Here is a 72,089-nt window from a genome sequence, read left to right on the forward strand (position 1 = left end):
CTTTGCTTGCTTTAGAGGTTCAATCCCCTGGTGTTTAATCAAGCACACGCAAGTCTTATTCTTAATTAACACGAGAGTTTAAAGCCCACCATCTTTTTTGGCTTGTGCTAGATTTGTGACATTGACAAGAGTCTAGAGCACACCCTGCCAACAAAAGACGACTCACAGAGTCGCTGCCTCTGTGAGAAGAGAGGAACATAGCGTCTATGTGCTAATGTGATTATGGGTCGGATTGTGTGGGCATGGTGTGTTTTTTTTATGACTGTTTTAATTTCAAGTGGCTCCAACTGGATCATGAACTTGTCTTTGTAATTAAGGCCTGTGTAGGATTGTGTGTGCGACGCACATGCCAACACCTGGGTGACCAGGTGCTCAGGCCTTCAAAGCAGAAGTGGAGAAATCTAAGCAGGAGAACTCTACCTGACTTAAGAGGCAAATCTGAGAAAACAGATGGAGAAATTGCCTTGATTACTCCAAAGATTAGTTTTTAGATGGTGTTGCTATTGAGCTCTCTGACCATAGGCTACCACTGGAGAAAGATTGAAAAGACCATGGAGTGTATGAGTGTCTCCTCCAGGCCAGACTATGATGGTCTAAACAATCACAGCCCTCCCCTCCTGGAATTAGAGTTGGGTCAGTCCTTCGATGATGGAGGGATACTGTAAAAGCGAGTCACATAAAAATATTTTTCAGTGCTTGTTGTTGTACAATAAAGTTTAAACTTTTTGAATACACAGGGACGCGATAGGAAGTGGCTTGAGGTACAGTATGTCAGCCATAACACAATTTGGTACCTCCAATACCGCATGAACAAGTTGAGAGAAATTGAATGTCAAACTTCAGTGCTTGTACAATATATTAAGTCCAGAATGCGAACACTTTGAATAGTACAGAAGGTTTCAACAATTTTACCCATTTCAGACAGAAGATGTGCTATATTACCTGTAAAACATATAAGGCAATGTTTATATGATCCCTTTCAAACAGCCCCTTATTTACCACTTTCTTGCCGTCAGAAAGTAATCTTGGCCCTTTACTTTTTACACATTTTGTTATGTTGCAAAGTGGGATTGAAATGGATTTATTTGTCAATGATCCACACACATTGCTCTGTAATGTCAAAAGTGGAAGATTTTTGTTGTTGTTGTATTCTTATTAATGAAAGATTAAACAATAATATATCTTGATTCAACCCCCTGAGTCAATACGTTATAATGATATTTGGCAGAGATTACAGCTGTGAGTGTTTTTGGGTAAGTCTCAAGACCTGGATACCTGGATGGACAATATTTGCCCATTGTTCTTTTAAAGATTCTTCAAGTTCTGTCAAGTTGGTTGTTGATCATTGCTTGACAGTTTTGCCATAGATTTTTCAAGCTGATTTAAGTCAAAACTGTAACTAGACCACTCAGGAACATTCAGTGACGTCTTGGTAAGCAACTCCAGTGTACATTTGGCTTTGAGTATTAGGTTATTGTCCTGCTGAAAGGTGAATTTGTCTCCCAGTGTCTGTTGGAAAGCTGATTTTGCCTGTGCTTAGCGCTATTACATTTCTTTTTATCCTAAATAACTCCTTAGTCCTTGTCGATGACACGCATACCCACGCCATGATGCAGCTACCACCATGCTTGAAAATATTAAGAGTGGTACTCTGATGTGTTGTGTTAGATTTGCTCCAAACATAACGCTTTGTATTCAGGGCAAAAAGTTAATTTATTTGGCCATTTTTTTGCAGTATTTTGTAGTGACTGGGTGTATTGATACACCATCAAAAACTTAATTGATAACTTCACCATTGTTACGTTCCCCAGTTTCTGTGTTCTGTTTTGTATTTGAGTGTGTGTTTCAGGAGATGGCTTCCTGAAGTACTCCCCAACCAGCTGATTGGTCAACCCCAGGCTAATTGGTGATTGGAGCTGACCCCGCCCCCTCGTCAAGAAGCAGCTGACACTAATCACCATTGCCACCTGAAGATAAAAGCCAGTGTTCTGCCCCAAGAGATTGGTAGAGAGAGATGAGATAAGGAGTAGAGATTTGATAAGGAGTAGAGATTTGGAGATTGAGAGAGAAAAATTAGATTGTGATATAGTGTGGGTTGTGTATCAGAAAGTGTGGTATGTACTGTTGTTGTTGGTAGCAGTTTTGCTATGTCCTGTGTTTGTGAAATCATTAATAATTACTCTGTTTCGTTTGTTCCCAGGGGGGAAGGAGAAGGCACTTTGGGAGTGCTTAGGCAAGAGGCCTGAGGGCATACATATACCCGTAGTATATTTACTGTCTAGGCACACTAGGTAAGACCTGGGCGGACCACCCCCTGTATTTTGGTTAGGGCACCAGGCGGTGTTAAGTTAGGTAAGTTAAGTGGGTAGGCAGGTTAGATAGGAGAGGGGGAACTTTGATATTTACTTTCTTTGCTTTGGTTCCGTCCAGCCCCTTTTCCCCATATTACCGTGTAAGAAAATAAATTCTAGTAAACGGTAAAATCTGCTTTTGTGTCATCCTTACTCGCACCTACAGTCCATACCTCTTGCACTTCAGAGAGTTGAGTTGTAGCAGGGAGTTGCGTTCCCTCTTCTCAGAGGCGTGCGTAACAACCATGCACAAAGGGGTATTCAGTGTCTGCTTTTTTTCATCTTCACCCATCTACCAATAGGTGTCCTTCGCGAGGCATTGGAAAACCTCCCTGGTCTTTGTGGTTGAATCTGTGCTTGAAATTCACTTTGCGAATGAGGTACCTTATAGATAATTGTATGTGTGTGGTACAGAGATCGGGTAGTCATTCAAAAATAATGTTAACCACTAGTATTTGACATGTTAAGCAAGTTTTTACACCTGTACTTAGGCATTTTTCTATTAATTTGTAAAACATTTAAAAAACAAAACAAATCCACTATGGGTTATTGTGTCTAGATCAGTGACACAAAATCTCAATTTAATACATTTTAAATTCATGCTGTAACACAACAACATGTGGAAAAGGTAATATTTTATACATATCAGTGGGTAACTGGCAAATTGGGAGGGTTATGGGGGAGCGTTTAAACCATGGGGGCTGTTTGCATTTCAAATTCGGGTGGTGTTAAACAATGGAAGTGTTAATGAATTTACCTGCAAAAAAGAAGATACAAAATGTTCACAGACCGTTTAGGTCTTTAGGTGGCTTTTAATTGACCATGTTTTTTTTAACCTCCTACCCCTTTCAGATATATGAAAAGGCTCGTATAGAAGAGCAGGCATGGTAAATGAGTGGGATTTTGGTCTGTATGAAAGGGATATTTGAGTACACAGGGACACGATAAGTAGTGACTTGAGGTATGTCGGACAGAACCCATTTGGCACCTCCAATACCGCATTACCAACTTGAGCAAAATTGAATGTGAGAGAAGCCTATTTCCAGAACTACTCAATTGTACTTGAAGATAGAAGCCATTCTTGTTGATTTGACTCTTATATAGTAGATGCATGGATCTTCCTCCAAGGTTTTGTGTTAAAGATTTTCAGTCCCATGCCTTTTTATTAATACAGGTTCAAGAGCAGGGCAGCCTAACTATTCCCACACATCATAAGAGGAATGAGAGAATGCTTGCACTGAACAATACCATTAATAACGTTGTGACATTTGTAGTAGTAAGCATGCTTCAGTTGGCCTGGTAAACAACTAATTTATCTAACCCTTCAGGCCCCCAGTGATCTGAAATGTTCTTGTCAGATCTCCAGCTTTTATTTTTAGATTATTATTATTTTATTTTTTACAAATCACTATGTTTCATACCAAAGGTCAACCAATGCCAATTTTGCCACAATTCAGGGTTTTGGATGTTCCCGTAATCACCTCTTATGTCATGGGTTTTAAAGTAGTTACAGAGGCAGTTCTCACTTACAGTTGAAGACGGAAGTTTACACACTTAGGTTGGAGCAATTAAAACTATTTTTTCAACCACTCCACAAATATCTTGTTAACAAACTATAGTTTTGGCAAATCGGTTAGGACATCTACTTTGTGCATGACACAATTTTTCCAACAATTGTATACAGACAGATTATTTCACTTATAATTCACTGTATGACAATTCCAGTGGGTCAGAAGTTTACACTAAGTTGACTGACTTTTTAAACAGCTTGGAAAATTCCAGAAAATTATGTCATGGCTTTAGAAGCTTCTGATAGGCTAATTGACATCATTTGAGTCAATTGTAGGTGTACCTGTGGATGTATTTCAAGGCCTACCTTCAAACTCAGTGCCTCTTTGCTTGACATCATGGGAAAATGAAAAGAAATCAGCCAAGACCTCAGAAAAAAAATTGTAGACCTCCACAAGTCTGGTTCATCCTTGGGAGCAATTTCCAAATGCCATGGGACCACGTAGCTGTCAAACCACTCAGGAAGGAGACGCAGCATCATGTTGTGGGGGTGCGTTGCTGCAGGAGGGAATGGTGCACTTCACAAAATAGATGGCATCATGAGAAGGAAAATTATGTGGACATATTGAAGCAACATCTCAAGATATGAGTCAGGAAGTTAAAGATTGGTTGCAAATGGGTCTTCCAAATGGACAATGACCCCAAGCATACTTCCAATGTGGCAAAATGGCTTAAGGACAACAAAGTCATGGTATTGGAGTGGCCATCACAAATTCCTGACCTCAATCCTATAGATGATTTGTGGGCAGAACTGAAAAAGCGTGTGCGAGCAAGGAGGCCTACAAACCTGAGTTACACCAGCTCTGTCAGGAGGAATGGGCCAAAATTCACCCAACTTATTGTGGGAAGCTTGTGGAAGGCTACCCAAAACATTTGACCCAAGTTAAACAATTTAATGCAATGCTTCCAAATACTAATCGAGTGTATGTAAACTTCTGACCCACTGGGAATGTGATGAAAGAAATAAAAGCTGAAAAACTATTATTCTGACATTTCACATTCAAGACAGGGAATTTTTACTAGGATTAAATGTCAGGAATTGAAAAACGGAGTTTAAATGTATTTGGCTAAGGTGAATGTAAACTTCTGACTTCAACTGTATTCACCTTGTATCAGACAGTTTCCATGACAAATGCAGAGTATTGAGATAACACAGACTGTAAACACCAAGTCTTCTCACCACCACTGACAAACGTCAGTCTAAGAGATGTGGATACTGAAACAAAACCAATTTATAAGTTGACCAACACTGAAAGAGAAAAGCAATTGGCTTCTGCTGGAGTGGAGAACGACTCAAGCCAATATCTCGAAGGCGTGGCATGCGGCAATGAGCCAACGATCAAAGGTGACAACTCAGTCCTAATATAATAATAATAAATGCCATTTAGCAGATACTTTCATCCAAAGCGACGTACAGTCATTTGTGCGTACATTTTACATACAGGTGGTCCCGGGAATCATACCCATTATCCTAGCATTGCAAGCGTCATGCTCTACCAACTGAGCTACAGAGGTCCTGAATCCATAGTTCTTTCTCTCTTAGGCTGAAAGCCTCTAGTCAGCCCATCTGGGTATTGATTGTTGAGTCATCATCTCCTTTGTTTTTCCATGGGTGGATTCATGGCTATCAGACAGCTTCAGAGCTGCCCTCTCACCTCACATGGAATCTGAGACAATCCCTACCAGTCTAAAACATTGTAAATATACCCCCTCTTCTCTGTCATTCACATGGCTCATTACCTTCAGTGGCGAACTAAGGAAATACATTAATCTCAGCCTTCTCTTTCTGCCGTATCTGCAACCCAGACAGCAAGACACGCACACTGTTCATTCCACAGCCTTGCTTAAGGTGTTGATGCATGACATCCATGTGTTCATGTGTGAGGGTTTATGTATTTTCATGACCAAGTCTGAATGATTATGTAACTCATCTGATCGTCATATTCCAAAATGGAATTATGATTTAGAATGATAGAATTGGAACATACAGTAGGTGAGTGACATCAATATTGTCCTCCTTAGTCACATGCTCAGGCCTACCAATAATGGACTCAATATATTGTCACTAAATGACAGAGTCGTAGGATGTGCTGATGTGGGATATTGTTTTTTTAGTAAGTATTGTCCAGAAGGTCACAAATTTAAAATCGGCAATGGCCAGGAATCCAGACAAGCAATCATAATACTGGAGATAAACATCTCTCTCTATTTAAAAAGCTTTATTGGCATGGTAATGTTTACATTGCCAAAGCAATGCCAAGAAATAAACAATCATAAATTAACAGTAAATAGTACACTCAAAGTTTCAAAATTATATAGACATTTCAAATGTTATTATTTTCAGTGTTGTCTCTCTCTCTCAAATCAAATTAAATTTATTTATAAAGCCCTTTTTACATCAGCAGATATCACAAAGTGCTTATACAGAAACCTAGCCTAAAACCCCAAACAGCAGGTAGCGCAGGTTAACTAATGTTGAAAACTAATCGTTACTAGTGAGATTCCAGTAAACAATCATAATATATTATGATATGTTTAAAAGTTGACAGCTATTACAAATCAGTTGTCAGAAGCTGCATGACAAGCAGTTTATATTCTATATTAGTCCCTCTCCTAACCTCACGTTCTACACCAGTGGGCGCCAACATGTTGAAAATGAGCTGGAACGGAAAGTGAAGAGCTACCGCCATTCTATGGAAGAAAAACAAACTTTCAAATCGTCATGAGAAGTTGTATAAAACTTAACTAAAAAGAGAAAACTGGATATTAACACTCACTTATTGTAACGTTCGTCGTAAAGAGGAGACCAAGGCGCAGCGTGGTACGTGTTCATGATGTTTTAATAAATCAGAACACTTGAACAACAATAACAAAGAGAACGAACGAAACCGAAACAGTTCTGTCTGGTGCAGACACAAAAACAGAAAACAACTACCCACAAAACACAGGTGGGAAAAGTCTACCTAAGTATGGTTCTCAATCAGAGACAACGATAGACAGCTGCCTCTGATTGAGAACCACACCCGGCCAAACACACAAAAATAGAAAACAGAACACAAAACATAGAATGCCCACCCCAACTCATGCCCTGACCAAACCAAAATAGAGACATAAAAAGGATCTCTAAGGTCAGGGCGTGACACTTATCTATGCGAACATGATGTTAAAGGGGTTGAGGGAAAGATTGAAGCCAGGATTTGGTGAGTTTTCTTAAGGAGAACAAGCTGTTAGCAATTCGGCTAGCTAAGCTATTTCTAGCAATTTGTGCGTGTTCATACTGAACCAAGCATAAGCACAAGCCGTTAACATTTAGGCTAGCTTAGCTATCGATCAATTGAAATAGCAGACGTTAGTGATCATGCTGATCATACATGACAAACTATTTTAGTTTTCATACTTTTATAAAATGTGATTAGCTATTATCATAGATTACTTTATAAGAAATGGTGTATAGCTGTAAGCACTAGTATTTACCATTTGCCCGGGCTAGTCTATTGTCCTGTCCCTGTGAGCCTGGTCCTGTAGTTAAAGTGTAAAGCATTTTGACTAAGTTTTATTTTCTTATTCCTGTAAGAGATTAAAGCTAAGCACTATATTAATATTTATGTGAAAAGATACTCATGGTATATATATTGTGTGATCCTGTTTGTAAAACAGGTCAGGTTTTTGGGATTTTGTTCCACCAAGGATGGCGAGCAGCCCGAACCAAGGACATCCGTAAGAAGATTCGCCTTTTCCTTGGAGGACCCTGAATTTGCACTGCCATACTATGGTGTGGTAGGATTATTTGTTGCAAGACATCATTGCACCATGCATTTCAGTGGGACTGTCATAAGAACCTACCACATTTAAACACATTACAGTGTTTATTGATAGGCACAGTGACTCACATTTGATTCAATCTCAGTGGTTTATAAGTCCATATTTGTGAATTGGGTTGTGTTTTCCTGTGGATTCAAGTTTTATTGTATTTCTATTGAACTTTGCATATTGAAAGCTCTCATATTAAAATAGAGTGGGGTGCACCATAGTAAACTATAGGTGGGATATATGGCTGATATCTCAGGATATTATACTGTTGATGTATTGAAAACATATTGAGCACATTGCACAAATGTCACATATCAATATTTACTCAAGATTATTATTTTTATTTGTAAGAATTTTAGCAATAAGAGCTGTGTTTTGTTTCATGGGAAGATATGGCCCTGGCTCTCGTCAGAGTGGTGAATGGAGGGCTAATTTCACAGGTATTAGGCAGTACAGTGATGATGGGACAGCTCGCACTAGGGCAGAATGGGGGGGTTGATCCTTCTCCATCCCCTTAATAATCTCAATAGTTGGCAGACGTTTCTTCTGTCCAGAGATGCTCCTTTAATGAGCATGCATGTGGATGCTCATGTGGTAGCTTAGAAAGCAAGGCCAGGATTTAAGAAATAAACTTAACATTCAAGTGGGTGATGCGTTTTGGCACATTAATTCAAAGCAACCAAAAATAAAATCTACTGCAGCAGGTTAAGTTGCATGCTTACCATGTACTCTCACTGTGGATTTTGATTTAGTCTCTCAACAGGATATTTTAGCTTTCCTAAAACTTTATTTTTTAATCATGTGTTTTTTAAGTTTCTGCATGAGAGATCTCAGACTCTGGAATAAACAAACCCCTTGCTGGTCAGTCAGTGATTAGGGAGACAGATTCACTGGGGCAGTATTGGATATCATCACACAGGTGTAATGGGACATGGTTCTGTAAACCACACTTGCATGATGAGTAACTGTGCCTGAGACTTGAAGACTTGTGTTAGCTTCCTGAGTGAATGCCTAGGCTTTATCTCGCTGGGCTAACACAGTCTTGTGCCCACAAGGGCAATGTTGTTAGATTCATTGGCAACATTGTTAGGATTGGAAGAGGAAAGCGTTGCCATGGTAAATTACTAGGCCTACATGTCTAACTTTATCATGAGTCTATAAATAGCAGCAATGGCATCTGATGCAACCTAAAACATCAATAGACAACCACCTCCCTATTGTTTTAACCCAGATCCCAATTAGGCTCATTAAAGCAGCATATGCTAAGGCTGAGTTGTGTTTTAATTGGGTTCATTAGGCACTCAGAATGTTTTCTCTTTCTTGTCATGCATCAGTCATCAGAGTGTTTGGCTGCTTGGTGCGCCTGAACACTCTGTAAGTCTTAAATCGCATAATTAATATTCTCTGCTGGTCCACGTCCACTCCCTGGCCTAATGCAACAGCTACCCTTTTGGGGAAAACAGGTTCATTGGCAAATTGAGAGTAACATTTTACTCTCTATTTGACTTTTTTTTTCGAGGTACTGGGTGTGAGTCTGATAATGTTATTATGTTAATGAGAGTAGTGACTGATTGCTAGCTAGCTAATAGGACTTATCATTTTATGATTTTTCTTGTTGGATTCCATGTAGCGACTCTCTATTCCACATTGATTGACAGGGGTGATACATACAGTGGCAGTGCACAGTACACCATCTTGACAGTCCAAGCACTGCTCAGTTCTGCCCAGTGTCAAGCTGGTATTTATGAAAGAAACTGGAGTCGATTCTAATGCCTGTCTGGCAATAATGAATCTGCAAGCTGTGTATGTGGCGCAAGGACAAGTCGAGAGCGTGGGGTATTGGTGATTGGAAAACATGCATGACCTATAAACAGTTGCTTTGCTACAAGGCTTTTTGGGTGTTTTGAGAAATTCTAATGACAAAAACGTGGCTGCAGTGAAAATGAAACAGAAATGACTGTTTGTAATCAGACTTGGTTTATAATGTCCCAGGTTCATTGTGCCGCATCGATTTTCTTTTATTTACACATTTGCACTGCCAACTTGATTATTCAACAAAAACGTGCACAGGGTAAATATGGGGAGATAGTATTATCAATGATTATGGACAGTAAAGACTTCATTCAGTGCCTTCGGGTAAGTATTCATACCCCTTGACTTTTTCCACATTTTGTTAGCTCACAGCCTTATTCTAAAATTGATTTAATAGTTTTTCCCCCTCATCAATCTACACAATTTCAGGGAGTTTCTCCCATTCTTCTCTGCAGAGCCTCTCAAGCGCTGTTGGGTTGGATGGGGAGCGTCGCTGCACAGCTATTTTCAGCTACACAGCTATTTTCATTTCTCTTCAGAAATGGTTGATCGGGTTCCAGTCCGGACTCTGGCTGGGCCACTCAAGGACATTCAGAGACTTGTCCTGAAGCCACTCCTGCGTTGTCTAGGCTGTGTGCTTAGGGTCATTGTCCTGTGTGAAGGTGAACCTTCGCTCCAGTCTGAGGTCCTGAGCACTCTTGAGCAGGTTTTCATCCAGGATCTCTCTGTACTTTGCTTCGCTCATCTTTGCCTCGATCCTGACTAGTCTCCCAGTCCCTTCCGCCGAAATACATCCCCACAGCATGATGCTGCTACCACCATTCTTCACCTTAGGGATGGTGCCAGGTTTCATCCAGAAGTGATGCTTGGCATTCAGGCCATAGAGTTCAATCTTGGTTTCATCAGACCAGAGAATCTTGTTTCTCATGGTTTGAGAGTCTTTAGGTGCCTTTTGGCAAACTCCAAGCGGGCTGTCATGTGCCTTTTACTGAGGAATGGCTTCCATATGGCCACTCTACCATAAAGGCCTGACTTGTGGACTGTTGCAAAGATGGCTGTCCTTCTGGAAGTTTCTCCCATCTCCACAGAGGAACTCTTGAGCTCTGTCAGAGTGACCATCGGGTTCTTGGTCACCTCCCTGACCAAGGCCCTTCTCTTCTGATTGCTAAATTTGGCTGGGCGACCAGCTCTAGGAGGAGTCTTGGTGGTGAGTGATGGAGACCACTGTGTTCCTGGGGATCTTCAATGCTGCAAAAATGTTTTGGTACCCATCCCCAGATCTCTGCCTCAAGGCAATCCTGTCTAGGAGCTCTACGGACAATTCCTTCAATCTCATCGCTTGGTTTTTGCTCTGACATGCACTGTCAACTGTGGGACCTTATATAGACAGGTGTGTGCCTTTCCAAATCATGTCCAATCAATTTAATTTACCACAGGTGGACTACAATCAAGTTGTAGAAACATCTCAAGGATGATCTATGGAAAAAGGATGCACCTGAGCTCAATTTCGATTATCATAGCAAAGGGTCTGAATACTTATGTAAATATGGTATTTCTGGTTCTTATTATGGGGTATTATGTGTAGATTGTTGAGGATTTTTTATTAATATTCATTCGATTTATTAAAACATTTTAGAATAAGGCTGTAACGTACCAAATGTGGAAAACGTCAAGGGGTCTGAATACTTTCCGAAGGAACTGTGTATGAATAGGAATATGTCATTTTAATGCTCCTCTTGTTCACCCTGGAAATATTGACATTTGCAACAAGTTACAATTACGATAATAAGCCTGTTGGTTTTCTCCCATGCTTCTGTCAAGACACAGCAAACACCTGTGGCTCTACAATAGTAGTGAGGAGTGGAACCTGTAGTGAGGGCCACCTGTAGTGAGGAGGGCCACCTATAGGGTGGGGATGATGTAATCAGGTCAGAGCCAGGGGGAAATGTTTGCTGTCACAGTTAAAGGCCATGGCACAATAACCGTTTCCACACCAAGGTGGCTTGACGTGTTGATTCATATTTTTTTTATATATCCTCTGATCTCAAGCTCGTCAGCCTCCTTTTGTAGTTTCACGGCAACTTCCTAGGAGTGTGTGTGTGTGTGTGTGTGTGTGTGTGTGTGTGTGTGTGTGTGTGTGTGTGTGTGTGTGTTCTGTGACCCTCAACAAATAATGTGCTGTCTGTCCAGAATGCTTAGGGCATATTGTTTGGGTCAATAGCTGTCATAGCTCCCAGCTCATGCCACATCGCAAATAGGAAGTCTGCTATCAACAGTCAAAAAGCATCAACCTCAACACAAACCTTCAACACAGCATATTCCTTGTTTTGTTTTTACACAGAATACTTTTTTTTAAACTACTGCAAATACGAGGTGGGATGTAAGAGAGCTAAAGGAGAGTCAGTGTGTGTGTTTGTTACAAATGTGAGCTTGTTTGTCCAACTTGATTTGGTACGCTAACTCATTGTTGGTGCTCGCGGTGGTCTAAGGCACTGCATCTCAAGGTTAGAGGCGTCACTCACCTGTTTTGATTCCAGGCTGTATCATAACCAGCCGTGATTGGGAGTCCCATAGGGTGGCGCACAATTGGCCCATCATTGTCCGGGTTAGGCCGTCATTGTAAATAAGAATTTGTTATCGGACCATTTTTTCAATTTTTGCCTAAAATGACATACCCAAATCTAACTGCCTGTAGATCAGGACCTGAATGTCACGACTTCCACCGAAGGTGGCTCCTCTTCCTGTTCGGGCGGCGCTCGGTGGTCGTCGTCACCGGTCTACTAGCTGTCACGGATTCCCTTTTCTTTTTCTTTTGGTTATGTCTGTATTGGTTTCACCTGTTTCTTGTTTGGGGGTTGTTTCAGGGCTATTTAAGCCTTTTATGCCCGCCTGCTCTTGTGCGGGCTTGTTTCTCTGTTTTGTTTGTGGATGATGATGTTTTGTATTTTCCGGACTGTTTGGTGCTGTTTTGGGTCGCTCATTATTTTCGCCTGTTGTTTTTGGCGTGACCATTACTACCGAAATAAATACGTTTTTCCCAAAACCTCTGCTCTCTGCGCCTGACTCCACACCAACCACTTGTAACTACGTGACACTGAAGCAAGGATATGCATATTCTTGATACGATTTGAAAGGAAACACTTTGAAGTTTGTGGAAATGTGAAATTAATGTAGGAGAATTTAAGACATTAGATCTGGTTAAAGATAATACAAAGACTTTTGTATATTTTTTTGTTCCATCATCTTTGAAATGCAAGAGAAAGGCCATTATCTAACCTAGGACTCTAGGTGCAATTTAGATTTTGGCCACTAGAAGCCAGCAGTGTATGTGCAATGTTTTAGACTGATCCAATGAACTATTGCATTTCTGTTCAAAATGTTGTATCAAATCTGCCCAAATCTGCCTAATTGGTCAATATATACATTTTCAAGTACATATCTGTGCACTCTCTTCAAACAATAGCATGGTATGTTTTCACTGTAATAGCTACTGTAAATTGGACAGTGAAGTTAGATTAACAAGAATTTTAGCTTTCTGCTCATATAAGATGTTCTGGGAAATGTTCTTGTTACTTACAACGTCATGCTAATCACATTAGCTCACATTAGCTCAACCGTCCCGAGGGTGGGACACCATTCTGTAGAGATCTTTAAGAGGATTTATTAACTGACTTGACTATTTAAATAAAGGTTAAATAAAAAATACATAAATTGGTTTTGACTACAGCCACTAGTGTAGTCAACGGTTGGGGTCTCCTCTGAGGTCAGGTTCCCCAGATAGCATATGAGTACGTCATAAGCGATAAAAAAGCTCTAGAATTACAGTAAATTAGTTCCAAAACTTTCTCTTAGCCTGAGCTTTGCTCAGACCACTGTAGCCAACGAAGGGAAAATAGTGCATCTTGCATGTTTGGCTGACCATATAGTATAATAGCATAAGATGGTGCCATTTTTGCTATGACACCATAAACATACTCATCTGAATTCATAAGGTGTAACATGCAGACTTTGAGGGACGATGTACTTCTCCACTTCACGCCATCTGTTTTCACCTCTAACCTACCTCGAGGCTCTCCCTCACATTCAGCTGTAACTGCAATCAATATCCAGTCCACTGGCTGGATTCACTTACTTAGTTCAAAAGCTGGAGGCGAAAGCAGCATTTCCAATACTTTGTATAGTGGGAGAGTTGTTTAGAAGTGGGATACGTGAAGCGTGAGATCCATCACATTTGGACCATATCCATAAGAAATCCTGGCATATGCTACATTTTGGCGCTTGGCTGCGTTGTGGATTTTCGATTAGCAACTCTTTAGTGTTTACAGATTCAGGGCGTAATTAAAGTAATGACTGAGACACAGCTCAGACCCTGAGAGGAGTGGATAATTAATAATATCAATTTTAAACATGGTGTGGAGTGCTAATATAATATTTGAATATATTTAAATAAATTGCCAGTGGTGAAAATGGTTTCTGGACCATTGCATTCATTTAGCATAAGTTTAGTAAACAAACTATATATCACCATCAATGTTTTCCTTGTAGATTTTAATTGGCTACTGGAGAGCTGGTCCAACTCAAACAGTGTTATCTAGGGGGACTAAATGTTTGTGCTCTCGGATGTATTTTCTTTCTCGTCCTTGTTAAAATGGTGGCAGAGAGGGGTCTTCTTCTTCACGCCTTGGGGTCACTGTAGTCTTCTGGGTTTCAGGGTTTCACCACAGAGATGACACACGGGGTGAACTAATGACAGTGCCCAAATGAGCAGAGCCAATCCTGGGCCGCTGAGCACACAGTGGCAGAGTTAACCACTGTCACGTTCCTGACCTGTTTTCTGTTAGTTTGTGTATGTGTTAGCTGGTCAGGACGTGAGTTTGGGTGGGCAGTCTATGTTTTCTGTTTCTATGTTGGTTTAAGGGTGACCTGATATGGCTCTCAATTAGAGGCAGGTGGTTTTCATTTCCTCTGATTGAGAGCCATATTAAGGTAGGTGTTTTCACACTGTTTGTTTGTGGGTGGTTGTCTCCTGTGTCTGTATGTGTGTTCGTGCCACACGGGACTGTAGCGTTTGTTTGTAGTCGTGTACCTGTTCGTGCGTTCTTCAAGTTATATGTAAGTTCGTGTACAGGTCTGTTTTCATCGTTTATTTGTTTTGTAGTTTATTCAAGTATAGTTCGTTTTCTGTCTACGTCGTGTTTGTTGTTTTGTCGTTTCTTAAATAAATCATGTCATCATACCTCGCTGCACATTGGTCTTCAGATCCCTCTCTCCTCTCCTCGTCTGAGGAGGAGGAGGATTTAGAGTATCGTTACAGAACCACCCACCAAATTACCAGAACCAAGCAGCGGGGAAGAGGACAGCAACCGCAGAAATCCCAGGACTTGTGGACTTGGGAGGAAGAGTTGAACGGAGAAGGAGCCTGGTGGGTCCTGTGGCAGCCCCACGCACCAGGCTGTCTCTCCGTCTCCTCCCTACAGGTGTGCCCGTCTGCCCAGCGGTGCCTGAGCTGCCCGTCTGCCCAGCGTCGCCTGAACTGCCCGTCTGCCCAGCGGCGCCTGAACTGCCCGTCTGCCATGAGCCTGCAAAGCTGCCCGTCTGCCATGAGCCTGCAAAGCTGCCCGTCTGCCATGAGCCTGCAAAGCTGCCCGTCTGCCATGAGCCTGCAAAGCCGCCCGTCTGCCATGAGCCTGCAAAGCCGCCCGTCTGCCAGGAGCCTACAGAGCCGTCCGCCAGACAGGAGCCGCTAGAGCCGTCCGCCAGACAGGAGCCGCCAGAGCCTTCCGCCAGACCGGATCAGCCAGAGCCTTCCGCCAGACCGGATCAGCCAGAGCCTTCCGCCAGACCGGATCAGCCAGAGCCTTCCGCCAGACCGGATCAGCCAGAGCCTTCCGCCAGACCGGATCAGCCAGAGCCTTCCGCCAGACCGGATCAGCCAGAGCCTTCCGCCAGACCGGATCAGCCAGAGCCTTCCGCCAGACCGGATCAGCCTTCAGAGCCGTCCAGCCAGGACCAGCCTTCAGAGCCGTCCAGCCAGGACCAGCCTTCAGAGCCGTCAGCGAGCCATGACCAGCCAGAGCCGTCAGCGAGCCATGACCAGCCAGAGCCGTCATCCAGCCAGGATCCGCCAGAGCCAGCCAGCCAGGATCCGCCAGCCAGTCCGGTGTTGTCCCTCAGTCCGGAGCTGCCGTCCCTCAGTCTGGGGCGGCCCCTAAATCCAGCGGGACCCATGTCTAGGGTTCCCAGTCCAAGGTCGGTGGCGAGGGTCGCCACCTTGAGGAAGACACAGAAGCGGGGATTTATTATGGTGGGATTGGGACAGCGTCCAGAGCCGGAGCCACCACCGTGGTCAGATGCCCACCCAGACCCTCCCCTAGACTTTTGGTGGTGCGTTCGGAGTACGCACCTTGAGGGGGGGGTTATGTCACGTTCCTGACCTGTTTTCTGTTAGTTTGTGTATGTGTTAGCTGGTCAGGACGTGAGTTTGGGTGGGCAGTCTATGTTTTCTGTTTCTATGTTGGTTTAAGGGTGACCTGATATGGCTCTCAATTAGAGGCAGGTGGTTTTCATTTCCTCTGATTGAGAGCCATATTAAGGTAGGTGTTTTCACACTGTTTGTTTGTGGGTGGTTGTCTCCTGTGTCTGTATGTGTGTTCGTGCCACACGGGACTGTAGCGTTTGTTTGTAGTCGTGTACCTGTTCGTGCGTTCTTCAAGTTATATGTAAGTTCGTGTACAGGTCTGTTTTCATCGTTTATTTGTTTTGTAGTTTATTCAAGGATAGTTCGTTTTCTGTCTACGTCGTGTTTGTTGTTTTGTCGTTTCTTAAATAAATCATGTCATCATACCTCGCTGCACATTGGTCTTCAGATCCCTCTCTCCTCTCCTCGTCTGAGGAGGAGGAGGATTTAGAGTATCGTTACAACCACAGCTATCAAGGAAACTGTAGTGCGGCCATTTTGGAGCTTTCAGGGGGCCCGAAACTGACAGTTGGAGCAATCATCATTAGCATAATCAGGGCGATACAGGAGATATGGTAGATGGCACCTTGTTTGGAGGGGTGACTCAACATTGACATCGATCTTGAAGGATTACTTTGAAAACCTGCTCTAACTCTTTTTCTTCAATGTATGGATTTCGAGGGTTTTGAGTGCTCAGGTGACTAGTATGAGTCGATGGTAAGTTCAGCAATAAGAACATGGATCAAAATTATGTGACAGGTGTTTGTAGCGAGGAGCTTGTCGTTTAAGGAGAGGCAACAACGTGACCCGGGGAAAGAGAGGTGGAAGCTCTTGAGCCGCAAATGAATGACGAACATCAGGAAAGACTAATGAGTTTTCCATCTCTGAGGTTATTGTTTTTTGCTGTTTTTTTTTATCTCCAGTAACGTTGAGTCAAGAATCCTCTCCAAACTATAGTAAGGCCTCCCAGCTCAGCACTGAAGTGATGACAGTACCATATACTGTATGTCCGTGACTAGAATATAACAATAGCTGTTGATTATGTTGCATTCTATGGCCACTACAATTGTACAATCACCAGAGACTGTTGGACTCTGTTCTGCTCATATTCATCCAATTTAACTCTTCACCAATATACAGTACGGCATACCTGAGATAGTGTGTTTTGTGAGCACTCAGTTGAGTTTCTATACCCTTTGTGTAGGTAGCTCTTATGAATGCAGGACTTGAAGCGACCGATGAGCCTAATGCTCAGTCACATCTCCATCCTGCCAGACTCCTAGGTATGAGTGATGTATGTTCACTCGGGCACTTATCAACCTCCAATGACGAAACTGCCAATTACCTCCCTTTGTTAAAGTGAACACCAAAGCCTGGCTTACTCCAAACAAACTGGATTATATTATTGCTTACCATTATTACTCAGGGGAGGTGAAACTGCAGTCAAACTTAAAGGTAAAGCTGTGCTCACAAAAACACCTCCTCAACAATAGCCCAGCTGCACGCACCAAAACAGTCGGACATCCAACTGCCAACTACCCATTTTGCTTCTCTGCCATTCCTTCCTGCAGGCAGTTCCATAGGTCACAGGAAGAAATATCCTTATGGTACCTCATCAAATAGGACCACATTTTGTCTGACATATTTGCAAAGAGAGGAGAGCTACTCTCTCTCCTACTATATTTTCTTGTTAATAAAAAGAGAAGTGCTCACTCTCGGCTGAGAGTTGGAGCATTTTAATAATAAGGACGACTAAGCCGATGGAGCTTGTGGACGTCTGTTTCTGAGAAGTGTCTAGCTGTTCAAAAAACAGTCACGAATTTCGCACATTCAGGTTCCTGTTCACTGTTCCTCTCTTTGGCAGATGGTAAGATTTCCAGATGATAAATAAACACTTAAAGAATAAAATTAGAAATCTGGTACGTGTCAAAAGGTGTTTTGGGGGGAAAAGTTGGTCCCACTTTACAATGAACAGGGGGAAAAAAACATGTGTACTTACATAGTAATTACATAGGCAGGTAGGCTACATTGAAACTACAGAGTGGTTACCCAGTGGAGTAAAGTTGTTACCCAGAGTGGTTACTGTAAGGGCTGTTGTCCTCCTCAGATGAGGAGAGGAGAGAAGGATCAGTGGACCAATACGCAGCATTAGGGAAATATGCCATCTCTTTATTTGACACGACGGCACACGAAAACAAAACACTTACAAAATTACAAAACAAGAAAACGACGTAGACGAAAACCTGAACATGAACTTACATAACTAAAACGTAAAACTCACGGACAGGAACAGACTACATCAAAACGAACGAACAACCAAACAGTCCCGTATGGTACATACATCGACGACACAGGAGACAATCACCCACAAACAAACAGTGAGAACACCCTACCTAAATATGACTCTCAATTAGAGGAAAACGCAAAACACCTGCCTCTAATTAAGAGCCATACCAGGCAACCCAAAACCAACATAGAAACAGAAAACATAGACTGCCCACCCAAAACTCACGCCCTGACCATATACACATACAAAAACAACATAAAACAGGTCAGGAACGTTACAGACCCCCCCCCTCAAGGTGCGAACGCCGGGCGCACCAGCACAAAGTCCAGGGGAGGGTCTGGGTGGGCAGTTGACCACGGTGGTGGCTCAGGCTCCGGACGCTGTCCCCACACCACCATAGTCACTCCCCGCTTCTGTCTACCCCTCCCAATGACCACCCTCCAACTAAAACCCCCTAAATGAACGGCCAGCACCGGGAGAAGGGGCAGCACCGGGATAAGGGGCGGCAGGTCCCGGCTGAGAGACTCTGGCAGATCCCGGCTGAGGGACTCTGGCAGGTCCCGGCTGGACGGACTCTGGCAGGTCCCGGCTGGACGGACTCTGGCAGGTCCCGGCTGGACGGACTCTGGCAGGTCCCGGCTGGACGGACTCTGGCAGGTCCCGGCTGGACGGACTCTGGCAGGTCCCGGCTGGACGGACTCTGGCAGGTCCCGGCTGGACGGACTCTGGCAGGTCCCGGCTGGACGGACTCTGGCAGGTCCCGGCTGGACGGACTCTGGCAGGTCCCGGCTGGACGGACTCTGGCAGGTCCCGGCTGGACGGACTCTGGCAGGTCCCGGCTGGACGGACTCTGGCAGGTCCCGGCTGGACGGACTCTGGCAGGTCCCGGCTGGACGGACTCTGGCAGGTCCCGGCTGGACGGCTCTGGCAGGTCCCGGCTGGACGGCTCTGGCAGGTCCCGGCAGGACGGCTCTGGCTGGTCCCGGCAGGACGGCTCTGGCTGGTCATGGCAGGACGGCTCTGGCTGGTCATGGCAGGACGGCTCTGGCTGGTCATGGCAGGACGGCTCTGGCTGGTCATGGCAGGACGGCTCTGTAGGGAGGAGAAGGAGAGACAGCCTGGTGCGTGGTATAGGCACTGGCTGCGCTGGAGAGGAGGAAACAGCTGGAGAGAGAACCCGGAGAGACAGCCTGGTACGGGGGGCTGCCACCGGAGGACTGGTACATGGAGGTGGCACCGGGTATACCGGACCGTGAAGGAGGACACGTGCTCTTGAGCACCGAGCCTGCCCAACCTTACCAGGTTGAATGGTGCCCGTAGCCCTGCCAGTGCGGCGAGGTGGAATAGCCCGCACTGGGCTATACTGGCAAAACGGGGACACCATTCGTAAGGCTGGTGCCATGTTTGCCGGCCCAAGGAGACGCACTGGTGGCCAGATGCGTTGGGCCGGCTTCATGACATCCAGCTCGATGCCCAACTTAGCCCTCCCAGTGCGGCAAGGTGGAATAGCCCGCACTGGGCTAAGCACGCGTACTGGGGACACTGTGCGCTTTACCGCATAACACGGTGTCTTACCAGTACGACGCCTTCTACCTCCACGGTAAGCACGGGGAGTTGGCTCAGGTATCCTACCCGGCTTTGCCACACTCCTCGTGTGTCCCCCCCCAAGAAATTTTTGGGTCTGACTCACGGGCTCCCAACCGCGTCGCCGCGCTGCCTCCTCATACCAGCGCCTCTCTGCCTTCGCTGCTTCCAACTCCTCCTTGGGACGGCGATATTCCCCTGGCTGAGCCCAGGGTCCTCTACCGTCCAGGATCTCCTCCCAAGTCAAGAAGTCCTGGTTGCTCGGTTGAGCTATCCCTTGCCGCTTGGTCCTAGCGTGGTGGGTGATTCTGTAAGGGCTGTTGTCCTCCTCTTCCTCAGATGAGGAGAGGAGAGAAGGATCAGTGGACCAATACGCAGCATTAGGGAAATATGCCATCTCTTTATTTGACACGACGGCACACGAAAACAAAACACTTACAAAATTACAAAACAAGAAAACGACGTAGACGAAAACCTGAACATGAACTTACATAACTAAAACGTAAAACTCACGGACAGGAACAGACTACATCAAAACGAACAAACAACCAAACAGTCCCGTATGGTACATACATCGACGACACAGGAGACAATCACCCACAAACAAACAGTGAGAACACCCTACCTAAATATGACTCTCAATTAGAGGAAAACGCAAAACACCTGCCTCTAATTAAGAGCCATATCAGGCAACCCAAAACCAACATAGAAACAGAAAACATAGACTGCCCACCCAAAACTCACGCCCTGACCATATACACATACAAAAACAACATAAAACAGGTCAGGAACGTTACAGTTACCCAGTGGAGTAAAGTTGTTTTTTGGAGTATCTGTACTTCACTTTACTATTTATATTTTGACAACTTTTACTTTTACTTCACTACATTCCTAAAGAACATTATGTACTTTTTACTCCATATTTTTTTCCTGACACCCAAAAGTACTCATTACATTTTGAATGCATAGCAGGACAGGAAAATGATCCAATTCACACACTTATCAAGAGAACATCCCCACTGCCTCTGATCTGGCAGACTCACAAAACACACATGCTTCATTTGTAAATTTTGTCTGAGTGTTGGAGTGTGGCCCTGGCTATCCGTAAATTAAAAAACAAGAAAATGGTGCCATCTGGTTTGCTTAATATAAGGAATTTGAAATGATTTATACTTTTCCTTTTTATACTTAACTATATTTTAGCTATTTACATTTATATATGTAAAACTTATATATGTAAAAAGTATATGTAAAACCAAATATTTTTAGACTTTTACTCAAGTAATATTTTACTTGGTGACTTCACTTTTACTTGAGCCATTATTAAGGTATCTTTACTTTTACTCAAGTATGACAATTGGGTACTTTTTCCACCACTGTGGTTACCTATAGTTACATAGTGCTTAAAACTGTTATCTGTTTGTAGCTTGCACAATTGAAACATTCACAAATAAAAATGGACCTAAATGAATGTAACGCAGTCATTCTAGGGTGAGATGATTCAAGCTGGGAAGAGGATATTTACAAAGAACTTACTTGATATACATGGAGTGTACAAAACATTAAGGACACCTGCTCTTTCCATGACATAGACTGACCAGGTGAATCTAGGTGAAAGCTGTGATCCCTTATTGATGTCACGTGGTAAATCCACTACAGTCAGTGTAGATGAAGGGGAGGGGACAGGTTAAAAAAATATTTTTAAGTCCTGAGATATGGATTGTGTATGTGTGCCATTCAGAGGGTGAATGGGCAAGGGGGGGAGGGTTGTTCTAGAGTCTAGATGGTCTGTGGCAGGCTGACAGAATCTTGGAACCTTAGACGACACTCGGCCCCCTAGTTCTATGGCACACAGGCGAGCGGGCAGCGGTTCAGTGCACAAATGCGATGGGCTCTGAAAGGCGTTCAAGTGGGCACAGCATTCACGCTCCAGTGGCCAACTGTCCCGGGGAGCCACAACAGACCTGGCTGGCATGGATTAGAGGTGACACTCACTGGACCGTCCACCTGGCTGGAAAAAAGTCAAGTCGCTAGCTACTACAGTCCCTTCAGAAAGTTTTCAGACCCCTTGACTTTCCCCCATTTTGTTTTGTTACAGCCTTATTCTAAAAAGTATTCAATAGTTTTTTTCCCTCATCAATCTACACACAGTACCCCATAATGACAAAGCAAAAATTTGTTTTAAATTTTTTAATTTTAATTTACATAAGTATTCAGACCCTTAACTCAGTAATTTGTGGAAGCGCGTTTGGCAACGATTACAGCCTTGCACCTTCTTGGGTATGACGCTACAAGCTTGGCACACCTGTATTTGGGGAGTTTCTCACATTCTTCAAGCTCTGTCAGGTTGGATGGGATGCACAGCTATTTTCAGGTCTCTCCAGAGATGTTAGATCGGGTTCAAGTCGGGCTTTGTTTGGGCCATTCAAGGACATTCAGAGATTTGTCCCGATGCCACTCCTGCGTTGTCTTGGCTGTGCTCTTATGGTCGTTGTCCTTTTGGAAGGTGAAGCTTCACCCCAGTCTGAGGTCCTGAGCGCTCTGGAGAAGGTTTTCATCAAGGATCTCTCTGTACTTTTGCTCCGTTCATCTTACCCTCAATCCTGACTAGTCTCAGTCCCTGCTCCTGAAAAACATTCCCACAGCATGATGCTGCCGCCACCATGCTTCACCATAGGGATGGTGACAGGTTTCCTCCAGACTTGATGCTTGGCATTCAGGCCAGAGTTCAATCTTGGTTTCATCAGACCAGACAATCTTGTTTCTCATGGTCTGAGAGTCCTTTAGGTGCCTTTTGGCAAAATCCAAGTGCTCTGTCATGTGCCTTTTACTGAGGAGTGGCTTTTGTCTGGCCACTCTACCATAAAGGCCTGATTGGTGGAGTGCTGCAGAGATGGTTGTCCTTCTGGAAGGTTCTCTCATCTCCACAGAGGAACTCTTGAGCTCTGTCAGAGTGAACATCGGGTTTTTGGTCCCTCCCTGACCAAGGCCCTTCTTCTCCGATTGCTCAGTTTGGCTGGGCAGCCAGCTCTAGGAAGAGTCTTGGTGGTTCCAAACTTTTTCCATTTAAGAATGATGGAGCCCACTGTGTTCTTGGGGACCATCAATGCTGCAGACATGTTTTGGTACCCTTCCCCAATCTGTGCCTTGACACAATCCTTTCTCGGAGCTCTACGGACAATTCCTTCAACCTCATGACTTGGTTTTTGCTTTGACATGCACTGTCAACTGTGGGACCTTATAGACAGGTGTGTGCCTTTCCAAATCATGTCCAATCAATTGAATGTACCACAGGTGGACTCCAATCAAGTTGTAGAAACATCTCAAGGAGGATCAATGGAAACAGGATGGACCCAAGCTCAATTTCAAGTCTCATAGCAAATGGTCTGAATACTTATGTAAATGTTTTCGCTTTTTCATTATGGGGTATTGTGTGTTGATTGATGAGGCACATCATTTATTTACTTCATTTTTGTCACGTTCCTGACCTGTTTTCCTTGTTTTTGTATGTGTTTAGTTGGTCAGGGCGTGAGTTGGGGTGGGCATTCTATGTTATGTGTTTCTGTGTTTAGGTTCATTGTCTATTGGCCTGATATGGTTCTCAATCAGGGACAGGTGTTTTACGTTTCCTCTGATTGAGAACCATATTAAGGTAGGTTGTTCACACTGTTTGTTGGTGGGTGATTGTCTTCCGTGTCTGTTTATGTACCACATGGGACTGTTTCGTTTGTTTAGTCTGTTCCTGTTCGTGCATTCTTCGTGTTATATTGTAAGTTCACATGTTCAGGTCTGTCTACGACGTTTTGTTGTTTTGTAGTTATTCAAGTGTATTTCGTGTCAGTGTTCGTATTGTTTAATAAATTCATTATGGCTTCATACAACGCTGCGTTTTGGTCCGATCCCTACTCCTCCTCTTCAGACGAAGAGGAGGAAAGCAACCGTTACAATTTTAGAATGAGGCTGTAGTGTAACAAAATGTGGAAAAAGGGATGAGGTCTGAATACTTTCCAAAGGCACTGTATGCACCAATGTTTTGACTAACAAAGTCACAACTAAAATAGTAAGACTGATTAGATTGAGGAAGGATATGAATAAGATATCCATCAGATAAGGTGATATTGTTTTGTAATTTGGTTGAAATACCTCTTTGCAAAATGCAATACACCCCAGCAAAATTGGAGAGATATATTTTCCCAGTCTTCCACAGGGACTTGAAGTGCTCACAGCCATGCGAATGTGTGACTAGCTCAGAATTGTATTCATGATTCCTCAGTAAAACACCCCTTTTCAGACCCCTCACTCCTTTTGCCCAGCTTCTCTAGTGCAATGCACATATATTACTGCCACTAGGTCTGCTGGGAGAAAAGAGAGGCATGGTAAAAAGCTAAAGCTTCCTTCAGAGGCAGTATTTGCAATCACATTTGAGTGACTTCAGTGGAGGAAAGGATGGTCTGACGCAACTGTCTGTGTACAGAGCTTAGTTCTGTCATTAGGGACAGATGTAGTATGTGAAGTTGGGAACAAGTACCTAGGGACCTTTTTAATGTTTCTTCTGACTGTGTTTGGCTTGTGTGCACAACGGTGCGACTGCAGGAGAAACCAATTAGGGAAAAAGAAACAGACCATGAAGGCTGGGTTTAGACAGGCAGCCCAATTCTGATTTTTTTCCCCATGTTGATCTTTTGACCAATCACATCAGATCGTTTTCAGAGCTGATCTGATTGGTCAAAAGACCAATTACTGAAAAAATACCAGAATTGGGTTTCCTGTCTAAACGCAGCCTCTGTTCCTAACAATGTATCAGTTTGACCCCCAGTAAAACAGCATCAAACTGTGTCTGTTCACCCTGGGTACGTGTTCAGTCATCTGAGGAGAACAGAGGTAATCAGCGCATGTTTGATCACACTGCCTGGAAGACAGTGTTTTGGGAGAGGTGGATGAGGTTGGAGCGAGGCGCAGAGGATGAGCTAATCAGATGACTGTCCAATAGCGACATGAGTTCTCCCCAGACACAGCCATTGGCTCCCTCACTGCAGCATCTCGGCAGTCATTTCAGTTCTTCGGATCCCATCCGTTTCTACAGAGCTTAAATGCCACTCACGTCCAGAGGGAGTGTCTGGGAGAGTGGGGTTACATGATGAGAATGAAGACAGACTATTACTACCCTTACAAGACTCCGGGAGAGAAGAGGCAGAGCAAAAGAAAACTCTGGTTTATTTTAACTACATTCTCTCTGGTATCACACTTTCTGCATTTCACCGAGTTGGATTAATAAATAAACAAACAAACCCAAACTCAGTTAGGAACATTATATTCCCATCTCTTTCATATGGATGTTGTGGTGGCGGGCGGTTTGAGCCTCTGAAGACCACAGCCAAAAACCACACAAACGTACCCCCCACACACAGTAGTTGGAAGGGGGAACCTGCAGCTGCTACATCCATTTTTGGACGCATAAATTAATATGTACCCCTTGATTTTTGAAGAAAATAACTTACACATTTTCTCATGAGCATAGTTTAACTGTCATACCCCATCAGAACCTGTCAGAGTATGCGCTACTGGTGATGAAGTCAGGTGCAGGAGAGCAGAGAGTTGTGATCAGGCGCACACTTTATTCGGCAGAAGCAAACAACAGATGGATGCAACAGTGTCCAGCAAACCTCCAGCCAAAGGCAAAAGTGCAAAGCGCGACAAAGTCACAAATAAGCAAAATGTATAACAATTAAACATACTCCGGGTTGAAACATAGTACCCGGGGAAAAATCCAGCTAGGCGCGTCAATACAAAACACGTAACAAAACAATCCCACACAAAGACATGGGGGGAACAGAGGAATATATATATGCAGTTGATTATGGAATGTAAACCAGGTGTGCGGGGAACAAGACAAAACAAATAGAACAATGAAAAATGGAGCGGTGATGGCTAGAAGGCCGGTGACTTCGACCGCTGAATGCCGCCTGAACAAGGAGGGGAGCCGACTTCGGTGGAAGTCGTGACAGAACCCAAAATATAAGCTTGTTTTATCACAATGTTTGCAAAGAAAGTAAATATAAACAAACACTGTACAGCCTCAAAACATGGTTAAAAGTATAATTTTATATTATGGATGGTCAGTCCTTGCATCCATAACTCTGTTAATGAATTTGAGAGTGGTTCCATTTCTCCAGGCCCTCCTTCAGCTTTTTACCATAACTCAATGGATTGTCTTCTTCTCTCCTGATTATCTGTTTCACACAGAGCCCTCCTGAGACCACCTTCTTCTTCTCTATTGCTCACCAAGATAAAAGCTGCTGTGTTGCAGCACAAAACTCTTTTTGGGGATGCACAACAGAGAGGTCCGTAGGGAGTGGAGGACGACCAAATCCAACCCAAACATATCTGAAAAAGGGCTTGTGTAAGGGAATGTACTACAGCAACATTTTGAAATGTACATCCAATTTTTGTATACCGTATTCATTCCACCTCAGTCAGTGCTACTGACCAACATAACAGAACCCTAACACAAAAGTATGAAAAATTATAGCAATCTTTCCAATCTGTCTGTTAATCTGAAGTATCCTACCCCAAACATTTCCACACCTAAAAAAGCACTTATTTTGGAGTTACAAAGAGTACTTCTCCTTCATGTTGCCTGCTATGTCCTCAGAGTATTCCTCCTTCATGTAGCCTGCTATATCCTCAGAGTATTCCTCCTGCATGTAGCCTGCTATATCCTCAGAGTATTCCTCCTGCATGTAGCCTGCTATATCCTCAGAGTATTCCTCCTGCATGTAGCCTGCTATATCCTCAGAGTATTCCTCCTTCATGTAGCCTGCTATATCCTCAGAGTATTCCTCCTTCATGTAGCCTGCTATGTCCTCAGAGTATTCCTCCTTCATGTTTCCTGCTATATCCTCAGAGTATTCCTCCTTCATGTAGCCTGCTATGTCCTCAGAGTATTCCTCCTTCATGTAGCCTGCTATATCCTCAGAGTATTCCTCCTTCATGTTGCCTGCTATATCATCAGAGTATTCCTCCTGCATGTAGCCTGCTATATCCTCAGAGTATTCCTCCTTCATGTAGCCTGCTATATCCTCAGAGTATTCCTCCTTCATGTTGCCTGCTATATCCTCAGAGTATTCCTCCTGCATGTAGCCTGCTATATCCTCAGAGTATTCCTCCTTCATGTAGCCTGCTATATCCTCAGAGTATTCCTCCTTCATGTAGCCTGCTATATCCTCAGAGTATTCCTCCTTCATGTAGCCTGCTATATCCTCAGAGTATTCCTCCTTCATGTTGCCTGCTATGTCCTCAGAGTATTCCTCCTTCATGTTGCCTGCTATATCCTCAGAGTATTCCTCCTGCATGTAGCCTGCTATATCCTCAGAGTATTCCTTCTGCATGTAGCCTGCTATATCCTCAGAGTATTCCTCCTTCATGTAGCCTGCTATATCCTCAGAGTATTCCTCCTTCATGTAGCCTGCTATGCCCTCAGAGTATTCCTCTTGCATATAGCCTGCTATATCCTCATAGTTGGTTTGAGAGAGCCTCTGAAACTTTTGATGTTTGCATTATTTATTATTATCAATTTTTGAGGTGGAATTTACCAAAATACAGGATGTGCAGTATGTTTGGGATTGGACTGCAGTAGAGGCATTTTATAGGAGCAGGGCAAAAGAGTCAGGGTAAGACTTTAATCATCGCACACAGGGGAAAGAACATGGAAACCCTTCTGAATAGGACTATTGTTCCCTTTGGAGTAGCCATAAGAAAACATGGCGATGACGAAAGATGCAGGTTACCAAACTCCCTTTCATGTTTTTCAGTATTTCTGTGTCACAGCTGTCTGTGTCTAGGAGCCGTGAGGAGCCTCATATAAACATAGTAAATCAGAAATGCTGAATGTTCAGCTTGAAAACACCACGTCCACAGTTCGTTCTGCTTCAACACGGTATTAATTGAAGAATATCCGATGCAAGAATGTCTGAAATCTTCATTGTTGTTTTCCTTTTGATTAGTACTCCATAAAAGGAATTCAATATGCCACTTGTGTCTGTTAATGAACTATCTACTGTGTCTTTGCAGTTTTTGGGAAACAGGCTGCATTCAGAGATATGAATCCATAGCAAGCTAAGGAAGAAATCTCTCATGCTGAGAAGGTATTTATTCCTGAACTGAGACAATTGAAAACACTTGTTGTGCAAAATGGAAAACTGAGAGAAGCAGTGGAGGAGATCAGAGGTGGGAAAATTAAAGATGTCCTTCATTGAATGATATTGGTCGCTTTTGACATCAGTAGATTACATTAAATGCCATTAGGTCAGAGAAGACGACAAAAGTCACAGGGGGACAATAACGGATGTTGGAGTTAGTTCATAGCAGGTTACTAAAACCCTTTCATTTTATTGACTGATTAGCCAAAAGTCTCACCAAGTAATAGAACATTGATTAAACTTTAGAGAGATGCTTTATACATAGAAAGGAATCCAAAGTACCTGTATTGCACAGTGGTTTTGTTGGGGCCGGGACATAACGCCTTTGAAAAAAGGCTAAATGTGTTCTGTCTAACAGAAAACCATTAAAATGCATTAGAAGAGGCTTTCATTTTCAGATGAATTCCTTGGGATGACACGTCGCCGTATTTGTTGTCAACAGAAGATTTCCATAATGTTTTCTACAGGTCATATCTTTAACTCAGAAAAAATTGTTTCTATCCAGCTCGAAGGACACACACACACACACACACACACACACACACACACACACACACACACACACACACACACACACACACACACACACACACACACACAGCTCTCAAATTGAGTGAGGTTATCCGTTCCTTCCAGTAGACTAACCACACAGTGACATACAATAAATAATTGTCAATAAAACAGCAATTCAATTTAATTGACTGCATTTGACAGCCTTAGGGACATCATCTACAATGTTTAAATAATTCAGGTCTTTAAACCTAGGGGGAAATTCAGCTGTAATTGATTGCCAGTTACCTTGGTATTTGGCATCACACAGACAACTTAGGGCAAAAGAAGGCTGCCTGAATGTTGATAAGTTGTTGGTCTTTTCTCATTGCAAGCAATATCCCAGCAGTCTGCACTGTGTTATGCATAGGGAGAATAAAACAACCTTTGATATACAGTGTATTCGGAAAGTGTTCAGACCTGTTGACTTTTTCCACATTTTGTTATGTTACAGCCTTATTCTAAAATGGATTAAATATATGTTTTTCATCATCAATTGACATACAAATCCCCATAATGACAAAGCAAAACAGGTTTTTAGAATTTTTTGCACATGTATAAAAAAAAGAAACAGAATTACCTTATTTACACAAGTATTCAGACCCTTAGCGATGAGACTAGAAATTGAGCTCAGGTGCAGCCTGTTTCCATAGATCATCCTTGAGATGTTTCTACAACTTGATTGTAGTCCACCTGTGGTAAATTAAATTAATTGGACATGATTTGGAAAGGCACACACCTGTATATATAAGGTCCCACAGCTGACAGTGCATGTCAGACCAAAAACCAAGCAATGAGGCTGAAGGAGTTGTCCGTAGAGCTCTGAGACAGGATGTGTCGAGGCAGAGATCTGGGGAAGGGTAACAAAACATTTCTGCAGCATTGAAGGTCCCCAAGAACACAGTGGCCTCGATCATTCTTAAATGGAAGAAGTTGCCCGGACAAACTGAGCAATCGGGGGAGAAGTGCCTTGGTCAGGGAGGTGACCAAGGACCCGATGGTCACTCTGACAGAGCTCCAGAGTTCCTCTCTGGAGATGGGAGAACCTTCCAGAAGTACAACCATCTCTGCAGCACTCCACCATTCAAGCCTTTATGGTAGAGTGGCCAGAAGGAAGTCACTCCTCAGCAAAAGGCACATGACAAAAGGCACCGAAAGGACTCTCAGACTATGAGAAACAAGATTGTGTGGTCTGATGAAACCAAGATTGAACTCTTTGGCCTGAATGCCAAGCGTCATGTCTGGAGGAAACCTGGCACCATCCCTAAGGGGAAGCATGGTGGTGATAAGGGTTAGGTTACTTTCTAAATGTAATTCGTTACAGTTACTAGTTACCTGTCCAAAATTGTAATCAGTAACGTAACTTTTGGATTACCCAAACTCAGTAACGTAATCTGATTACATTCAGTTACTTTTAGATGACTTTCCTCTTTAGGAGGCATTAGAAGAAGACAAAAAACGTATGTTACCAATTGAACGACATCTATTGCATTATCAATCAATGTTAAAGTTTACATAGCTGGCCACATATGGGTGTTACATTTTACTTTATGGGTTGGTTATGTAGGCTTCTTCTAACCCATCACTTTCGACTACAGTTGAAGTCGGAAGTTTACATACACCTTAGCCAAATACATTTAAACTCAGTTTTTCACAATTTCTGACATTTAATCCTAGTAAAAATTCTTAGGTCAGTTAGGATCACCACTTTATTTTAAGAATGTGAAATGTCAGATAATAGTGGAGAGAAAGATTTATTTCAGCTTTTAATTCTTTCATCACATTCCCATTGGGTCAGAAGTTTACATACACTCAATTAGTATTTGGTAGCATTGCCTTTAAACTTGGGTCATATGTTTCGGTTAGCCTTCCACAAGCTTCCCACAATAAGTTGGGTGAATTTTGGCCCATTCCTCCTGACAGAGCTGGTGTAACTGAGTCAGGTTTGTAAGCCTACTTGCTCGCACACGCTTTTCCAGTTTTGCCCACAAATGTTCTATAGGATTGAGGTCAGGGCTTTGTGATGGCCACTCCAATACCTTGACTTTGTTGTCCTGAAGCCATTTTGCCACAACTTCAGAAGTATGCTTGGGGTCATTGTCCATTTGGAAGACCCATTTGCGACCAAGCTTTAACTTCCTGACTGATGTCTTGAGATGTTCCTTCAATATATCCACATAATTATTGCCAAACAGTTCTATTTTTGTTTCATCAGACCAGAGGACATTTCTCCAAAAAGTACGATCTTTGTCCCCATGTGCAGTTGCAAACTGTAGTCTGGCTTTTTGCAAACTGCAGTGGCTTCCTCCTTGTTGAGCGGTCTTTCAGGTTATGTCAATATAGGACTCGTTTTACTGTGGATATAGATACTTTCGTACCTGTTTCCTCCAGAATCTTCACGAGGTCCTTTGCTGTTGTTCTGGGATTGATTAGTACTTTTTGCACCTAAGTACATTCATCTCTAGGAGACAGAATGTGTCTCGTTCCTGAGCGGTTTGACAGCTACGTGGTCCCATGGTGTTTATACTTGCGTTTGGAAATTACTCCCAAGGATGAACCAGACTTGTGGAGGTCTACAATTTTATTTCTGAGGTCTTGGCTGATTTCTTTTCATTTTCCCATGATGTCAAGCAAAGAGGCACTGAGTTTGAAGATAGACCTTGAAATACATCCACAGGTACACCTCCAATTGACTCAAATTATGTCAATTAGCCTATCAGAAGCTTCTAAAGCCATGACATCATTTTCTGGAATTTTCCAAGCTGTTTAAAGGCACAGTCAATTTAGTGTATGTAAACTTCTGACCCACTGGAATTACGATACAGTGAATTATAAGTGAAATAATCTGTTTGTTGGAAAAATTACTTGTGTCATGCACAAAGTAGATGTCCTAACCGATTTGCCAAAACTATAGTTTGTGAAAAAGACATTTGTGGAGTGTTTGAAAAACGAGTTTTAATGACTTCAACCAACGTGTATGTAAACTTCCAACTTCAACTGTACAGTACATATAATAATACGATTCAATTATATCTTTACATTAAAACCCAAAGTCTATCAGAATTCCAATAAATGTTATACCCTTTGATCTTCAATTATATTTTTTACCTTTTTTAACTAGGCAAGTCAGTTAAGAACAAATTCTTATTAACAATGACTGCTGGGCCAATTATGAGGCGCCCTATGGGACTCCCAATCACAGCCGGATGTGATGCAGCCTGGATTTTAACCAGGTACTGCAGTGACACCTCTTGCATGGAGATTGCAGTGTCTTAGACTATTGCACCACTCGGGAGCCCCAAGTATTGGACTTGGAAATTAGGAAGTATAGATCAGCCAAATTGTTTCACCTGAGCTAACCCCAAAACAAAGGACTTATTAGCCAGCCCTACTCTGTTATCATGGAGGACTGATTGGTCTCATTGATTCGATTTGAAAAATTAATGCTGTGCTCATGGAATGGCATGCTTTGAGCGCTACTGAAAGTGCTTTTTACATGTGAAAAATGCATGCTATAAGCTGCATTTGCTATAGGCCTATTGTGTACCTTTTTGTTGGTGACACTTTTACATCTTGATAATATGCAGTCGTTTAAAGGGCAAATCCACAAATAAAACAATAAAAAAGTCTGTTTTGGTAAAAAGTTGAGGGATGGGCCTGGAATAATGTAATAACTCCCAGATTAGCCAGAGCTATGGATGCAAGGACTGACCATCCATATCAACATGGGTGTTTTAACCATGTTATGAGGCTATACAGTGTTTATTTACATTTGCAATGTTTACAAACATTGGAGAAAAACAAGCTTAAATTTTTTGGAGGGGGGGTTCTCATGGAGTGTGACAGTTGAATTAAGCTCATGAGGAATTTATAAGTTATATTCTTCAAGAATCAATGCATATATACACAGTACCAGTCAAACGTTTGGACATCTATTCATTCAAGAGTTTTTCTTTATATTTTACATTATGGAAAAATACAAATTAAAAATATATATATTTGAGATTCTTCAAAGTAGGCACCCTTTGCCTTGATGACAGCTTTGCACACTCTTGGCATTCTCTCAACCAGCTTCAGGTTGAGTGATGTGTGTGATGGTTCCAGATCCTAATGGCCGACAATCGAGACCTTGAACCGGAAAAGGAGAGCGGGTACATGGTAATGTTGAGGGATGAGGCAAGGGTCTGGTCCATAAAGTTCCCTGTGGCGCCGGAATCCACTAAAGCTAAAGACTGCTGGCCTGCAACGTCTCGTGGGGGTGTTTGAGATGCTGCAGACTGCGGAGAACCTCTTCCATGGCCATCCCCAGTTGAGCCAGCTGGTCGCTGGGCAATACAGACTTTCAGCTCCTTCCAAATATATTCTATTGGGTTCAGGTCTGGAGACTGGCTAGGCCACTCCAGGACCTTGAGATGCTTCTTATGGAGCCACTCCTTAGTTGCCCTGGCTGTGTGTTTCGGGTCGTTGTCATGCTGGAAGACCCAGCCACGACCCATCTTCAATGCTCTTACTGACGGAAGGAGGTTGTTGGCCAAGATCTCGCTATACATGGCCCCATCCATCCTCCCCTCAATACGGTGCAGTCGTTGTCACGTTCCTGACCTGTTTTCTCTTGTTTTGTATTTATTTAGTATGGTCAGGGCGTGAGTTTGGTTGGGTTGTCTATGTGTTGTTTTCTATGTTGGGGTTTGTGTGTTCGGTCTGGTATGATTCTCAATCAGAGGCAGCTGTCAATTGTTGTCCCTGATTGAGAATCATACTTAGGCAGCCGGGGTTCACGTGTGTGTTTGTGGGTGTTTGTATTTCGTGTCAGTGTTCGTGCCACACGGGACTGTTGTTCGGTTAGATTATCTTTTGTTCTGACGAAGAGGAGGAAATCAGCCGTTACAGTCGTCCTGTCCCCTTTGCAGAAAAGCATCCCCAAAGAATGATGTTTCCACCTCCATGCTTCACAGTTGGGATGGGGTTCTTTGGGTTGTACTCATCCTTCTTCTTCCTTCAAACACAGAGAGTGGAGTTTAGACCAAAATGCTCTATTTTTGTCTCATCAGACCACATGACCTTCTCCCATTCCTCCTCTGGATCATCCAGATGGTCATTGGCAAACTTCAGACGGGCCTGAACATGCACTGGCTTGAGCAGGGGGACCTTGCATGCGCTGCAGGATTTTAATCCATGACGGCATAGTGTGTTACTAATGGTTTTCTTTGAGACTGTGGTCCCAGCTCTCTTCAGGTCATTGACCAGGTCTTGCCGTGTAGTTCTGGGCTGATCCCTCACCTTCCTCATGATCATTGATGCCCCACGAGGTGAGATCTTGCATGGAGCCCCAGACCGAGGGTGATTGACCGTCATCTTGAACTTCTTCCATTTTCTAATAATTGCGCCAACAGTTGTTGCCTTCTCACCAATCTGCTTGCCTATTGTCCTGTAGCCCATCCCAGCCTTGTTCAGGTCTACAATTTTATCCCTGATGTCTTTACACAGCTCTCTGGTCTTGGCCATTGTGGAGAGGTTGGAGTCTGTTTGATTGAGTGTGTGGACAGGTGTCTTTTATACAGGTAACGAGTTCAAACAGGTGCAGGTAATACAGGTAATGAGTGGAGAACAGGAGGGCTTCTTAAAGAAAACCTAACAGGTCTGTGAGAGCCGGAATTCTTACTGGTTGGTAGGGGATCAAATACTTATGTCATGCAATAAAATGCAAACTAATTACTTAACCTGTTTTGGCTGCAGCCCGACGTCGGTACACTTATGACAACATCCAGCTCAAGTGCAGGGCGCGAAATTCAAAAGGTTATTTTTTTTAAATATTTAACTTTCACACATTAACAAGTCCAACACAGCATATGAAAGGTACACATCTTGTGAATCAAGCCAACATGTCCGATTTTTAAAATGTTTTACAGGGAAGACAAAATATGTAAATCTATTAGCTAACCACGTTAGCAAAAGACACCACTTTTTTTACTATAACAGTTTATTACTCCATCAGTAGCTATCACAAATTCGACCAAATAAAGATATAAATAGCCACTAACCAAGAAACAACTTCATCAGATGACAGTCTGATAACATATTTATTGTATAGCATATGTTTTGTTCGAAGAATTTGCATATTTCAGGTATAAATCATAGTTTACATTTCAGCTACAATCAGAAATTGCACCGAATGCAGCCATAATATTTACAGACACCAACGTCAAATACCTAATAACTCATCATAAAACATTTCTTAAAAATACATAGTGTACAGCAATTGAAAGACAGGCATCTTGTGATTCCAGACAATATTTCCGATTTATCAAGTGTTTTACAGCGAAAACACAATATAGCGTTATATTAGCGTAGCCACAATAGCCAGAAACACTTGGGCGCCGACGACCAGTTCACATGCACGACAGATATTAGAAATAGCATCATAAAATGTTTCTTACTTTTGGTGATCTTCCGTCAGAATGTTGGACAAGGTGTCCTTTGTCCAGAACAGTCGTTGTTTGGATCTGGAACGGCAAATTTCCCTCTTGATTTAGCATGGGCACTTGCCAAGTGGCACGGATCTCTCCAACGTCAACAAAGTCAGAGAACGGAACACGGCAAAACTTCCGAAAAAATTTCAATAATCTGATTAAACTATATTGAAAAAAACATACTTTACGATGATATGGTCACATGTATCAAATAAAATCTAAACCGGAGATGTTGGTCGTCCATAACGACAGCTAAACAGAAGGCAAATCCATGTCCTCTTTCGCGTGCTCCAGAAACAGGAAATGGACGGTCACGTCATACAAAGAGCTTTAATTCCACCTCAGACCAAGATAGACATGACATTTCTTCTCTCACCGCCTCTTGACATCCAGGGGAAGTTGTATGAAGTGTACGAACAGAGCATCGATTCCACTTCCTGGTCAGGAAATGTCCTGCAGAATGAGTTCTGTTTCACTCAGAGAAATAATTCAAACGGTTTTAGAAACTAGAGAGTGTTCTCTATCCAATAGATTTGAGTACGAGGCCGTTTGAAATGGGCACGATTTAACTGGCTACTCAATACTGCCCCTTGCAGCCATAAGAAGTTAAAAATCATACAATGTGATTTTCTTGATTTTTGTTTTAGATTCCGTCTCTCACAGTTGAAGTGTACCTATGATAAAAATGACAGACCTCTACATGCTTTGTAATTAGGAAAACCTGCAAAATCGGCATTGTATCAAATACTTGTTCTCCCCACTGTATATTTACTCTCCATGCGTTGTGTTTTCTCAAAATAAATCACTTCGGCCAGTGGTCCCAGTTGAGCATAATTTATTTCTGTTGTTAAATGGGAAACAGCACGTTAGTTGTGCAGGGCTTAACGGTGTTGATGGCTGTCGATGGCAAAATCCCTTGCATCACATTTTCCTACTGGGCGAACAAAATACAAAAATACAATACAAAATATAACATGTGTAAATACCTGTTGTTAAATGGGAAACAGCACGTTAGTTGTGCAGGGCTTAACGGTATTGATGGCTGTCGATGGCAAAATCTGTAGCATGAAGACAACTGTGTTAGCAGTGGCTTATGTAACCATGACATCGGTGTATGCTAGCTAACACACTTATTTACAGCAATCATATGCCAAAGCACATCCCAGAAAGCCCCTCAATCCCTAACAGGTACCATATACCCACACATGTATAAATCAGTAACGTACAGCAAACTTGTACATATTGTAAAATAGAAAATAGAAAACAGTATTCAGAACGTGACCTACCCCTTGCATCACATTTTCATACTGGGAAGACCTGACGTTCGCGATCTCCCCCTATCTGCAAGCGGGGCCAATCACAACACACCTTATTGTCATCAGAGTTGAACTAACCAATAAGAATGCTTGAACATTAAATACACATTTCTTTAGAGGCAAGTGGAAACATAACCAACCCTGTTACATAGGTAGACCAATGGTGTAGGTAGTCAAAACTATATTTAGCTTTGGATGCGTGACAAATGATACACAGTATATTTAAAATGACAGAGCACATAGTAGATATACTGACATGGTGATTAAATCCGGTATTACCCCCTGCACGCTTGCTGATTTTATAAGAAAGCCATCCCGAGAAATAATATTCTCGTAACAGATTTGACAATTCGAAGCCGAACGAGTCAAGCTGATATGAGTGGAATTCTGAACACATGGAACCAAACATGCTATCTCACCAGTGTCAGAAACCATCTCTCTCTCTCCAGAGGTTTCATTTATCCACATGCAGTACATGTGAACGCAATGTCACACAATGTCACACAATCTGTCCATCTGTGACTGTGTCCTGTCACACAAATTGTCCATCTGTGACTGTGTCCTGTCACACAAATTGTCCATCTGTGACTGTGTCCTGTCCTTCTCCTCTTTTCCCAGGGACACACTCAGGGGCAAATGTAGGTGATATGGGATGGAGCATTGCGAGTTAAGCAGTTGTTGCAAAATGTATACATCTCAAGAGGAGGCAGAACAAAGAGAGACAAATTCAATATTTTTAATAGTACTGTTCCAATAGTGAGGGATACTGTATGTATGTATAATCTATGAATGCCATGTACATATTGTAAAGCCACTGTCATGACGTGCCCTGGGGGGAGGATCATAGCCCCCCCCCCCTCTCTCGCCACAGTTTTAGGACTTTAATGAGGGGTCATAAATACCTTGTAGAAACTGCCATGCAGTATTGAGAGAGTCTAAGAGAACAAAAACCTCTCTTGGCCAAACTCCTAAATCTCCAAATTGGGAGAATTAAACAATATTTCCACTTCTGAGAATGTGGTAAGGGTCCATGGACAATTAGGGGACAGTTATGATGAGTGTGTTTCATTCAGATCTCATGAAATACAGGAAACACACATAACGGTCTCTCTTAAAGTGTACATTTCCCAGCTGTCAGGTTTACATCTAAATATTGTGAAACGTATGTGATTAAGCAAGAAACTATTTGTGAAAAGATGTAAGGTGATGTTAACATTCTAAATGAGAGTATGGATTTTCAAATAAAGATTAACTAGTCAGTGGCCACGCCCACATGAGCATAGACATTACGTCGGTGTCATGGAACCGAACCTTTTCTACTGAAATGTATAAAACCCACTCCTGATGTAAATTCACACCAGAACACGCAAACCACGGTGTAAGCTAAGGTTGCAAATAGTTGAAGTTTTAAGACTAGAAAATGTGCAGTTGACGCCACATGTTGAAATAGTTAAGGACAATAAGGACAAGACCATACCACGTGGACCATTGGCTACATGGCTGGAAATGGTTAAGCTCTGAGACTATCGATCACTACAGAATAAGAGCAAATCTTAGACATATAATTACTAGTCTGCAGCTAGAAATTCCGAAAGTCTAGAACGAGAATACAGACAACCTCCGAAGCATTTACTCCATGATAACATTTCTGAATGGTACTCTAAAGGATCCATTCTAACCACCTAAAACCACGAAAGACATTGTGACTTCTGTGAAAGTTAACCAGAGACTCTGATGAACCCTACAGGATGAACAAGGATTCCAACAGAGAAGACAACAACATACGTGCGTAAATATTTAAATTGCAATTATTCTCGAATGAGCGGCCGTTCATGTGCAAAGGATTAGCATTTCAATTAATATTATTCTAGACTGTGTGTAGTGAATCCATTTAGTCTGTCTCAGTCCACATTCCCTTTCCTTTGTCTACCAAGCCGTCATATCGGCTCAGCCCACTAGGGACTTGTCTATCATTGTTAGTAACCAATATCTACTGTTTGTTTGTTATGTATTTCTGTGTTAGTTAGTAAATAAATAATTCAGCCAATTTGTATATTGCTGATTCATTATGGAAACTAGGGTTCGTGCAGATAACCAAGAATTTTATGACGTTCAGATGAGACTGATAGAAGGTAAAGAATAATTAATTACTGATTGATGACTGATTGATGACTGAAATGTAAGATTTTTAGATCTCTAAAAACTCCTTAAATAAACTTCCCCGTGGTGCCCCAGGTAATCAATGAGTTAACCTGTTGAGGATGGGGGCGCTGTTGTCACTATTTATGCTAATCGTGTAATTTTTGAAACGGCTTCCCACAAAATTCTTGATCGTACAATATGCATATTATTATTATTATTGGATAGAAAACAGTCTATAGTTTCTATAGGAGTTGAAATTTTGTCTCTAAGTGGAACAGAAGTCATTCTACAGCAATTTCCCTGACATGGAGTCAGATTTCAGAAATTTTGGCCCCTGATCTGGAGTCAGTTAAAAGGGCACTGTTATTGCTATGAGTATACGGACACTGCTTACGTCTTCCCCTGGATGCCTTTACGTGATGACGATTTGAATGGGGTCGATTGCGCGTTCACAGGCACTACAAATTAAAAACCCTGAGGCTAGTCACTCTTTTGGAGCTGCGTCATGCGCCTAGAGGACACCGACCCGCACCTGTTCCAAGCATTAGTGGAGGGAGTAATATTACTCTGGTCATGTTTCTACTCGTTATGGGAGTTAAAAACATCATAAGGTAGTTAATTTAAAGCGTTTTATAGCAATTTATATCCGTTTAGTGCGATTTTGGGACATTTATTTCTGAAACGCTGTGAATTGCTGGGCACGCTTCCAGTTCATCCCGAACGCAGTTGGCATTTCCACATGGCAAGAGGACAGCTTTCCAACAAAAGACGATTGGACCCAAGAAAGGATCCTTTGCCCAAGATACTGATGGACGAACAGCTCAAAGTAGGACATTTTTATTATGATAAATCGTGTTTCTGTCGAAAAATGTTAGTGGCTTAGGACACCATGTTTTTTGACGTAGCTTCGCTTGGCGCAAACTGTATTGAAAAGTAAGGATAATTTAAAAAATGTAATTCCGCTATTGTATTAAGAATTAAATTGTCTATCAATCCCTGTCCACCCTATATTTTTTAGTCACGTTTATGAGTATTTATGTATAAGAGAGATCACTGTCTAATATGGCGCACGGACATTTTCTCACCAGCTGGGCTACATTTCACATTGTCTAACCATGATTTTGGTGGCTAAATATAAACATTTTCGATCAAACTCTATATGGATTGTGTAATATGATGTTACAGGAGTGTCATCTGAAGAATTCTGAGAAGGTTAGTGAAAAAATTAATATATTTTGGCGATGTTGACTTTTATCGCTCACTTTGGCTAGAATCAATGCTGGGCTGCTATGTGCTATGTGCTATGCTAATATAACGATTTATTGTGTTTTCGCTGTAAGACACTTAGAAAATCTGAAATATTGTCTGTATTCACAGGATCTGTGTCTTTCGATTAGTGTATGCTGTGTATTTTTACGAAATGTTTGATGATTAGTAAGTAGGTAAACACGTTGCTCTATGTAGTTTTTCTAGTCCATTTGTGACGGTGGGTGCAATTGTAACCTATGCCATCTACCTGAAATATGCACTTTTTTCTAACAAAACCTATCCCATACCATAAATATGTTATCAGACTGTCATCTGATGAGTTTTTTTCTTGGTTAGGGGCTATAAATATCTTAGTTTAGCCGAATTGGTGATAGCTACTGGTGTTGGTGGACAAATAAAAGATGGTGGATTATGCTAATGTGTTTTTAGGTAATAGATGTACATCTTTACATATTGTGTCTTCCCTGTAAAACATTTTAAAAATCGGACATGTTGGCTGGATTCACAAGATCTGTGTCTTTCATTAGCTGTATTGGACTTTAATGTGTGAAAGTTAAATATTTAAAAAATATTTTTTTTTTGAATTTCGCGGCACTCGTTTTTCAGTGGGGGTGGGGGGGGAGTGCCGCTAGCGGCACCCTCATCCTAGGCAGGTTAATTGTTGCATGACGTAATCAATTAAACATTAGGTAATGGATTTGATAAAATAGCATGTCATCACATTAATGATAGTCACAGACACGACACCACCATTAAAAAGACAGGTTATTGGTGGAAATGTATGGTCTCATAGCATGACACTGCATGAAGTAGAACTTCTTCTTCTTCACTATCTGCCCCTATATATTGCTCTCCTCCTTCACATCATTGATGGAACAGTATCAGCTCTAATACATAGTTCAGAAGGTCAAACAGGGTGTTCAAGTGGGTAACTTGTACGAGGTGTGAAATGGAAATGTGTTTTTTTGATTTCCCAACTCCCCTGAGAGTGAGGTTTTAGAGATCACACATGATTGACAGTGACCCTGGCACAATTAGGGCTAAGTGCCTTGCTCAAGGACAGATCAACAGATGTTTCACCTTGTTGTGGATTTGAACTGGCTTGTTCAGGGGCAGAATGACAGATTTTTGACCTTGTCAGCTTGTGATCTTGTGACCTTTTGGTTACAAATATGTTGTTCTTCCCCTGAACAAGGCAGTTAACCCACTGTTCCTAGGCCAGAAAATAAGAAATTGGTCCTAACTGATTTTCCTAGTTACATAAAGATAAAAAAAATGGGTCTGGTGTTCCTGGAGAAGCATGGATGATCCTTTTCCTCATGAGTATTGATAGCATGCAATGTTTCAATGTACAGTAAATCCTGCATAGTACACGTACACACACTGAGCTGGTATTATTAAAAATGTTACAAGGTTGACCAATCTATTCAAATGACAATAGATAGACAAGTACATTGTGTGCACTGAGTGCCATGCTCTCCTTCATCTAAAACAAGCCTTAAGACTTTAATGCTCCATATAGCCAGCTGAGAGGTGTTTCGCGTCCATGTGACTTATCCCTAATCTGCTGTCAACGATAATGTGTGAAATGTAGCAATGTTGTTGATGGCAAAGCCGATCCATTGGCCAATCCCCTTTAGTTTGTCAGCTCTCTTCCACTGGGGAAAAAACAGGTTAAATCAACTCTGTTTCCACGTAATTTCATCCCAAAAAACAAGTGTGAGGACGTTGAATCAACGTGAGGCAATTTCATTTTCTTTTCACCCAACTTTTAACCTAAATTCAATGACATTATTGTCTGCATAATCAAATAGCATTCAGCTTAGACACCCATACATATCCCACAATGCCACCAGGGGTCTCTTCACAGTCCCCTAATCCAAAACAAATTCACAGCAACACCAGTTTCATACAAAGCCACGATCACATGAAACTCCCTTCCATCTCAAGCAAACAACAAAATGACCTTAAAAAAATATTAAACAACATCTCCCGGAATGGAGAGGACTGTGAGGACACACACACTATAACACACAGAGACACACTATAACACACACACAGCCATAATATAGCACACTATAACACACAGAGACACACTATAACACACACACAGCCATAATATAGCACACTATAACACACACACACAGCCACACTATAACACACTATAACACACATAGACAGACTGTAACACACAGAGACACACTATAACACACACACAGCCACAATATAACACACTATAACACACACAGCCACACTATAACACACACACAGCCACAATATAGCACACTATAACACACAGAGACACACTATAACACACACACAGCCACAATATAGCACACTATAACACACAGAGACACACTATAACACACACACAGCCATAATATAGCACACTATAACACACACACACAGCCACAATATAACACACTGTAACACACAGAGACACACTATAACACACACACAGCCACAATATAGCACACTATAACACACACACACAGCCACAATATAACACACTGTAACACACAGAGACACACTATAACACACACACAGCCACAATATAGCACACTATAACACACACACACAGCCACACTATAACACACTATAACACACATAGACAGACTGTAACACACAGAGACACACTATAACACACACACAGCCACAATATAACACACTATAACACACAGAGACACACTATAACACACACACAGCCATAATATAGCACACTATAACACACACACAGCCATAATATAGCACACTATAACACACAGAGACACACTATAACACACACACAGCCATAATATAGCACACTATAACACACAGAGACACACTATAACACACACACAGCCATAATATAGCACACTATAACACACAGAGACACACTATAACACACACACAGCCATAATATAGCACACTATAACACACACAGCCACAATATAACACACTATAAAACACATAGACAGACTGTAACACACAGAGACACACTATAACACACACACAGCCATAATATAGCACACTATAACACACAGAGACACACTATAACACACACACAGCCACAATATAACACACTATAACACACACAGCCACACTATAACACACTATAACACACATAGACAGACTGTAACACACAGAGACACACTATAACACACACACAGCCACAATATAACACACTATAACACACAGAGACACACTATAACACACTATAACACACACAGACAGACTGTAACACACAGAGACACACTATAACACACTATAACACACATAGACAGACTGTAACACACAGAGACACACTATAACACACACACAGCCACAATATAACACACTATAACACACAGAGACACACTATAACACACTATAACACACATAGACAGACTGTAACACACAGAGACACACTATAACATACACACAGCCACACTATAACACACTATAACACACATAGACAGACTGTAACACACAGAGACACACTATAACACACACACAGCCACAATATAACACACTATAACACACAGAGACACACTATAACACACTATAACACACATAGACAGACTGTAACACACAGAGACACACTATAACATACACACAGCCACACTATAACACACTATAACACACATAGACAGACTGTAACACACAGAGACACACTATAACACACACACAGCCACAATATAACACACTATAACACACACAGCCACACTATAACACACACACAGCCACAATATAGCACACTATAACACACACAGCCACTCTATAACACACACAGCCACACTATAACACACACAGCCACACTATAGACACACTATAAAACACATAGACAGACTGTAACACACAGAGACACACTATAACCCACACATAGAACGGAGAGGACTGTGTGGGGACACACACACAAACACACTATAACACACTAACACACACAGAGCCACACTATAACACACACACACACACACACACACACACACACACACACACACACACACACACACACACACACACACACACACACACACACACACACACACACACACACACACACACACACACACACACACACACTCACACACAGCCACACTATAGACACACACACACACACACACACACACACACACACACACACACACACACACACACACACACACACACACACACACACACACACACACACACACACACACACACACACACAATAACACACACAGCCACACTATAGACACACACAGACACACCGTAGACACACACAGCCACACCATAGACACAGACATTTTGTTTGTATTGTTTTAATTATAATAATTTTTTATATTGTTTGTATATCGTTGTATTTTACATTTGTGTTTACTGTCCTTTTCTATTAATGTTTTGCATTTGTGTGGACCCCAGGAAGAATAGCTGCTGCCTCATCAAAAGCTAATGGGGGTCCAAATAAACAAATAAACATCTGACATTTTTATGTTGATTTCACGTTGAATTCATGTTAGTTGCAACTCGACCAAATGTAAATCAAAACTAGACGTTGAGCGTTTTTCATCCCTGAAATTGTCTTTCATCTAGTCTATTGCTCCACTTCATCTAATGATATGGGCACTGTGTAATTTGTTGTAAGCCATGAAATCATTGTACGGTGTAGGATGTTAATTGTATCAATTATATAGGTCAACAAAAGCCATGTATGCATGGGCTACTCAATTTGTTCAAGTTTGTTTAAGGTCTAGCTTGCAACAGACGTCCTTATTCACACACTGAGAGATTGTGCCTGAAATCAGTTGTTATTCCTTTGGATGCTCAAGCCTTAGCTACAATACTCTCTCTCTCGTTCTCTGTCATTCTGTCTGATCAGCACTCTCTCGGTCTTCGTCTTTGCCTGCGATGTATCTCTCATCCTTGTTGTCAATCACTCCCACATGCCACTCTCTTGTGCATAGAGTCACTTTACTAACTGATAGTGACAGGAACAAAGCAGCACCCTTGGGTTGCATTTACAAAGTTAAATGATGGTGTCATCATGCTTGGAAAAGCAGGTATGCTTCAACACATGGGGATGCGTCACCTCTTCCTTCCTGGTTGATTTAATCCCCCTCCACACTTAATAAAAACGTAAGAAAGACCAGCAACTGTCAGTTCCCCGTTTGAAACCCCAGCAAGCCTTTGACAGATCAACATGAAATGGGCCATCTTTTTCAAGTTGAAAGTTTTCAGAGAGCTGTCAGAATGATTAAATGCTGGCTCTTGGTTTGCGGTGTAGCTTTTGTGGAAAATTGTATCATGTCATAACTGTTTTACATTAGAAACGCTTCTGCTTCTGTAACGTCCGTTGTTTGAAGGAGACCAAGGCGCAGCGTAATTTGTGGTCATCATATTTATTTAAAGAGAACCAGCAACAAAATAACAAAGTGAAACCAAAACGAACGTACCGTTCCGTAGGCTACAAGAGCTGTACGAAAACAAGGTCCCACAACATAGGTGGGAAACAAGGCTGATTCCCAATCAGAGACAATGATAGACAGCTGCCTCTGATTGGGAACCACACTCGGCCAAACACAAAGAAATACAAAAGATAGAATGCCCACCCCACATCACACCCTGACCTAACCAAATAGAGAAATAAAACGTCACTCTGAGGTCAGGGCGTGACAGTACCCCCCCCCCCTCCCCCCCTCCCCCCAAATGTGCGGACTCCCGGCCGCAAACCTGAACCTGAACCTATAGGGGAGGGTCCGGGTGGGCATCTACCCTTGGCGGCGGCTCCGGTTCGGGGCGTAGCCCCCGCTCCGCCCGCTGATCCCTCCGCTTTTGTGTAACCGGACCATGGATCGTTGCCGGAGGAACCGGACCGTGGATCATCGCTCTGGACTGCAGATCGTCGCAGGAGGCTCTGGACGGCAGATCGTACCCGGAGGCTCTGGACTGCAGATCGTCGCCGGAGGCTCTGGACTGCAGATCGTCGCCGGAGGCTCTGGACTGCAGATCGTCGCCGGAGACTCTGGACTGCAGACCGTCACTGGAGGCTCTGGACCACGGATCAACGCTGGAGGCTTCGTGCCATGGATCATCACTGGAGGCTTCGTGCCATGGATCATCACAGGAGGCTTCGTGCCATGGATTATCACTACAGGCTCCGGGCCATGGATCATCACTGGAGGCTTCGTGCCATGGATTATCACTGGAGGCTTCGTGCCATGGATTATCACTACAGGCTCCGGGCAATGGATCATGACTGAAGGCTTCGTGCCATGGATTATCACTGGAGGCTTCGTGCCATGGATCATCACTACAGGCTCCGGGCCATGGATCATCACTGGAGGCTTCGTGCCATGGATTATCACTACAGGCTCCGCGCCATGGATCATGACTGGAGGCTTCGTGCCATCTATTATCACTGGAGGCTTCGTGCCATGGATCATCACTACGGGCTCCGGGCCATGGATCATCACTGGAGGCCTTGTACGTGGAGCCGGAACCGGTCTCACCGGACTGAGGAGACGTACTGGCAGCCTGGTGCGTGGAGCTGCCACAGGGCTTACCAGGCTGGGGAGACACATTGGAGGCATGGTACGTGGAACCGGAACAGGTCTCACCAGACTGGGGAGATGCACTGGAAGCCTGGTGCATCACACCCTGCCCTAACCAAATAGAGAAATAAAACGGCTCTCTAAGGTCAGGGCGTGACAGCTTCGTGCTTCTTGGCTTTCAAATACGTTGAAATCCGGCATATGGTGAATTCACTCGTAAACATCTGTAACATTTCATATATTTCTTAAATGGCTGCATTTGCGTGACTTTGACAATGCAAATTTGAAGCTCATTCTTAGCCACAAAACAAGGAATACAGCAGCAAAATTGACCGTCACTGTCACGTTCCTGACCTGTTTTCCTTTGTTTTGTATTCATTTTAGTTGGTCAGGGCGTGAGTTGGGTGGGTTTGTTTATGTTTGTATTTCTATGTGGGGTTTTGTGTTCGGCCTGGTATGATTCTCAATTAGAGACAGGTGTGCATTGTTTGTCTCTAATTGAGAGTCATACAAAGGCAGCCAGGGTTTCACTAGTGTTTTGTGGGTGTTTGTTTCCTGTGTTAGTGTTTGGGCCACACAGGACTGTTTGAGGTTAGTCACGTTTGTTGTTTTGTATTTTGTAGTGTTTTCTTGTGTTTTTACATTAAACATGTACAATTACCAATCCGCATCTTGGTCCGATCCATGCTCCTCCTCGTCTGAGGAGGAGAACAACATTGACTGCCTTAACAGAAACACCCACCACAACAGGACCAAGCGGATTGGAGCCGGAGGAAAGGAACTAAAGCAATGGAGAGAAGAGGAATGGAGTTGGGAACAAATATTCAATGGAGAAGGACCCTGGGCTAAGGTTGGTGTGAATCGCCGCTCTCGGGAGGAGAAGGAGGCAGCCACAGCCCAGGAGCGCTGGTATGAGGAGGCAGCACGTATGAGAGGCTGGAAGCCCGAGAGGCTTACCCAAAAATTTCTTGGGGGGGGGCTAAAGGGGAGTGTGGCGAAGCCAGGTAGGATACCTGAGCCAACTCCCCGGGCTTGCCGTGGAGTGAGAGGGCGTCGTACTGGTCAGACACCGTGTTATGCGGTAAAGCGCACGGTGTCCCCAGTACGCGTGCTTAACCCAGTGCGGGCTATTCCACCTTGCCGCACTGGGAGGGCTAGGTTGGGCATCGAGCCGGATGCCATGAAGCCGGCCCAACGTATCTGGCCTCCAGTACGTCTCCTCGGGCCGGCGTACATGGCACCAGCCTTACAGGTGGTGTCCCCGGTTCGCCTGCATAGCCCAGTGCGGGCTATTCCACCTCGCCGCACTGGCAGGGCTACGGGGTCCATTCAACCTGGTAAGGTTGGGGAGGCTCGGTGCTCAAGAGCACGTGTCCTCCTTCACGGTCCGGTATATCCGGCGCCACCTTCCCACCCCAGCTCAGTACCACCAGTGCCTACACCACGCACCAGGCTTCCAGTGCATCTCCAGAGCCCTGTTCCTCTTCCACGTACTCTCCCTATGGTGCGTGTCTCCAGCCCGGTGCCTCCAGTTCCGGCACCACGCACCAAGCCTCCTGTGCGTCTCCAGAGCCCTGGACGCACTGTTCCTTCTCCCCGCACTCGCCCTGAGGTGCGTGCCCTCAGCCCGGTACCTCCAGTTCCGGTACCACGCACCAGGCCTAGAGTGCGCCACGAGAGTCTAGTGTGCCCTGTTCCTGTTCCCCGCACTCGCCCTGAGGTGCGTGCCCTCAGCCCGGTACCTCCAGTTCCGGTACCACGCACCAGGCCTATAGTGCGTCTCAGCCGGCCAGAGTCTGCCGTCTGCCCAGCGGTGCCTGAACGGCCCGTCTGCCCAGCTCCGTCTGAGCCATCTGTCTGCCCAGCGCCGTCTGAGCCATCTGTCTGCCCAGCGCCGTCTGAGCCATCTGTCTGCCCAGCGCCGTCTGAGCCATCTGTCTGCCCAGCGCCGTCTGAGCCATCTGTCTGCCCAGCGCCGTCTGAGCCATCTGTCTGCCCAGCGCCGTCTGAGCCATCTGTCTGCCCAGCGCCATCTGAGTCAGCCGTCTGCCACGAGCCATTAGAGCCGCCCGTCTGTCCCGAGCCAGTAGAGCCGTCCGTCAGTCAGGAGCCGCTAGAGCCGTCCGCCAGTCAGGAGCTGCCAGAGACGCCCGCCAGTCAGGAGCTGCCAGAGACGCCCGCCAGTCAGGAGCTGCCAGAGACGCCCGCCAGTCAGGAGCTGCCAGAGACGCCCGCCAGTCAGGAGCTGCCAGAGACGCCCGCCAGTCAGGAGCTGCCAGAGACGCCCGCCAGTCAGGAGCTGCCAGAGACGCCCACCAGTCAGGAGCTGCCCGCCAGTCAGGAGCTGCCCGCCAGTCAGGAGCTGCCCGCCAGTCAGGAGCTGCCCTACAGTCAGGAGCTGCCCTACAGTCCGGAGCTGCCCTACAGTCCGGAGCTGCCCTACAGTCCGGAGCTGCCCTACAGTCCAGAGCTGCCACTCAGCCCGGACCTGCCGGAGTCCCTCAGCCAGGACCTGCCGGAGTCCCTCAGCCAGGACCTGCCGCCCCTTATCCCGGTGCTGCCCCTTGTCCCGGTGCTGCCCCTTGTCCCGGTGCTGCCCCTTGTCCCGGTGCTGCCCCTTGTCCCGGTGCTGCCCCTTGTCCCGGTGCTGCCCCTTGTCCCGGTGCTGCCCCTTGTCCCGGTGCTGCCCCTTCATTTAGGTGGGGTTAGTGGGAGGGTGGTCATTGGGAGGGGGATAAAGAAGCGGGGATTGATTATGGTGGGGTGGGGACCTCGTCCACCGCCAGAGCCGCCACCGTGGACAGACGCCCACCCAGACCCTCCCCTAGACTTTGTGCTGGTGCGCCCGGAGTTCGCACCTTAAGGGGGGGGTTCTGTCACGTTCCTGACCTGTTTTCCTTTGTTTTGTATTCATTTTAGTTGGTCAGGGCGTGAGTTGGGTGGGTTTGTTTATGTTTGTATTTCTATGTGGGGTTTTGTGTTCGGCCTGGTATGATTCTCAATTAGAGACAGGTGTGCATTGTTTGTCTCTAATTGAGAGTCATACAAAGGCAGCCAGGGTTTCACTGGTGTTTTGTGGGTGTTTGTTTCCTGTGTTAGTGTTTGGGCCACACAGGACTGTTTGAGGTTAGTCACGTTTGTTGTTTTGTATTTTGTAGTGTTTTCTTGTGTTTTTACATTAAACATGTACAATTACCAATCCGCATCTTGGTCCGATCCATGCTCCTCCTCGTCTGAGGAGGAGAACAACATTGACTGCCTTAACAGTCACTGTCACACCATATTACATGATTGTTTGTTAAAGAGTTTCCCCCCTTCACGGTCAATGCACACCTGTGCACTGTGTACTGCTATAATCCTGGTGTGTCACCTACAAAACTCTACAGCAATGATCTGGCTAAGGATAATGAAGATTCTGTTTTCACAGGAATTGATGGCAAAGAAAGAGTTCCTATATCACCCGGTGCACTGTGATCCAACATGATAATGCAGTTATTACATGGTAGTTAAGAGAAAAGCAATGTAAGGGGCAGGCGAAATACATGATCTGGCCAGGATATGTCCTCACACAGCAGAGACACTGTGGGTAATTTCTAAGGCTAGTCTATCCTCTGTCACTATTAACACTCGGATATATCACACTGTATCAGGCCTACCACAGCTGTCTATGCTCCAATTGTTGCTGCTCTTCCTGATTGTGCAATTGAATGCTGGTTCCCCGTGGCTGTAGTCCTGAAGTGGCGATAAACCCATGGTCATTATTAATGAGGCTTGGAATGGCTTGTTAGTGTTTGTTGGGACGGATCAAAGGACTTGGTGCTGCTCACGGAGACATTTATATATCCCATTGAGGTGAACATGATTGTCTTCATGTCGTAGTGGTATTCTTCATTAGCGTTGCCATTTTGCGATCTGTGATATTTACAAACCCACGATGAGAACACTCTTGCATTGAAGTATGATACTGTGTTTAAAAAAAAAAAAATTGAAGTGTGATTGATATTCAAACTGACAAATAAAATGGTAAAGTCTCAGCTTCTGTCGAGTGTTGAGATAGTATTGGACGGCATATTGGGAGCAGACATATTGCGTTCTATATATCAAGAGGAACACTATTGCCTTACCCATGGTGCCTGCTGCAGTAAATCAACATCCTGGAACTGGAGGTCTCTTCTCCCGCTGCGAGAGAGGCAGTGCTTCACGTCTTATACAATCTCTACAGGCTCAGTGTGTATCATTTTTTCAAATACAGTTTGGGAATACTAATTTGCACTCAAGCATTAACATTTTGAATGCAGCCAGGAGAGACAGTTTAAATTCACTAACTAATGAGTTTGACAACCTCTCTCTTAGCTCAGTTCTAAAAAGGGAAACACTGTCACTTTGTGCATATTGAAAAGCTTGATAAATAGCATAAATACTGGTGGTTGTTGTTACTGCATATATTCATGGAAATTCAACACAAAGCTATATTATACAAATCTGAAAGTCCCTTTTGGGTGTCTTTCAGTGCTGTTATGCCCCTTTGGTCCGTAGGGCTCCCGAGTGGCACAGCGGTCTAAGGCACTATATTTCAGTGTTAGAGGCATCATTACAGAAATCCTGGTTCGAATCCAGGCTGTTTCACACCTGGATGTGATTGGGAGTCCCATAGGACAGCGCACAATGAAGCCCAGCATCGTCTGAGTTTGGCCGGTGTAGGCTGTCATTGTAAATACGAATTTGTTCTTCACTAGTTAAATATTTAATTTTTAGATCATAGGTTCAAGAACTTTTCCCTTTTCTCTAACTACCTTTCAAAGGTTAAATATTATATTATATATTTTAAACTTTCTCTTCCATCATTACTACTTTCTGCGTCAGCAGACAGTGAGTCAGTCAGTCAATATTTCCTCTGGCACATTTTCAACAGTAATAATTTTTACTACATTTCCAATGACCAGCAGGTGTTTAATTTCATGATCTGTGTAAAATAAAGTCCACACCAATGGTCTGCTCCAGAAGATGATTTCCAGAGATACTACCAAAATATTGGAGACAACCAGCCAACTTACAACATTATACAATACCATAAGGTCGGGACAGTTTATATGATAACTGAAGATGTTGGTTGATTGTGGATGGTCACACCAAGGATCACTTAGCTATCTGATTTTGAATTTTAGGACCCGTTCAGGCATGTATGAAAATGATTTGATGAAACATTGAATTTGGCCTTACTGCTATTAGCCCGTAGAAATGCATTGAATCACAGAGTCATACATTGAAAATTTGACATTTTTATGGTCTGACAAACACTGCTGTTGTTACGCATTCCCCCGGTACTGCTGCTCATTCCGTGCACCAGTTACGGAGGTCTACGTCACAGGCCTCTAGGTCGGTTTCATTACGCAGACCTGATTCCAATTCCCCTGATTAGTAATTGTATATATGTGTCCTCTGTTCAACATTGTCTTGTCGGTTATTGTTCCCATGTCCGTTGGTCTTGTCAGTCCTGTGCTTTGTTGTTTCGGCTTTCGTGCTGCGTATATTGTGCAGTCTCGTTCTGTGTATTGTTGTGCAATTGTTATTACGGGTCTCATCCCGTGTATTTATTAGAGGTTTAACCTCGCTCTTTTGTTTGGGTTTACATCCCTGTGTTTTTGTATTTGTGTTTGTTTTGGGCTTCGTCCACGTGCCTTTCATGGCATGTTGTATTTTTGGGTGGAGTATTAAAAACCCCTATTACGTATTCCTGCGCCTGTCTCCAATCAGTTATATGGCGTGACAGCTGTAGCTCGGCTACGTTCCACTGCAGATGCAGAAGGCCGCCATTGGAGGATGTGGTGGATTGAGACACAGCCCATGCAAAGAAACAAATATCTCTAGCTTAAACAGACAGATGTTTTCATTATGCTAATTCGAATCTCCGCTGGAGTGCAGACATCGTTTCTAAGGGGTTAATTAAAGAAACATGCTATGTAACAGAATGGATGAGACAATGGCTTGAAAGATAATCCATAGTAATCTACAAAACTCAGCGCTTCTGTTTGTGTCATAGACATTAAAGTGAGATTACTAGACGCTATACTGCTGGGGCTAAAAGAACAGGCAGTATGCAACATCGTTATACTGATGGTATGGAATATCAAATAGATATAGTGACTACAGTATGTCTGTAACTCAAGACAAACTGTATACAGTTATCATGAGGCTCTGAGACTATGGTCGGGTAAAGTAGTGTTTCATTTGCTCTTGGGAAAGGCAAGGTTGAGGAGGGATGGGTACTCTCTAGGATACTTCAATGGCTTTTCAAGAACATTCCCCCACGGAAGGAGAAAGTGAAGGGGAGGCAGGTTTTAATTTCATTGTGATTACTATATCATCATACAATTCTGATTTAGTCAATGCGGGAGATAATTGTCCCCCAAAATGAAATTGAGGAGGGGACTGGTTCTGTCTCTGCCGTCCTTCTTACAGTTTATTCATTAGTCACGCGATATCTCAGACAGCACTGGCCAGATTTTGACGAAACTTGGGTGAATGATGCGTCTTGGCACAGAGATCCGGCATTTATACTTTAAATTACACTGATTGGCCAGATGGTGGCGCTATAACAACAGATTGAAAATGCTAGATTTGAAAGGTCACGCTCCTCACCCCGTTTGACCTAAAGTCATGAAATTTGGTACATACTGTAGGTCCCTCTCCTCACAAGGAAAAAATATACCCCAGGGATCCATGATGGATTTTCCGCCATTCAGAATTTTGTGGGAAAAAATGAAACGGTACTCCTCTGACACCGAATGACCGATCTGCACGTAACTTGATCTGTGGAGTCTATGGACAAATGTCTCTCAAAGCAATATTTTCCAGACTAGTACCTATAACAACATGACCGCAATTGACCAATAAACATTCACATGGTCTGGCACATAAATGCATATAAATCAGTCAAGGTATTCATATTGCAACACAATTTGGTACACATTGCGAACACTATCAACACTCATATCGACCACACGGTGACGCTATAATGGGCACATGTTTATATCTCTTGATCTGTTGACTCGGAGTGTCAAAATTTGGCACACATGCTCAGGGATATGATTGGCCTAAGGGGGACGCTAAATCCTCTGTAGGGGACGACATGTTTAAGGTTGACTTGTTAATCTTGGGAGTCATTGATGCACAAGCATGATGGAGGTTTCGGTCACAATGTTGATCGTCGACTATAATGAATTCCAAGCCGGAGACGATTATTCCCAGCGAGCAGAATGAAATTGGTGCCGTTATCGAAATGTACTCACTTTTTCAATCGATCAAACTACTCCTACAACCAAATAGCCTACATTAGTAGACCCCCCCCCCCCCTTTATTCAGCAAGGGAGACATAAAAGTGCATATGTTTGAGCATAATGTATATAATAATATATCTATTATATATCATATTTACATTTTACATCATGTACCATCATACTGTATACAATAATATATCTATTATATATCATATTTACATTTTACATCATGTACCCATCATTCTGTATGTAATAAAAAATAAGTGAAAGAGGAGAATAGTAATTGTATCGAAGATACGCTTGGTAAACAGATAAATGGTGAAACAGATATGTATTAAAATACCCTCATGTGTACACACCTCTCCAAAGGCCTCACAAGCGGATTTGGGGACAGCCAGTAACGTTAGCTAGCAACAACAGCCTCTTCATATCTTGGTTCATGGCTGAATACCTCGCTGAGTTTGGGAGCTGGCCCCTTGATACAAAAATGAGGGAAGACTTGCAGGAAACCTCTGGAATGATGAATAGCCATGCTCAGAGGGAGTTAACGAGGCACAAGGTGAGGGATTCTGGAGGACAGGAGTAATGTTGTGCATGGCCAGAGCAATAGGAGAAAACACTGTAGTTCATTCCCATATCTATCTCGCTGTGGCTGGCCAGTGAGACATCTACAGAGATTTCCCTCCCCTCTGGTTCACTCCGTTTCTCTTAGGAAGCAGTTCTATTTCAGGCTTGTGGCTGGTGCTTACATGGTCCCCTGGTCCATATGATCATATGACCTTCTTCGTCTTGGAATACGTCTCTTGTGGGATTATGTCCAAATCTTGGTAATTGTGTCACACTGTCCTCCTCTCCCAGTTGCATTCACAATGAAACCCATCCATGTTCTTTCCCCTGGTCTCTGAGCACAGCCCTCGTCAAAGTTAATGAATGGTATTGTAAATATTCAATGGCAGCAAATAGGGCAGCAAACTGCCTCAGCAGTTTGGCCCAGGGTTGGCTGGGGGTCGTGGGAGGCGTGATGGGGTAACTGAAGCTCAGGGAACCCCCAAAGAGATGTGTCAACTAGAATTAAAGCTGATTTTTGCTGGACAGCTAATACTGGGTAAGTGTCGATGAATTGAAAGGGACAGCATGCAATACCATGTTATATAGACAGCTCACAAGATGCTTTTTAGAAGTACATCCATAACCATGTTATTTTTCCCCTCTCAGTTCTAGGCTTTGTCTTCCAAATTGGGAAAACATCTAACTAATCACAATATAATGTGGGGAATATTGCTCTGGGCTGTAATGTTGGGCTTTCATAATCAATACAGGATGTCCAGAGCAGGGACTTAAAAGCACTGAAAAACTGCTCAATTGGATTACTATGAATATTCAGCTAGCCCAATTGAAAATGAAAAACCTCATTACCTAAGCAAGCCTGTCAGGAACTACAGTCACCTTCAAATGTATTGGCACCATTGATAAAGATGAGCAAAAAAGACTGTATAAAATAAATCATGAGATATATTGTACTCTAACAAAGTTTTGGGCAATTATTATGTCAATTATTATTGTCACTCCTAAAGATTATTGGAAATAATATCAAACAAAATGTATTCTGCATTAACATTCTACCTTTTAAAGTTTAACTCAGCATAAGGAACTTCCAAGGCCTTCCGTGACTTCCTGTTTCACTGGGGTATAAAAATTAGGTAACACATGTAAAATCCATTCTCAAATCCATTTCACCATGGGGAAAGTCAAATAACTCATAAATGAAAAGAGACAAATGGTTGTTCACGTTCATAAATTAGGCAATGGGTACCAAAAATATCTACAAAAATAAATACACAACTTACCACTATTAGGGCAATAATTTAGAAGTGTAAAACCACTGGAGCAGTGGTAAACATGCATGGTGTAGGACGCAGATGCATCTTGTCCCTACGCACAGTGAGAAAGATGGTTTGGAAGGGAAAGGAAAAGGGCCACAGTTGGAGAGTCACAGAACTTGGTCGCAATATGGGGTCACCAAGTCTCCAAATCAACAATTAGACATCTCCTCCATGTCAATAGGCCCTTTCGAAGGGTTGCAAGAAAAAAAGCCTTTATTTAGAGCAACCAACAAATGTAAACGCTTGGAGTTTGCTAAACGGCATTGGCACTTGTATTGGAACCGGGTGCTATGCTCAGATGAGACTAATAAAAGGTATTTGACCATGCAAACAGGTGCTATGCTCAGATGAGACTAATAAAAGGTATTTGACCATGCAAACAGGGGTGTAGTGCTGCCAGAGCGCAGAGGAGCGGTGCTCCCTCACCTTTTTCATTTTGAGCACACGGAGCTTGTAAAACTATTTCAGGAAAATTTGTTCAGATAATTTTGTGAGTACGATCTTGTCTCATCTCTACTCCCCAACATGCTCGGGAGAGACGACGGTCAAGTCAGACGTCCTCTGACCCCTCGCTTAACCTGGAAGCCAGCTGCACCAATGTGTTGGAGTAAACACCTTACACCTGACTACCGTGTCAGTGTGCATTGCGCCCGGCACGCCACAGGAGTCACTAGTGCGCAATGGGACAAGGACAACCCTGCCGGCCAAACCCTCCCCTAACCCGGACGACGCTGGGCCAATTGTGCTCCGCCCCATGAGTCTCCCGGTCATGGCCGGCTGCGACAGAGCCTGGACTCGAACTAGGATCTCTAGTGGCACAGCTAGCACTGCGATGCAATGCCATAGACCACTGCACCACTCAGGAGGCCACTTTTCTAACAGTACTGAAGGAGTTCCCACATATGTTGAGCACTTGTTGACTGCTTTTTCTTCACACTGCGGTCCGACTCATCCCAAAAACACCTCAATTTGGTTGAGGTCGGTGGATTGTGGAGGCCAGGTCATCTGATGCAGCACTCCATCACTCTCCTTGGTAAAATAGCCCTTACACAGCCTGGATGTGTTTTGGGTCATTGTCCTGTTGAAAAACAAATGATTGTCCCATTAAGCCCAAACCAGATGGGATGGTGTATCACTGCAGAATGCTGTGGTAGCCATGCTGGTTAAGTGTGCCTTGAATTCTAAATAAATCACAGACAGTGTCATCAGCAAAGCACCCCCACACCATAACACCACCTTCTCCATGCTTTACAGTGGGAAATACACATGTGAAGCTCATCCATTCACCCACACCATGTCTCACAAAGACACGGCAGTTGGAACAAAAAATATATCCATTGAAGGGTCGTCTAGCAGTACTGCAAAAACATGATGTGAATGGTTAAGGTGCAAGATTTCTTTCAATATGATATGTTACTGTAGTGCTCTAAGTGCTGCAGTGCTGTAAGTACAGTAACATGGTATAGAGGGTACGTTTACTTACCTGTTCTCATTTCAAAATGTCCGGATGACACTTGCTGCAGTGTAACGGCTCAAGTTAGGCTGGACCCTCTGCCCAGCCTCCCTGAAACTCAAACCATGGTTGACCACATGGTCAACCAAAGTGGCCCGGATCTCATCTGTGATTGTTCTCCTTCCTCCTCTTCCTTGTCCCATTCCAGTCCTCTTCCCCGTCCTCGTCCTCCTTCTCCTCCTTGTCCTCATCCCCCCTTACTCTCACTCCTCTTACTCTAACTCTCTCTCCAAAATTGGCCTCCATTGTTGTCCAAACCAAGAAAGCCAACCTGAAGCCTATTTATAGTGCTCAAGTTGTCACGCCCTGACCGTAGAGAGCTTTTTATGTCTCTATTTTGGTTTGGTCAGGGTGGGCATTCTATGTTCATTTTCTATGTTTTGCATTTCTTTGTGTTTGGCCGGGTGTGGTTCTCAATCAGAGGCAGCTGTCTATTGTTGTCTCTGATTGAGAATCATACTTAGGCAGCTTTTCCCCACCTGTGTTTTGTGTGTAGTTGTTTTCTGTTTAGTGTTTTGCACCTGACAGGACTGTTTTGGTTTCGGTTATTCACTTTGTTATTTTTGTTTAGTGTTCAGTTTAAATAAAAAGTCATGAACACTTACCACGCTGCGCTTTGGTCCGATTCCCCCTCATCCGACGACGACACCCGTTACACAAGCTCTGATTTCTAAGTGAAGAAATGAGCTATAAGTGTTTTCACACGTGAGCACTAGCTGTAGGTAATCATTAAATGAGTGTGGCATTTGGAATGGCAGTGTTTTCCAAACGAAACACAAAACCTGTTAGTTTTGAAGGATGTATCTAATGTAGAAAACTGTGTTTAGTGTTTTGCAAGAAGTGTGTTTTACAATTGCAAACTGAGTGTAAAGCAGATAATGTGCTTGCAGTATTGCAGACTTGGTCTGAAGATTAGGTACATGAGTTAATGTGTGTAAACGATTGTAAAAAAACTGTAAGACGGATAGAAATTCTACAAATTAACTTTTATGAAGGCACACCTGTTAATTGAAATGCATTCCAGGTGACTACCTCAAGAAGCTGGTTGAGAGAATGCCAAGAGTGTGCAAAGCTGTCATCAAGGGAAAGGGTGGCTACTGTCACGTGTGCTCCCTCTCCGGCCTCTAGGTCACCAGACTGCTCGTTATGGTGCACACCTGTCACCATCATTACACGCACCTGCGCGTCATCACTCACCTGGACTCCATTACTTTCTTGATTACCTGCATTATATATGTCACTCCCTTTGGTTCCTTCCACAGGCGTCATTGTTTCTGTTTCCTGTCTGTGCGTTGTTTGTGTGTCTTGTTTTGTATAATGTTTCATTTATTTATTAAAGCACTCACTCCCTGAACTTGCTTCCCGACTCTCAGCGCACATTGTTACAGTTACTTTGAAGAATCTAAAATCTAAATTATATTTTGATTTGTTTAACACTTTTTTGGTTACTACATGATTCCATATGTGTTATTTCATAGTCTTTATTTATTTATTTTATTTTATTTATTACAAACAACACAAGGAAGGGGTATCAGTAAAGTATTAGAACATGAAGGAAAAACAATACAGCATCAAGACACTATCAAACACGTATCAGTCTTTCCGCAACAGAGCCATCCTTATGTGTGAGGATCCATGTGCATGATAGTGATATACAATATGTCATAGTTTCCTTTTCATGATCAATCTTGTGAAACTCGAACCCTCCAAGATCCCCCCACAGTTCCCCAATAGCTGTCCCTCAACCATTCGAGACCCCTCCCACAGTCACCCCCAAGAACCCCCCAATGCACCAACAACCAAGAGAATGAACTAAAGAGAACAAAAGGAAAAGACAGAAGAAAACAGAAAACAACAATGCAATTTAAAAAAAACAAATAATGAATTTAAAACAAAGGACATCAAGGACAACTGAAATCATAACAGCAATGCCAACTGTATATGTTTGTGTGCATGTCTGGCACTATTACATGTATGTGTGTGTTCTTGTATGTGTTTATTTGAATGAGAGTGTGTATATACATGTGTACAAACACCTGCACGGCATTAGCCTCAGGCAAACCGGCATTAGTTGTAAAAACACTGTCATTTAGTGTCATTCAAATGTACTTTTATTATGTTTTATTTTTACTTTTTTCCCCCTTTATCTTTTGACCATCATTCTCTCTCTCACACAGCAACTCCACTCCCACTTTTCTCCAATTCCACATACCAAACCTCAGCTTCCCTCAACCCATCCCATCTATCTCTGCTGGCCACCCTCAGCTTCCCTCAGCCCATCCCATCTATCTCTGCTGGCCACCCTCAGCTTCCCTCAGCCCATCCCATCTATCTCTGCTGGCCACCCTCAGCTTCCCTCAGCCCATCCCATCTATCTCTGCTGGCCACCCTCAGCTTCCCTCAGCCCATCCCATCTATCTCTGCTGGACACCCTCAGCTTCCCTCAGCCCATCCCATCTATCTCTGCTGGCCACCCTCAGCCCATCCCATCTATCTCTGCTGGCCACCCTCAGCTTCCCTCAGCCCATCCCATCTATCTCTGCTGGCCACCCTCAGCTTCCCTCAGCCCATCCCATCTATCTCTGCTGGCCACCCTCAGCCTCCCTCAGCCCATCCCATCTATCTCTGCTGGCCACCCTCAGCCTCCCTCAACCCATCCCATCTATCTCTGCTGGCCACCCACTTCGTGTTTCTACGCAACACATATCTTTCAACTATGCTGTGATGTTTAATGTACAATTTCAATCTATCTAATCGAATAGAATCTACAGATTGCGTGTTGAAGATAAATACTTTTACTAAGAGTATTAGTATATTAGTAATTGACTGACCCGGTCTCTTCCAGATCTCCTAACAATACTATTTCTAGGGTCAATTTTAGATCAATGCTATGCATTTTCAGCCATTCCTGAACCTGAGACCAGAAACAGGCTACCTGAGGGCAATGCCAAAATAAATGGCCTATTGATTCTGTATCCTCACAACATAATCTGCAGAGCTTCGATGATTTTATGCCCCAAATATTCAACATTTTGTTGGTGGCAAGAATTCCAAATAATATTTTTAGCTGAAAAGCACAAAGTCTTGAATCTTGAGTTGTTTTATATATCAACTCATACACCCTGTACCATGGAATCGGTACATCAAAAATCTATTCCTAACTATTTTGCAATCTGTATGGCACAGTTGTTAACATCCTGGTCCTCAAATGAAACTGGTAAACTTTCCTTTTTTTATTCCTCCGCCTGTTTTGATCCAATATATTGGGCAGACAGACCAGTTCCCTACCTCCTCCCGCTGCCACCCGCCTCCTCCATTTTTGGGGCAATGCTCTAATCAATTGGTTGTACTCTTGGATTGAGCAGACCTTCCCGTACAATTCTGAGAATTCGATGATGGACAGAACTTTACCATTACAATTTACAATATTATTTAAGAACAAAATACCCTTTTCAAATGTCTTTCCCATAAATACAGGTATTTTATCAACCAGCACATTTGAGTTCAGCCATAATATTTGTGGTAATATTTGTTCTATCTTTTCAGGGGGATGAAATTTTAATTGTAGCCAGCTCTGCAATGCTTGTTTGAAAAAGACAGATAATTTGAAAAAAGTATAATTTTCAATTAATCGAAAATGAGACATGGCAATCTGCACAAAGGCAAAAAGGCCATTTTTAAACAATGGATGAGCTTTTTTTAGTAATCTACTTGAGAACCATTTAGGGTTCAAATAAAACTTTTGAATGAGTGAAGCTTTTAGAGAGTGGTTTAGTGCTTTTATATTTAATAATCTCAACCGACCCAATTCATATTCATTATATAGATAGGCTCGTTTTATTTTGTCTGGTTTAGGGTCCCAGATAAAGAAAAATATTTTCTGCTCAAATGATTTGAAAAACGAATCATCAGGAGTAGGCAGCGCCATAAGTAAGTGAGTAAACTTAGATATGACTAAGGAGTTAATCAGGGCAATTTTTCCATAAATAGACAGGTATTTAACTCTCCATGGTTGCAGGATCTTGTCTATTTTTCAAGTTTTCTATTGAAATTCATCGTGGAGTGCTTATTTATATATTTTGTGATATGAATACCGAGTATGTCTACTTCACCATCAGCCCATTTTATAGGTAAGCTGCAGGGTAATGTAGAAGTTGTATTTTTTAAGGATCCAATACGTAATATTGTACACTTCATAATTAGGTTTTAGTCCAGAGAGTACAGAAAAGTTATCTTTAATGAGACACTGCAGGGCGGACTTAACATAAAACTTGAGTCATCGGCATACATGGACACCTTTGTTTTTAAGCCTTGGATTTCTAATCATCTAATGTTGATATTGGATCTGATTTTAATGGCTAACATTTCGATGGCCATAACGAATAGATATGGTGACAGTGGACACCCTTGTTTAACTCCTCTTGACAATTCTAAACTCTCTGAGAAGTAGCCGTTATTTACTATTTTACACCTGGGGTTGCTATACATGATTTTTCATATATTCTATAAGAGAATTACCGAAATTGAAAAAATCCAGGCATTTATAAATAAAATCCAGTCTTACTTTATCAAATGCCTTTTCAAAATCCACTATAAATACCATTCCTGGCTTCTTATATGTTTCATGATCAAATCAAATTTATTTATATAGCCCTTCTTACATCATCTGATATCTCAAAGTGCTGTACAGAAACCCAGCCTTAAACCCCAAACAGCAAGCAATGCAGGTGTAGAAGCACAGTGGCTAGGAAAAACTCACTAGAAAGGCCAAAACCTAGGAAGAAACCTAGAGAGGAACCAGGCTATGAGGGGTGGCCAGTCCTCTTCTGGCTCTGCCGGGTGGAGATTATAACAGAACATGGCCAAGATGTTCAAATGTTCATAAATGACCAGCATGGTCAAATAATAATAATCACAGTAGTTGTCGAGGGTGCAGCAAGTCAGCACCTCAGGAGTAAATGTCAGTTGGCTTTTCATAGCCAATCATTGAGAGTATCTCTACCGCTCCTGCTGTCTCTAAAGAGTTGAAAACTGCAGGTCTGGGACAGGTAGCACGTCCGGTGAATGATGAATCATTATGTTCTATTATTTCTAGTAGTTGTCGTATATTATCTCCAATGTATCGTCCATGTAAAAAACCTGTCTGATCAGGATGAACAATACCTGGTAAAACACTTTTAATTCTGAGTGTTGTGCATTTTGCTAGTGTTTTTGCATCACAACATTGAAGTGTAAGGGGCCTCCAGTTTTTTTTTAGATAGACTTTGTCTTTATATTTGCCATCTGTGTCTTGTTTTAATAATAGAGAAATCAGACCTTCCTGCTGAGTACCTGACAGACTACCATTTATAGAGGAGTAGTTAAAACAATCTAACAATGGAGCTTTTAGTATATTAAAAAATACTTGATATACCTCTACTGGTATGCAATCAAGTCCTGGGGTTTTTCGAGACTGAAAGGATTTAATAGCCTCAAAAAGTTATTCCTCTGCAATTTGGCCTTCGCACTGGTCTTTCTGTACATTTGGAAAGAATTCCTTACCGTAATCTTCATTCAGTGGGAGAAGATGAGACGGAAAAGAGAACATCTGCCTAAAATAATTAGCTTCCTCTTTTAAAATAGTATTCGGAGAATCATAGATGACTCGGTCTACAGTAACGAGTTTCTGCAAATTCTTTTTGTTAGCATTTTTCTCCATATTCCATCCAGTTTGCTTTATTTTTGTAATAGATTACATTAGATCGTTCTTGAATAAGTTCCTCCAGTTCTTTTTGTTTTTCCTCTAACTTATTTTGTATCTCTGTAGTATCGTTTTTATTGCTATCTACCTGTAGTATTAGTTCATGGATTTCCCTTGTTAGTCTTGTTTCTTTAGCCAGAAACTGCTTTTTTATTATTGAAGAATATTGAATTGAATGACCCCTGAAGGTACATTTAAAGGTATCCCAAACAATAAGGGGATTTGCTGAACCTATATTATACTGGAAAAATTCAGTTATAAATTATTTTGTCTTAGTTAAAAATAAGTCCTCCAGTAAACTTTGATTAAATTTCCAATATCCCCGTCTTTTCATAGTCTTGATGTCTTCACTATTCTACAATGTATAAATAGTAAAAATAAAGAAAAACCCTTGAATGAGTAGGTGTTCTAAAACTTTTGACCGGTAGAGTATTCATATTTACATTAGGCTATAGCCTACAAATAGGTATACCACGTAGTCATAGGCCTAATGGGCTACAGGCCTACTGCAAATGATTTATGTTTGTTCCTGAATTGTCTGAATTGCAGAGCTATCCTTCAGCTATCATTTCAGCACCACAAAGAGCTCTCCAATCGCTTAAAATGATCCCTTGCCTACGCATTATAGTCCTACTTATTACTTATTATTATTATTACAAATAGAAATTCCTCACTTCTCACAATGGTGCTTGTTTAGTAAAGTTACATCAAAGCCGAATCAATGTCTCACAAGATCACATAATGATTCATTAGGCAATTTAGATGACGGAACCAAATATAATACCATAGCATAGTAGACGTAGCAAATTACACCATAACATTTTTTGGGGGGGGGTCTCTATTGGGTCTAATAATAAAGACATAATTTAAACAGTTAAAATGAATTCCGTTTTAATTTGGCATGAACAGAACCAATCATGATATTTTCATCCAATTTCAAACAAATTACTACTAAAATAGTAGTCTTCCTGTGCATGTTCATCCACTCCAAAGTAATTAAACCAGCCAAGCTACATGTAGGCCTATACTCGTGCCATTTGATGAATAGAAATAGACATCTGTTACAAAACACTACAAATTGTGCCTAACGACGTTCAGCGATTGCCATTGATTAGGTCTACATTCATAAATACGGCTTGCTGGCAAATTTACCTTTTGTTTTAGCCTGAAATGTCAGGACACCTGAATTGGGGGTGAAATTGTCCCGTGGGGAAAAAAACGGGATGGTCACCCTAACACACATGGTCAACTTACTAGACTAGGCTACAATGTGTATTACAATGCACTTCAAATAGGCCTGCTGGTAGCCAGTAGCGGTAAAAAAAAATAGGTGGGTAAACTCTGATTGCCGATCATGGTGAAGAAAGCAACACTCTCTATACTTTCAATTAATTTTTCTGAAAAAGGTGGGTAAACAGCGTTTACTTGTGACCGATGCCAGTAGCCTACCCTCTAAGCCGAGGTCATTTTACACACATGAACACACGCAGAACAGGTAGCCTACATTCAATATAATACACGAATTGAATCAAAACATGTTTACACCCTAGTTCATAAGTTCTCCATAATTCATTAATTAATGCTTTGAGTTTTCACAGATCGTGTGACATAAAACACTACCTTTCTTTCCTTACCTTTTATGACAGTGTTATTTGTCATTATTTAACAATTGAATTAGAACATAGAACTTGAACCCTGCATGAATCATGGATCTTGGAGATCTCATAAAGTGCACTGTAAGTGTAACTATGCCTAAGTAACATTTCATTCTGTTTCACTGAAAACAGTTATCATGGACAAACAAATACAACATAATGTAAGACTAGGCCATTGAAAAATCTAATGCTTCTAACCAAAAGAGTCAACTATAGGCCTACTGTCATTAACTTCTTATGGCTGCAGGGGCAGTATTGAGTAGCTTGGATGAAATGGTGCCCAGAGGTGCCCAGAGTAAACTGCCTGCTCCTCAGTCCCAGTTGCTAATATATGCATAGTATTATTAGTATTGGATAGAAAACACTCCGAAGTTTCTAAAACTGTTTGAATGATGTCTGTGAGTATAACAGAACTCATATGGCAGGCAAAAACCCGAGAAGAAAATCCAACCAGGAAGTGGGAAATCTGAGGTTGGTAGGCTTTCAACTCATCGGCTATCAAATACACATTGGGATATGGGTCAGTTTGCACTTCCTATGGCTTCCACTAGATGTCAACAGTCCTTAGAACCTTGTCTGATGCTTCTACTGTGAAGTGAGGCCGAAGGAGAGGGGATTGAGTAAGGTCTGCCATGACCTGACCATGCGCGTTCATGTGAGAGCAAGCTCTGTTCCATCGCACTTCTGAAGACCATGGAATTCTCCGGTTGGAACATTATTGAAGATTTATGTTAAAAACATCCTAAAGATTGATTCAATACACCGTTTGACATGTTTCTACTGACTGTTACGGAACTTTTTGACATTTCGTCTGCTTTTAGTGAACGTGCTTCGTGACTTTGGATTTGTTTACCAAACACGCTAACAAAAGTAGCTATTTGGACATAAATGATGGACATTACCGAACAAATCAAACATTTCTTGTGGAAGTGGGAGTCCTGGGAGTGCATTCCGACGAAGATCAGCAAAGGTAAGTGAAGATTTATAATGCTATTTATGACTTTTGTTGACTCCACAATTTGGCGGGTAACTGTATGGCTTGCTTTTGTGGCTGAACGCTGTTCTCAGATTATTGAATATTGTGCTTTTGCCGTAAAGCTTTTTAAAAATCTGACACAGCGGTTGCATTAAGAACACGTTTATCTTTAATTCTATGTAAAACATGTATCTTTCATCAAAGATGCATGTTATTTGATGTGGCTCTCTGCAATTTCTCCGGATATTTTGGAGGCATTTCTGAACAATGTTGCCAATGTAAACTGAGGTTTTTGGATATAAATACGAACTCTATCGAACAAAACATATATGTATTGTGTAACATGAAGTCCTATGAGTGTCATCTGATGAAGATCATCAAAGGTTAGTGATTCATTTTATCTCTATTTCTGTTTTTTGTGACTCCTGTCTTTGGCTGAAAAAATGGCTGTGTTTTTCTGTGATTTTGCGGTGACCTAACATAATAGTTTGTGGTGCTTTTTGAAATCGGACACTGTGGTGGGATTAACAAGAAGTGTATCTTTAAAATGGTGTGAAATACTTGTATGCTTGAGGAATTCTAATTATGATATTTCTGCTGTTTGAATTTGGCGCCCTGCACTTTCACTGGCTGTTGTCATATCGATCCCGTTAACAGGATTGCAGCCCTAAGAATTAATGTATACTTTTTGGATGGATTGGATGCGCTTTGGTGTCTAGCTGTAGACTAGTTGTCTAGTGATATTTGTCGATCATCATTAGCTGATCAAGGAAAGAAAACTAATATTGCTGGAAGATTATAAAGTTAAATAAATAGTTCTACTACTTCTGGCCATGGACGAGAACATCAATACCCGCAAGCAAGTGAAAAAGCAAACAATGATAAATCAATGGATAAATTGAATGTTTTGGAATAAAAGCAATTTTTTTTATCAAGGACGCATAGCAAACAAATCGCAAAAATTAGGAAGTAGAAATGAAAATCGATGAGTAAAGGATCTCAGCCAAGGCCGAAATTCAGCCCTACTGAGTGGACAGCGCTGTCACATAAAAATAAATGGTTTAAACCATGAAAGAGAGGTGGGGGTGTTTGCTTCATTTGGAGCTTTTAATTTCCTATTTACCACTGTAAAACATATTTACTACTGCATTCGAAACAAATAGAAGAATGGTTCAATTAGCATATGCAGAAAAAAACGTCATACTGTACCTATTGTAAAATCTTGTGGTGGATCTTTGATGTTATGGGGCTGTTTTGATTCCATTGGTTCTGGGGCCCTTATAAAGGTCAACGGCATCATTGACTTTACCCAGTACCGGGACGTTTTAGCCAAAAACCTGGTTGCTTCTGCCAGGAGGCTGAAACAGGGCCGCAAGAGGATCTTCCAGCAAGACAATGAACCAAAGCACACATCAAAATCCACAAAGAAATGGTTAAGGGGATAGTTCACCCAAATGACATATTGGTTTCCTTACCCTATAAGCAGTTGATGAACAATTTGAGCTTCTACTTCTAAAAATTCACCTTTCCAGAAACAAGTCTCTCACCGTTGCCGCTTGCTTTAGACCACCCTCTGCCCCCAGCTGTGCCCTGGACACCATATGTGAATTGATTGCCCCCCATCTATCTTCTGAGCTTGTGCTGCTAAGTGACCTAAACTGGGACATGCTTAACACCCCGGCATCTCCAATCCAAAATTAAGAATCGGCTTCCTATTTCGCGACAAAGCATCCTTCACTCACGCCACCAAACTTACCCTCGTAAAATTGACCATCCGAACGATCCTCGACTTCGGCACTGTCCTTTACAAAATAGGCCCCAACACTCTACTCAACAAATTGGATGCAGTCTATCATAGTGCCATCCGTTTTGTCACCAAAGCCCCATATGCTACCCACCACTGCGACCTCTCGTTGGCTGGCCCTCGCTTCATACTCGTCGCCAAACCCACTGGCTTCAGGTCATCTATAAGTCTCTGATAGGTAAGGCCCCGCCTTATCTCAGCTCACTGGTCACCATAGCAGCACCCACCTGTAGCACACGCTCCAGCAAGTATATCTCTCTAGTCACCCCCAGCCAATTCCAGCCAATTCTTACTTTGGCTGGCTTTCCTTCCAGTTCACTGCTGCCAATGACTGGAATGAATTGCAAAAATCACTGAAGCTGGAGATTCTTACCTCCCTCACTAGCTTTAAGCACCAGCTGTCTGAGCAGCTCACAGATCACTGCACCTGTACATAGCCCATCTGTAAATAGCCCATCCAACTACCTCATCCTCATACTTTCTTTATTCATCTTACTCCTTTGCACCCCTGTATCTCGACTTGCACATTCATCTTCTGCAAATCAATCACTCTAGTGTCTAATTGGTATATTGTAATTACTTCGCCACCATGGCCTATTTATTGCCTTACCTCCCCTTTCTTACCTCATTTGCACACACTGTATATAGATTTTCTTCAACTGAATTATTGACTGTATGTTTTGTTTATTCCATGTGTAACTCTGTGTTGTTGTATGTGTCAAACTGCTTTGCTTTATTCTTGGCCAGGTCGCAGTTGTAAATTAGAACTTGTTCTCAACTTGCCTAACTGGCTAAATAAAAGTGAAATAAAATTTTAAAAAATAAAACAAGGTATGCCAGCAATCCATGCTTTGGTTTAGTTTCCCTTGTGTTTACATAAGTATTCACGCCTGAGTCAGAATCATCTTTGTCAGTGATTACAGCTGTGAGTCTTTCTGGGTAAGTCTCTAAGAGCTTTGCACACCTGGATTGTACAATATTTGCACATTATAATTTAAACAATTCTTCAAGCTCTGTCAAGTTGGTTGTTGATCAATGATAGACAGCCATTTTCAAGTCTTGCCATTAGATTTTCAAGCCAATTTAAGTCAAAACTGTAATTAGGCAACTCAGGAACATTCAATGTTGTTTTGGAAGGCAACTCCAGTGTAGAGTACATTCAGAAAGTATTCAGATCCCTTCCCCTTTTCCACATGTTGTTACGTTACAGCCTTATTCTAAAATTGATGAAAAAATGTTTCCCCTCATCAATCTACACACATCCTGCACTCCCACCCGTTCACTGCGCCCCTCTGACACTTACCTCCTGCACCCCAACCTGTTCACAGCGCTCCTCTGACACTGACCTCCTACACTCCCACCGGTTCACTGCGCTCCTCTGACACTGGCCTCCTCACCCTCCCTCTCACCAGGCTCCACTCCATGGGAGACGGGGCTTTTAGCAGTGCAGCTCCCCAACTGTGGAACTCCCTCCCTCTCCATGTCAGAACCTCACAATCCATACAGATATTCTAGTCCACACTAAAGACATCTCTTCACACAGGCTTTCCCGGATTCTCTGTTGTCGTAGCTTTAACCTCTGTCTAGTTCACTTCCATGGTTAGTCTGTCATCATGTTTAGTGTACTTTTATACAGTGAGTGTACAAAACATTAGGAATACCTTCCTAATATTAAGTTGCACCCTCTTTTGCCCTGAGATCATGCTCAATTCGTCGGGGCATGCTCTACAAGGTGTCGAAAACGTTCCACAGGGATCCTGACCCATGTTGACTCCAATGCTTGTGGGGTACAGAGATGAGGTAGTCATTCAAAAATCATGGTAAACACTATTATTGCACAAAGAGTGATTCCATGCATCTTATGTGACTTGTTTAAACTTCTCTAGGATAGGGGGGCAGAATTTTCACGTTTGGATGAAAAGCATACCCAAATTCAACTGCCAGCTACTCATCCCCAGAAGATAAGATATGCATATTGTTAGTAGATTTGGATAGAAAACACTCTGAAGTTTCTAAAATTGTTTGAATCATGTCTGTGAGTATAACAGAACTTATTTAGCAGGCGAAACCCGGAAGACAAACCATTCAGATGTTCTTTTTTTCAGGTCACTCTCTTTTCAATGGATTTTCATTGGGAATAAAGATTTCTAATTGACCTTCTTGCAGTTCCTACCGCTTCCACTGGATGTCAACAGTCTTTAGAAATTGGTTGAGGGTTATTCCTTTGTGTAATGAAGAAGTACGGCCATTTTGAATCAGGGTCACTTGAGGTGCATGACCAGAAGGCCAGCTACAGTTTTAATCCTGTATTGAACACAGACCATCCCGTCTTCAATTTTATCGATTATTTACGTAAAAAAATACCTAAAGTTGTATTACCAAAGTAGTTTGAAATGTTTTGGCAAAGTTTACAGGTAACTTTTGAGATATTTTGTAGTCACGTTTCACAATTTGGAACCGGTGTTTTTCTGGCTCAAACGCGCCAAATAAATGGACATTTTGGATATATATCGACGGAATTAATAGAACAAAAGGACCATTTGTGATGTTTATGGGACATGTTGGAGTGCCAACAACAGAAGCTCGTCAAAGGTAAGGCATGAATTATATTTTTATTTCTGTGTTTTGTGTCGCGCCTGCAGGGTTGAAATATGCTTCTCTCTCTTTGTTTACTATGGTGCGAACTCAGATAATAGCATTGTTTGCTTTCGCCGAAAAGCCTATTTGAATTCTGACATGTTGGCTGGATTCACAACCAGTGTAGCTTTAATTTGGTATCTTTCATGTGTGATTTAATGAAAGTTTGATTTTTATAGTAATTTATTTGAATTTGGCGCTCTGCATTTTCTCTGGCTTTTGGCCAAGTGGGACGTTAGCGTCCCACATATCCCAGAGAAGTTAAGCAAATTATTGCTGCTGAACTTATTTAGGCTTGCCATAACAAAGGGGTTGAATAGTCACAGCTTTGAATTTTTAAAAATACATTTCCAAACATTTCTAAAAACACAATTACACTTTGACATTATGGGGTATTGTGTGTAGGCCAGTGACACAAAATCTCAATTTAATCAGTTTTAAATTCAGGCTGTAATACAACAAAATGTGGAAAAAAGTAAAGGGATGTGAATACTTTCGGAAGTCACTGTATAGCTGGATCTACACAACCAATGTTATGGGGTGTAAACTCTTCTCGAAATCAGACTGAGGTCTGAACCTCTGACATCTGATTTAGTAGTGTAATGTCCCTTTAAGCCTTGAGAAGCTCGTCCATCCCAGGGTATGTTATGGTGCTGACGTAGCTCTGCGACATGCTCCAGTTGTCTGTGTAATAGGGGGGGGGGGGGTCACCCTGCAACCACAGCCTATTGTTGGTTAGGCATCGTCAAACTCCTGTCAAAAGCTGTTATGTATGTTCCATATGTGCCATATTTTTCATGAACATGTATTGGCTGCTGATGAAAAGGAATTCCTCAGAAAGTGGGCAGTATTCTCTGCAGCCATCAACTCTCAGTGGGGCCCATCATACCTAGAGTAGCTTGAATGTACAATCTTAATAGAAGATGTGTGTGTGTGTGCATGTTCTCTCAGTGTCAGTTCTTCACGTTGTCTCTCATTGTAGTACAATTCCTACAAGCAGAATGCCACAGGTGAGGCTTCCCAACAGAGGAGTGGATTTACTGTTTTCAGGATTGAAGTGCCTTCATCACCTTGTCCAGGTCTACTTTTCCGGTGTAGGATCTTCATTTGATCACTCTTTTTTTTGCTGAGAATTGTCCTGCACCGCAGGAAATACAGATAAGCTTTGTGATTTACATAAATTCAATGAAAATCCACACTAACACACACTAATATTAACAGCATTGCACTTTTCATGTAGCCTACAGTTAGACAGCTAATAGCCTTACCACTGGTCAAGCAACACGATGAACTAAATGTTCAAATCATGTTGCTGCAGGATACTTTTCATGTGACAAAATATATTCATATGTAAGCTATTCTACACATTTTGTCATGAGGCTATGAGAAAACGTTGCAGTTTTAAAGCAAATTTCCTGCAATTCTACACGTTTTGCCATGGGTCAGAGAGAAATTTTTGCTGTTCTCAAGCAACTTTTCTGCAAATCTACACATTTTCATATCCTATGCTATCTGGGTGGGCCCCGACCGGTCAAGGCAGGCAGAGTTCGGTAATCCAGAAGGGGTAAGAGGTATAGGTTGGCAGGCGGGCCCAGAGTCAGGACAGGCAAGAGTCAAAATCGTGAGGGCAAGAAAAGAGAGACTAGAAAATGCAGGAGCTGAGACACAAAAAGCTGGTTGACACAAACAAACAAAAGGAACTGGCAACAGCCAAACAGAGAACACAGGTATAAATACATAGGGGATGATGGGGAAGATGGGCGACACCTGGAGGGGGATGGAGACAATCACAAGGACAGGTGAAACAGATCAGGGTGTGACAGTGGGTCCCGGGGCAAGTGTCCTGCGTGCCCGTTCAGTAACCTGGTCCTGGATGTGGATAGAGATTATTTTCTATCTGGCCCTGGATGGGGATCAACATTTGTTTCTATCAAAGGTTCATTCAGAAACATTCTCACATTTTCCTCCTTGATGTACTGCTGCTCTGGGGGAAAGAGGAGAAATAGTTATAAAGTTTAACTGTCAAAACTCTGGCAATACTGCCACTTCATTACAGGGCCAAGTAAGTAATGAGGTCAGCGAAACATTTTTAATCAAATACCCGAAGAGAGAAAACGGCAAAAGTTATCCAAGCAATATAAATAAACCAACACAGTCTTTTTTTCTGTGCCAACTGTCACAACATTTATTCAGCAAAGTTGCAATTTGAAGCGATGTCACTGTCACAGCGAGGACAGACAAACCCAGTCTAGTTGTAACCGTTGGAATGATAATGATTACTGAACACCCCCAGGGCTGC

Source organism: Salvelinus fontinalis, chromosome 15, assembly GCF_029448725.1.
Source record: "Salvelinus fontinalis isolate EN_2023a chromosome 15, ASM2944872v1, whole genome shotgun sequence".
Taxonomy (NCBI): Eukaryota; Metazoa; Chordata; class Actinopteri; order Salmoniformes; family Salmonidae; genus Salvelinus; species Salvelinus fontinalis.